This window comes from Carassius auratus, unplaced genomic scaffold (assembly GCF_003368295.1).
Source record: "Carassius auratus strain Wakin unplaced genomic scaffold, ASM336829v1 scaf_tig00215165, whole genome shotgun sequence".
NCBI lineage: Eukaryota > Metazoa > Chordata > Actinopteri > Cypriniformes > Cyprinidae > Carassius > Carassius auratus.
In genome coordinates this window covers 1-72,089 of record NW_020527961.1, presented here as the reverse complement: position 1 = coordinate 72,089, position 72,089 = coordinate 1, and the positions used below count along the sequence as shown (strand labels likewise).

At 37.1% G+C, this 72,089-nt stretch overlaps 1 long non-coding RNA gene and 1 gene segment (V, D, J or C); one reads left to right on the top strand and one right to left on the bottom strand.

Annotated features, from left to right (window-relative positions):
* Positions 1-48,819: 48,819 nt before the first annotated feature.
* On the bottom strand, positions 48,820-60,726 carry LOC113093840 (uncharacterized). The gene is made up of 4 exons (XR_003287913.1): positions 59,992-60,726; positions 58,231-58,382; positions 56,329-56,508; positions 48,820-49,672 (listed from the first exon to the last, which is right to left on the bottom strand). It is a non-coding gene; the product is annotated as an uncharacterized LOC113093840 (long non-coding RNA).
* Positions 57,733-58,509, top strand: LOC113093839 (immunoglobulin kappa variable 4-1-like). The segment is given in 2 exon segments: positions 57,733-58,063; positions 58,138-58,509. Coding segments are annotated over 2 exon segments (408 nt in total).
* Positions 60,727-72,089: the final 11,363 nt, after the last annotated feature.

The window sequence follows — 72,089 nt, the reverse complement described above, 5'->3', positions numbered from 1 at the left end:
AGACATTAATACCAGAGTTAAGCTTATTAATTTGTGTATAAAAGGTGAAATTTTTACAGTTGTGTACAAAGTGTCATCATTGAGACAATCGTTATAATTTTAATTCATATTAGAAATCAGTTTATATATTTCAATTTTCATTTGTTTTAATAATTTTCTTTTTATTGTTTTTGGTTTTTTATATCTCTATAGACTTCACACTTCATATAGGCTTAGTTGTCACCAAAATCGCCGCCTTTTGAAATTCGCAAAGTGAAATGGGTTTACATTTCCCTTTCTTTGTGCATTCATAAAATGAACACCACTTAAAGGAAATGTGTCCATCCAAAACTTCCCACATGAGATTTGCACATCTATCCTCACACAAACAATAACACTATTCTCTCTCTCATATATTCCCAGTTCTGAACTCTAAATTAGCCATGTACATACTGAGCTGTTGTATGTGCAGCAGGCTTCATCTCAGCCCTTTTCCTTCATTAAGAGTTTGCCTTTAATCCTTAATTATAGAGAAAGGAGGAGAGAGGAGGAGGACGGCGAGACCAGGTTAGATCCAGACGATCTGTTTTAATTGGATTATAACTGACAGTGAGATGATCAATGCAGGAATTATCACGGTTTCATCAAACCCTCCATTTCCCCACAAATCCAATTTGAGCCTGATGCCTCACATTTCGGCTACAATAACAAAGATTTATCATGTGTAGCAAAGTCTGAAATGAACTTTTTTGCAAGCTGTGCACCAAACGGAGAAAGCATATGGAATGTTTCTCTCAGTGATACATAACGGCACATATTGTGATAAACGGGATCTTGACAAGCGCCGGGCACATATTTGTCTACATTAGCCTAGCGTTCTCCTCATTGAGCCGCATGCATCTGACGTCTTTACACGGTTACTGCTGACCTCCTGTACCAGCACTTATGCTAATACAGTCATTAGTTTCACTGCTATCATGCAGGTATAAGCGTGACAGTTTGAAGGAGAGTCCACATTAGAGTCTGGCAGAGGCTCAACAGGGGAACGAAGGAGCACTCATTGGCCAATACATCTCTATAAGCTGAGGAAATTGAAAACTCTACTTCCACTGGGAGCGACGCTGGGTTATTTCCCGACGGAACGGCCGCCCTCAGCTGGGCCGACGAGCAGAAAAACGCACATCTCCATTCGGTCTGGGACTTATTACCATCTACAAGAGGTGAAATGGAAATTCACTTGAACAAAGACCTGGCGAGGCGTTATAGGTGACACTCATTTCACCAACTACATATTACCCATGAGTGCTGATGGATTCGGCCCGCCTGAAAATGTCAGGAATTCCAGAATTAGACTCGCGGGTCACTTACGTCATTTGGAGAAGATCCCAAATTTGATTAGGACTGGGTCTTTGCCATACATACTGAGGGAGACTGAATATCAAACAAAGGATGATCTGCACACTAAATTTAACTTGAAAATTCACTGTTTATACACATTCTACTTAATTAGATCTAATTTAAAGACACAGTTCACGCAGATAACAATATTCTCTGATCATTTACTCAGCCTCATGTGGGTCCAAAGCTGTATTTCTTTCTTTCTTCTGTGATAAATAAAAACCGAAACATTTAGCAGAATGTCCAACCTTCTCTCTTCCATAAAATGAGAGTGGACAGAAGCAGTCGAACCACAACAACACCAGTAAGTCATTATAAAAGTTATCCATACAACTTATAATTTAAAATGCAAGCACAGCACATATAGAAAATATACAATTGTGGTTTTAAACTACTCTTGGTCAGAACATGACAAACACTTTCTTTACACTTTTCTACACATGATAGAGCACTGATGAGACTATTGCTTCAGAATAAATAACATTTGCACCAAAAAACAATAAACTTTAACTTTTATCGAAAGAATGACTTTTTTGAACGTCAATAATCAAGCCCTGTATATATTTGTGTATATATATATATATATATATATATATATATATATGCACACGCACACACACATGCTTTACCCATTTTGTTGTTTATACTAAAGAATATAGTGAATGGACTGATGAAAATGGAATGTGGATAGTCTAATAATTTGGTCTTGGAAGGATCCTAAAATCGCTTGAATTTATACTTTAATCTTTGATTTTTGATTAGCACACTGAAAAATCAGAGAATCATGACATTCATAAATAATACATTTTCCTCTCCATTTCATCTCATTGATATCTAGGACAAACTACTAAGCATTTCAAAAGATCACAAGAAATTCTAAAGACATTAACTTTCTAAATAAAACCCTCTTGGTGGATGACAAGCACATCTTGTACATCCTGGATAGCATGTTTGTGTTTTTAAACAAGAGGCTACTATTTTTAGGTGTGGTTATCTGAAGGAGACACAAGATCAATGTTTTCAGAGGTCCTTGACGTTCTAATTATGTATGATTCTATTTCTGTGAGATCTCAGGCATCATTTGGAGCTGGAACAGACTGTAAGTACAGTGTCAGGCACAGTTCCTCCAGTAATGCAGGATGTTAAACCACCTGTTTGTGTCTTCAGCTGTTCAGCAGTTCAGGACTAAACTGATCACACCACCCACACATCCATCTATCTCCATGGTGATAAGACCCACTGGTCCCAGGTGGGGTTGATGATGAATGTTGTTGTGGCTGATCTGAAGATGTCATTCAGATGTAGCCCTCTGGTACATGCAGGCTATTTCAGAAACTCATTTTCTCTCTATCATAAGATCAACATTAAACTAAAACTAACCCAGATTACTTTGTAAACATACTTTCTTGTTCTTATTGTGAATAATTTGTCAAAATATGTTGCCCTAAGGAGTATTTTTATTTTTTTTGAATAAACGTTACCATTGAAATGAACACTTTTATTCAAGCAAGGATGCATTAAATTGATCAAAATTAATTTAAACATTAATAACAATATTTCTCGAAGTGCAAATCAGCACATTAGAATGATTTCTGAAGTATCACGTGACACTGAAGACTGAAGTAATAATGCTGAAAATACAGCTTTGCAAAGGAGATTTATCGGAGGTTTATACGCCTGGCAACTGTGGCAGTCTATTATAACATGCATTTATGCATCTCTAACCCATTTTACCACACATACAAAATAACGTCAAATCAGATTTGTCACTGTTAAAGTCCAAAACTTACATAATGTGAATTATCATTCACTGCTGATCTCGGTTCTGTGCTCACTGACAGCAGACTCCCCCGTCTTCCTCTGCAGAGCATCCTGGGAACCGAATGTGTGTTTAGTATGAGCAGAAATGAGCTCATAAAATGTGCAGTCATTGTCTAATAGCTTCACTCCCAGACAAACAACGGAGATAAACAACAGACATCTAGCAGGCTGATGAACTACCCACACCACTCAGCTTTCCTGCAGGCCATCCGCTGATTATGGACAGAACATCACAACAGGCTTCGAATAAAGATCACCTGACTTGAGGGGCTTCAGATGACAGCTACGGCAAGACTTGTGATTAACTGGCATTCCATCTGAATAAACTCAAGCCTGCATTTATATTTCAAGTAAAATTATATTTTTTCAGGATGTTCATTACTTTGAAGGCAGTCGGAAAAATGTGATTTTGCCCCCCACACATTTTCTAATAGTTTCCGCACCCCTGCTGACAAAAGCAGATAATTAGAAGATTTTTTATGGCAGGAATGCTCTATATTGTCAGTGTGGTGTGACTAAATGACATTTCTGTGAGGGTTTTGAAAGCTGTTTTGCACACCAAAGCCAAATTGTATTTTATAATGAGAACTCATCACAGGTTGAATACAAGAAAAAGCTCCTATTCAGCCCATAACAGAATGTCAAAGCACACGATGAACTCCAGAAGCCTTCATTTAAAACAATAAGACTTCGAAAGGAGCATATGAGAATATGACTTCTAGGGGTAATTAAGTCAAGACTTTAAGTCATTTGAATATCTGAATGTCATAAAATCCCCTAAAATAAATTTACCATATGAAATGGTGTTATCTTTTTGAGGGTGAATTTGTAGTTTTATTTCTTACGAAGAACTTGCCAGTGGCAGAATCCTTATACACTGTAAAAAAATAAAAACCTCTGCAACTCAAAATTTTCTAGTGACTGGTTTCATCTAAATCTTTCAATTGGCCTATTTGAGTTTATCAAATTAAATTCACACTAATTCAATTTGGCCTGAACTGAAACATTTAGATGAAACCAGTCACTAGAAAAATTTGAGTTGGAGAGGTCTGACATTATTTTACAGTGTGTTACTAAAAACTTCCTCCCAGTCTAAAAAGACCATTTCTAATACTAAACTATTAGAACAACTCGATCCAAACTGTTCAAACTTTCTGGTGGCCAACAGAAGAAAGCATTAACACATTACACTTGTGTTTACACATCAATGGCTCCTAATTGGCAGCTTGGCCCACCTAGTCAATAGGAAGTAATTGAGGAAGTAGGATGGATGGTTGAGCTCAGAACTTCTCCCACCTTATACTTGAAAATGACCAAAGAAACAGTGCTTGAGGTCAGACATCCGGCCTGTAGAGATCAATCAAGCTCCAATTCAATGAGAAGCCCAATTAGATGTCATTTACAAGGCAGCAGCAATGATAATGAAATTCTGTTGGTTATTTTCAAATGGAGGTGTGAGAAAGTCTGGCAAAAAAGTCTAAAACACAGCATGACTGGAACACTCCGTGGTTGGAAATGGGATGTTTTAACTTTGCATCACTAATCTTCAAAATGAAAATTTGCACCATTAGTTCATCCAAGATGTAGAAAGTTTGTTTCTTCATCTGAATATATTTGGAGAAATGTAGCATTACATTACTTGCTCACCAATGAATCCTCTGCAGTGAATGGGTGCCGTCAGAATAAGAGTCCCACTCCCAATAGCTAAAGCATCACAATACTCCACATGACTCCAGTGCATCAATTACCAACAACAAATCCACAATCAAGACACTTTCAACATAAACCATTGCTTCTTTAACCAGAATATTGTTTTCCCCAGTAAAAAGACATCTCATCTGAAACAGGAGAGAAATATGCACTGATACAGTCCAGAAGTCCACTGTCCAAAACAGTTCTAAACAAATATGTGGGTGGAATTTGATGTGAGAGGACAACAGGAGATAGCTTTTTTCACTGGAGGAAATGTTTATTATAGATAGATAGGAAGCAAAGGTTTAGTTATAAATTATTCAAGTTTATGAATTATAAGTGAACCTCTGAAAAAAAAAATGTTCTTTAAGCTATATACTGTATGTATACACAACAGAAAGATAAAAAGAAAAAGAAAATAAACAGTGTGAAAAGGCACATTTTTATCACACATGTCCCTTGTTCCTCAGCACAAACAGAGGAAAAGAGTGTGGCTAACACATTCATTAATGAATTCATCACCCGCTATTGTTATAAGATCCCACTTCATTACACAAATATTAAAGACCCCTCTTATAGTTTGTTATGAAGTGAGAACATATATTTTAATATTTTTTAAGGGGAAACTTTTTCAGCTTTTTTTTCCCATTGAAAATGGGAATTATTTCACACTTGAGCGCAACCCACTGCGTGTTTCGTCCTCTTTTTACTTTTCTATTAAAGATGAGAATTCAACTTTAATAGCACTTCCATTTGTACAAAATTGCCTCATTTCAACTGTTTGTGCCTGTTGACTACAAAACAGATGGACAGACTTCCTCACGCCTCTGCACTGAGACTGGAAACATCATCAAAATCATGTTAGATAATATACTGAATATATATATATATGATTGTCTGTCTGGAATAGAACATAAACAAAACCTAAAACATCAAATAAACAGAAAATATCTCGGTAACATGTTCCAAAAAAAGGAACGTGTAAACATTTCATCATCTGTTTGATGCTGTATTTATATGTCCAAAGGTTCAGGCTATTCAGACGATTTTAGACATTTACAACCAAAAATTATGCAACATTCTTTTAGCTCTTTTAGCTCTCTCAAATTATTATTTTTTTTAGAACTTTTGCTGTAAAATCATTAGCAAATACAAGAAAGTAGTCGTTGATGTTTTATATTTTTGAGATTTTTTTTTTTCATGTTTTTGTCTGGCTCTTAAAATTACTAAATGTAAAACTGTTTTCAGCTAAAATATTCACGTTAGGGCAACTGAAGATTCTTGCTATACAATAATAATTAATAATCAAATTGTTTTGAAGTAAAAATGAACATTAAGATTTTCAATCTTAGTTGTGATTATGCATTAAAATTCATTCATTATTCATGCATTAAACATTTAATATGAAGTGAGCTCTGCAAGCTTTGTCTCCACAAAAGAAAACACTTTGCAAAGCAAAAATATATGCAACAATTTATACAGATAGACATGGACCTTAATCCTCAAACCTCAAACCAACAAAACATCAAGTTAAAATTTCACCACACAACAAATAACATCAGTGATGACAAAAACAACAACAGCATCATAAATTACTCTGTAAACTGCAAAAAGAATAATCCCATTACAGAAACCACAGCATTTATTTATGCTGCAATGCATGCTGGGTGCTCAAATCTCAGATCAGCAACATTGTCTGAAATGAAAATCTTTGTTTAGACAACTCTGCTAGGAGACTTAGGTCAATTTTATTTTAATATTTTTGATTTAGCATACTTAATCAAATCTTTTCGCATTTGTGATGCAGTGTAAACAAACAGCAACAGGTATTGATTTCATAACTCAGATTATCTCATAATTATCTATATGTTTACATCAGAAGAAATGTAAGGTCAATTCAGGTTAATTCAAGAAACCGTCAAATAACGGCCTGTCCCTTGTTCCCCAATCTCTGTGTTTTTGTGGCTGTGATATGATGCTGGCTTTATCCTGCTGCCACTGACTTTAAGACCCGTAGTCTACCCCTAAATTCATCCTTCGGTGAGCAATGAGCTGGATTTATTTCTTGCCGGCGCCCTCATCATGCCACGAGACGCGTGCCATATCTCTCCCACACCTGTCCAGCACACATCAGGAGCCAAAGCGCCGCACCTTGAACAATTACTCCCCGTTGTCAAAAGCCAAATCCCAAACCCAACAAGATCAGCTTATTTCCCCCCACTCCCTAATTAATTTCATCCTACCAGTCAGAAATCCCTCCATCTGGAAAGATTTGGTTGAAGGCGTGTGTGTGTGTCTGAAGACCAGAGTCCAATGTTTTTAGTTCACACCCAAAGCAGATTCAGAGAGTGGCATTTCTCCTTGCAGGGGAATGTGTGTGTGTTAAAATGTGATAAACCACCAGATATAATGGGCTTCAAAACTGAGACACAAAACTTGATTTTAGAAGAATTTAAAGTTTGATTTGGAAGAATTAAAAAACTAAATCAATCTATCTATCTATCGCATTATCAATAAGTCACTAATCAAATAAGTATTCGTACAAATTCTTATGAATTGTGCAACTCGTAAAATAGGTATGATTTAGCACAAATCTTATAAATTTGTACGAGTGAGGTCACACAAATTCTTACAAATTAGTCACCTCGTAAAATATGTATGTATTGCCATTAGATAAGCCTGGATTTTTAGATGCTTTTATTTACAGTGTGGTGTAGTTAATACACAGCTTGTCTGTAACAGACAAAGATAATTACCATTAACTTTAAAATAATTGAATGTCCTCAAGCATACCGTACATATGTTATATGGCCATATTTCATCTATCTAGTGAACAGGCTATATGTTTCGGGCTTGTGTTTTGTATATCAACTTTAAAATAAAGAGAAAAATGAAATGGTACATTTGTCTCAGGAACATAATGATCACTGAAAGTAGAAATATGTGCTATGTTTTGGCAGGTAAAACCGTGACAGTGTTTCGACCCTTATCTGCAGAATCAGTGAGATATGTCTAATTGGCGAGACTAGCGTCTGTTTTGTCAGACTTGCCGGTTTCATAAAATAAAAAGTGACACCCTTAAGTGGCCGCCAATAAAGTGAATGTAAAACTTCAAAGGTTGCCATTACATTTTATGGATGAATTACTGAAATGAAAAGAGACAAAAGCTTAAATCAGACATTTTATTCTAAGGCCTCATAAAGTTCCTGCATTAAACTACTTCCTATTCAGAGGTCTTTTCTCAGCAGAATGAATTTTACTCTCATGTTCACAACGACTGACACGTTATCAGCTTAATAAAGACAATTCACTTAACTTGTTGAAACTACTATTTTCCCCATTTCACTCTATATTCATAACCATTACATCAAGTATAACTTTTTAATGTGGCTAGTGAGCATTTGTTTAATAACAAGCGGCAGACGAGTGACAGTAATTGCCATTCATGGAGTAATAAACTGCTCAGGAACGCATGAATGCAGCGCCTCTTACAACACAACACAAACAATCTCCAAAATGCAAAAAGTTGCATTTCTTATATAATTAAAGATTTAATACAGGCAGTGAGCAGAGACACCAATAACCAGAATCCAAAACTCCACTATTATTTTTGGCAAACATATTCTTATGAGGCATAAGAGAATATTGGGGCGAAACTTTGGAGTCATTAAATTGGCTTTTCAAATGACTGATTTAGTTTATAAAGTTCAAACACAAAGCTTCGTCTATTCTTCTTTCAAGTGATGGTTTTATTTGACAAATCTACAGGCTATTATTGTGTTTCATATTCATCAATACTAAAGCAGTATTTTAAACCTGTTTCTTTTGAATGATTCAGATTGCAAAACATATTACAGTCTCTTTGTTTGGGAGTAAAACTGTTACGTAAGGAAACAAACAGTTAAAAATAGCAGCTTCTATCGACTTATAATCAAAAACGGGTGTTAAAAATGCAAGCAGGATCTTCTGAGACACTTCTGAGCAATGACTTAAACGTATCAGCTGTTTGCACCCCTATCTAAAAGACTTCCAACCCACCAGAACCATCGCTTTACATCTTCACATCAATCAGGGCACCAGGACTGATAATCCACCTTCTTTGGAACTTCCTTTGCTGTCTTTAAATCAAGCCACGAGTGAAAGTTTCCTCCAAGAACAAGGGGAAAGATCTATCACGGTCTAATAAATGCGAAGGAATGGCACTGCCTGGTTTTTCCTGCTCAGTACAAAAACAACCCTCTTTAAAATAATAAAAATCTGAGGTGTTGAATGATAACAGAGATGGTCCTGATAGCGGCTGTCTTATGGGGCGTGTATTCCAGCCTCACGCTCTGATTTCCTGAAGCATCCGTTCATTCTTCCAGGAACTGCTTTTAACAAATCACTATGACAGGGAGCCTCCTGACTACCAATTGAAAGATGATGAATTCAGTACGTTGGGCCTTGATATTGCTCAGCGCCTGTGACTGAGCGACTGGATGAACAATCTCAACAGTTACACTTGCGAGTCAATGTTTTTTTTGTCCTTTTAAATGAATAATTCCAGGCCCATATCAATATCAAAAACCAGTGATGCACAGATAGAGTAATGCCAGAGCCCAGGCTGGTACGGTGAGGAGTAAATACAAGAAAAATGAAGCAGGGAATAACTGAAATTCTGCATTTACAAAATGATTCATTCACAATTTGGATTCATTAGTGCAATATGTTTTTCTTTGTGATCTTTCATAAGAATTTAATAGCTTGCTCTTTCTCTGAAACTGTCACTAAAGCTGCATGAACCATTAAGGAATGTTAACTAACAGCCTAATAAACATTTAGCCATTGTTTTTGGCTCCATTTTGTATTGAAAGCCAGTTTTTGCAATCCAAATAACTCCTAATAGATAAAAATCACATTCTTTCTAAAATAAAACGGCTTGAAAACAGCAATTCACCTTCATTTTAACTACTTTTTTTGCTGGTTGACATTAGCTCAATAATAATATTGTAGCTCAATTAATAATCCTCATGTTGTAAAGTAAATATGCTTAATAACTATCTAGTAACAAGCTGTCATGTATAGAAGCTTGTCAAAATTAATTTACACATTAACTTTTTTTTATTCTGGTTACTAAATTGTAAATGAATTATTCAATTAATTAGTTGGTATATATATATATATATATATATATATATATATATATATATATATATATATATATATATATATATATATATATATATATATATAGTAGTAGTAATGATTCTTTTTTGGAATCAGAGCAATATTTACAGTATGTATCTTTCAAAATAGAAATACTGTAAATATTGCTCTGATTGCAATTTTTTTATTGTTATTTGATTGATATTAAGTATACTTAAGTACAACATTGAATTAAACATTACATTTTTAAGTAAAAAGACTCAAATATTGTTTTCTTTTAAAACAAACAATCAACATGAAAAACATTTTACACTATATTTAAAAAGATATAACTTAAACAGCTTTATATGTAGTTGGCTCTTTTTATTAGCAGCTTCTATTATTGTAGCTATCGTTGGTGTAGCTTGGCTGTAGTTTTTAAGTTACGAGTAGCTTGTAGCTTCACAAAATACAATTTCAAAGTTTCCGCAACACTGCAAATAAGCAAAAAAACAAACCGGATGTGGTCCTGAAATTGTGCCTTTGTGTGTAATGAAAAAATAAATCAGGTCCGGTCTGCTTGGTAATTTCAGAGCACCTGAGATGCAACTCGCCTCTCTTACTATAATCAATACTGCTATAAGGAAAAAATAACAGCAATGAAAGCAATTCCAAAATGCCATTATGCCCTGTAATGCTGTTAAATTCTCATAAGGCTGAAGCAGTGTTATAAGTATTAACACAGGTTTTATGAGGCTGATCCACTGTGATACAAAAACCTAAAAGATTTTCCTCTACGGAGATGTCTGAGTGGAGTCCGTGCCTAGATCGGGATCTTTCATGAAACATTAAAAAGTGACACCGAAAACTCCAACCTGCCTGAAAAATGGGATTTCACACTTTAAATAGGATTTGACACGTCGAGATATAAATGTTATTTGAGTCACCTGAGAAACACTACAGGGCCTCGGCCAGTAAATTCAGACATGAATCAAAGACTCAAATGTCCTTTCATCATCCTGCTGAGATTCATGTGGATTTCCTCCCTTCAGCTGCCAGTAACATGTGAAGAACCAGCACGGCACCTGTGTTCGCTGGAGAGATGACGACACGCGCGGTAGGCTTGCCGCACGACTACGGGCGTCAGTCGGGGTAATAAACAGTGAAAAACACCCAGCAGTGCTGTGAGTTAATTAATAACGTGGTCTGTCTGTTCTGGTTTGAAATGAACTGTTGCCTCACAGGCCCGGGATTAGCTGTGGATAAGGTTTCTTTTGATCAGGTTCTTCTGTGCTTAATAATGCATGTCTTAGCCTTCTGCCCTAACCGCTGCATTAGACTCGGACGCTCAAGGTAAGATCACCCTCATCTTAAACTCTCACTGGCCTCACGCTTCCTTAGATCAGAAGTTTTGAATGTAAGGTAGATCTAGAATTTGAAATCTAGCAAGTTTCATCAACTATGCATGTCATTCACTTTCCACACGTCTGTAGCCACAGGGGCCGTTCACACAGAAAGCATCTTTGCAAGTAAAAATGCAAAATACAGCACTCAGAAATGCCTTCACCATTCTGCAGTCAAATAACAGAGCTGCCATGCCAACTTTCTACTGTAAACAAAAGCTTTCAATGATCGCTGCACGTCCAGGGGCTTCTGAATTGTCAAGTGTTTTGGAAATTACATTGATGCAGCTCGACACAACTTTGTGTGTAAAAGTTTAAATTCTTTCACACAGCGTCTTAAAAACACGGCGCTCATGTGCTGCAAAAGACACAAGACTCGAGCCCAAGGCTCATACACATTCATCTAGCTTGAATTTACAAAGAAAAACGATGGAAAAGTAGTGCATTGGAATGAAAAAATGCATTCTGTGGCTGTTTAAAAAAAAGTTGAACAACATAAAGCAGACCAAATGTCATACTAAAGAGTATATAATTAATTTATATATATTAAAAACGATTCATGGTTTCCACAAAAATATTAAGCAATGCAACTTTTTTTCTTATTGATAATGTTTTTGGATAAATCACAATTCAGCCAAGCTGCTGAAATAAAAAAACATCCAATTAATTACACACAAATAAATAAATAAAAGTAATAATAAAAAATACTGTATGCCTCGGTGTCATGATGAATAAAAAAAACAAAAAACAGACCAAGTTCTCCCAAACTAGCCAGACTACATATCAATTACATATTTGAAATAAGCAATGAAAACAGAAATCTTGTTTAATTAGCTCAAAAAAAAAAACACACATTTATAAAACTTTACTCATTGCTTGATTTTTATTCTTTTGGCCCAGTCTTCACCATCTCAGCATCCCAAAATCCCACTGCACACAGCTGTATATTAAACATCAAATACATTCTGATTGGCTGTGTCTGTATATCATCACGCAGCATTTCTGCGTCCAGTAAGGACAGAAAATTAACTTGCTGCTTTAATCCTATCGCATCATGTCTGGTTAAGACAGAGTGCAATGCCAACTGAAACTCTAGCACCACGTTTGTCCACTGGGAATTCCCAGCAATCCGTGTATCGCAAATTGCTTCGGATAAAAAGTGTCTGCTAAATGACAAATCGTGAATTGCTCTGTACTGTGGAGGACACTTGTACCCGTCTGCATCGCTCTGATTATAGGTGTTATACTGCAAGCCAGACACTATTATCCTCAAGTGTACTGTGAACATAAACAATCCATATTCAACACCACACCCAACACAAAGCCATCAAAGACTTCAGTCTGACTAAAGACGAGACACAAGAGTGTTCTTCCTTGAGTGCGAATATCCACATAGGATGAGAGAATCCATGAGGATCAATAGATCTGAAAAGAGACATGCATTTCAAGATGATGAATTTAAAGTCATATGTCTTCTCATCATGGTGAAGATGCCTACATGAATCCATTATTAACATATGCACCTGTAAGCTGCAACCAATCGACCAAACTAAACTGTATGTGTAAGTAAATGCAAATCATGTATGTGGAAGTAAATGCAAAACATAAGAGATAACATCCAGCAACAGTGTTCCTCGACTAAGTCCTAAAGATACTCCAAAGCTGTCAAGTCAGCAGAAGTCCTGCTGACTTACTGGAACATTTACCTCAGCCGATGTCGGTTTCCAAGAAGGATGTGACTTTTAATGAGCTGCCAACCAATGATTTCAATTTGGCAGTTAAGCTTTGCTCTGCAACTGTTATTTTAGGGTTACTGCACATTCACAGTCCTCTAGAGTCACTGGACTCGTTTTGCAACGTCAACTGTCTAACCTTACCGTGAGTATGTCAGTGTTGAGCAAAATACAGCATTTAACAATTGGCCCCCGGTTCAGTTCATGAGTTGCAGTGACACTCAACAGAGGAACTGCATTAGTTTAACACACATTTTGCAACATTATGTGGTTCATTAATATACTATTATATAAATTATATTAAGTTTTGTGTTATTATGCATATATACACTTCTATTCAAACTTAAACACTATTATTCAGCGATAAGTATTACATTGAACAAAAGTGAGAGTCATTTTTTTTTAAACATTCTATTCTAATCTTATTTTGAAATTTCTCCATCAAAGACTTATGTGAAAAATATCATGGTTTCCGCAAAAGTATTAAGCTCCTCAAATGTTTTCAATTTTGATAATAAATATGTTTCTTGAGCATCAGTTCAGCATATCAGAAGGATTTCTGAATTATCATGTGACTGGAATAAATTACATTTCAAAATAGGTCCATGAAATTATAAGTACTACAGTTATTTTAAATTGCAATAACATTTCCCAGTTCACCATTTAGACTGTCGTTGTGATTTTGTGGCAAGTACAGAATCATTACCGAACCCAAACTTGGCTGTACAACTACTCTCAGTGCAGTTTTAAAAAAAAGATTTCACACTGAAAAATAAAATTCATTATGGAAAACCTATACTTTCAGCAGTTGAATGAATTTCATTCCATTTTAATTATATTTCCTTCTATGGTGCACAACCCCAGTATACTGCACATAAAGCGTTTTTATGCCCAATATGATGTTGACGATTGCACAAAATTTGCCCTCGTCAATTTCTCTGCTAAACTAATCACAGCTAGCATCACTTTATCATGACACATCGCCTCTGAAAGTCTCCAAGTGCAATTATTGACCCTTACTATTATTCCACAATCAAACGCGAGGAAAACCTAGTAAGAGAAACCGGCAGGGAACCAAACCTCAGAGAGTGCTTCAATAAAGATGCAGCTCAGCGCAGCTTTGGGCATCAGTTTACCTGAATAGAGTGGCTAACTGTAGATTACATCTTTTTGAAGTTCATTTCGAGGTTTTTTCACCCCCGCTGTTCCACTTTTTGCGCAGAACTAGAGAACTAATGGCCAAGAGACATCATTTTCTGAGATATATTACCGAAGCTGTGAAAGAGTTGTGGCCGGAGTGGTTTTTCCCTGCAGGACAAGGTTTAAATAATCACATTGGTGTAATGGGATGTGTGGTGTTGATTAATGGCCTTTCTCGGCATGTCAGGGTTTGTACCCCTGTCTGTGCCCTTTGAGTGCATTTGTTTCAAGCAAGCCGCTGTTTACAGTTTCATGGCTCGATTCACTACGGCAGCGTCCCAGTCGGCTCTTAACGTCCTCTGAATAAAGAATTTATAACGGGAGGCACTTCCACTAATCGAATACATCTCAGCATGCGCCGTGAGGGAATTAAAGTCTGTAAGCATATAAAGCACATACAAGTTTAACTAACAAGCATTCTACTTCAGTTTACATTCTTTCAAACGGACTCAGGTAAGCTAATATAATAATGGTCAAACCAATAAAGATCTAAAACATAAAGTGATTAAAATGTAAGAATGCTTTTTCTATGAAGTCTGTGACTTCAAATAATATATCAGACATATCTACCGCCATTTGTTCTAATAAACTGTCACAGTTTGAAGTGCAGAAGAACACGCATCTACATGTCAAACAGCCATCAATCTACTCGATGTCAGATCAGCATGAGATATGGAAAATATTCGGTGAATTGTGAGCTACTCGCTAATGCGTCAGGCGTATGACATTCATAAACCCGCTGCGGTCTACATTTTTGAAAGAGTGTCTTCGGGTATCTTTTTTCTTCTTCTGTCTTTTTTGTCATTTCTCCAATCTTCCTAGACCTTGAGATGGAATGGAAAAGTAGTAATTTTCTTTCTTGCCATTCATGGTGGTCTTTAGACGTCAAGACATTCAGGAGATTTTATTATTATTTCTTCCAATCATAATCACGGCAAAAGCACTTCACTTCTGTCTTTTAGAGCCACACACATCAGAGTTTTTTTTCTGGACTGATCAAAGGCACAATCTATCTTAAGAAGTTACCAACAAATTCATCTGCGCCGCACATACAGGCACTTTTTTCAACTGAATATGGATCAAAGCGTCTACAGATGTTTTAGAAGAGACTTCTATAGAAATGAGGAGGAAAAAAATCATCCTTGCAGGCTTTGAAACTAATCGCAAATTTATCTCAAAGGTTTTTGCTTTGTCAGGGTAACCATTTTTGAGCATACTGAACATTAGAACATTCAAATTACTATTATTATTGTTATTATTAATAATAAATACTAAAGATTTTTTTTAGATGAGAATGTACCTGATTTTCCTTCCTGGCTGTTCTGTTTTTCTAAATCACCGTATTTCCCGGACTAGTCGCACTTTTTTCATAGTTTGGCTGGTCCTGCGACTTATAGTCAGGTGCAACTTATTTATCAAAATTTATTTGACATGAACCGAAAGAAATGAACCAAGAGAAATGAACCAAGAGAAAACATTACCGTCTCCAGCCGCTAGAGGGCGCTCTATGCTGCTCAGTTCTCCTGTAGTCTACACTGAAGACATAGAGCGCCCTCTCGCGGCTGTAGATGGTAATGTTTTCTCTTGGTTCTTGGTTCTAAATACATGCAACTTATACTCCAGTGCGACTTATATATGTTTTTTTCCTTATCATGACGTATTTTTGGACTGATGCGACTTATACTCAGGTGCGACTTATAGTCCGGAAAAATACAGCAAATAAAAAATACAATCAAAGATATCTGAAAAACAAGCTTTTAAAGATGCATTTTTTTTCCTGACATTTTATTTTGTCATTTAGCTCCATAAATATACTCACTCCTGGTATAACAATGGTATTTGAGTGTGTAGTTGAATTGAAGACCACATGAAAGTTACGTAACATGTCATTCATTCAATAGAATAGAAACCTTCATGACTGAATTCATCCATGAAAATCTACAATACACCACAGACATCCTTCAAAACCTCTGAAGTCGGGCTCTTTCTTCACGCACACATCTGAACCTACATCAGTCAGACCCGTAATGCTGAACATCAAAGAATGTACTGAATATGAATATGTAATGCACTATCATAGAAAAGATTTATACCCCAAGATGACACATCTCAAAGTATATTGCTACTTTTGGAGCATATTGTAAAAAAAAAAAAAATGGTGTGGACTGGCTAAAATTGCTAGTGTAAATCTGCTGTGCTGTCTTGAATGCTAATTTGTGAGAGTCAGTGTATAGGGTGCTCAGAATCTATGGGAAGACAAGCTTTTTACAAGTTCTTGGTACAATATGTGTTTTATAAAAATAACTAATTGCTGGATTTGACAAAGTTTGCAAAATGGCATTTCACTTTTCCAAAGACACAGATAAAGATTCCATTTTATATAATGCCTAAACCACACTACCGTTCAGAAGTTTTTAATAACTTGAAGCTGCAGTAGGTAACTTTTGTAAAAATATATTTATTTTTTACATATTTGTTAAACCTGTCATTATGTCCTGACAGTAGAATCTGAGACAGATAATCTGTGAAAAAAATCCAGCTCCTCTGGCTCCTCCCAGTGTCCTATTGCCATTTGCAGTTACGGACCGCTCCCGGTAAAGAAACAACCAATCAGAGCTGCGGTCCGTAACTTTGTTTGTGTTCAAATTGTAGAAAAATGTATATAATAAGCGAGTACACCATGAATCCATTTTCCAAACCGTGTTTTTAGCTTGTCCTGAATCACTAGGGTGCACATATAATAAGTGTTTATATTCGGACTATTTTAGATTGCTTCGGGGTACCACGACGGAGTAACCCAGTACCTTTGTGATTCTTCATAGACATAAACAGAGAGAAGTAGTTCCGGCTACGATGTTCTTCCGCAAGACGCAAGCAGTTCTGTTTATTAACCGCTAGAGCCTCAAAAGTTACCGACTGCAGCTTTAATTATTCTATTGAGCAAGGGTTACATTCAATTGATCAAAGTGAAATTTAAAGACATTCATAATGTTACAAAATATATTTTTTTTTTACTTTCCACTGGTCAAAGATCCCTAAAGAGAAAAAGGTACCACAAAAGTATTAAGCAGTAAAACATTTAAAAATCTTACCAACACTAAAATTTGAATTAAATGGTAAACATGCTAATAAACGTGATGAACTGTCAAACAACAAGTGAAGCAGCTGTGGCTAATCACTTCACACGTTCTTTCTGTCTAAATCTGTATTTTAATGCAGAATAAGTTGCAATGTGGAATAAACTTTGATGAATAGACTAACAGTATGACTAAAAGTCTGGTTATGTAACGCTAATTTAAATGTAAAAGCATGAAGTTATCAGAGACATTAATAAAGACGCTTGATATGTTTGATAAATTCAATCAGAACCAATTAAAATGAACATTAATAGGTTTGTTCGACTCAGTAACAAGGTTAGACGGGGACAGACAGAGCACACTATACGTAACAGTTAAGTCTCTCTGAAGAGATGCTGCAGATGAAAGCTGAAGTGTCGGCTTCCCGTGGGAAGAAGCCTGGGGTTCTACTGGTGAAGGGTTCCCCCTGATCTGTGCATCTTCAAAGGTCACTCACGGCATGCCTCTGTACTCATAAAAGAGACAAGACACGGATAAAAGAGCAACTGATTAAATTAGAAGCAGGGGAAGACAGAACCAGCTGTGATGATAAATGAACTTTCATTAGTCTAGTTTTACATTAACTGGGAAACGACGAGATGTGCCTGGCTGTGGGCGTCTTTATCCTTGTCCTATTATGTTTTCTTTCGGTGATACGGTTCAGAGAGAAAAGACAGAAATGAGAAGAAGAAAGGACTGAATTTCAAATGTGAGCCTACAGAGGAGCAGGAGCCGCCCCAATCCGTCTCCTAAGCCCAGAGTGAATTTTTGATCATGGACTCGGTTAATCAGGAAGAGCTCAGAGTCCTGAAGCCTTCTAAGACTGGAACGCATTCCAAGACAGCCGAAAGATTTAGTTCATCAATTTAAAAAAATAAATCCTTTCCATTCGAATGAGAGTGGCATTTGTGTCCATCTGATGACGTGCATAGAACACAAAAATCTGCTAATATAGTTAAAATTAATGTATTCTTTAAAAAATATATATTATAAGCATTTAAATTATGAGTTTTATATATCATTACACACACATACACACAGAAATATTCATATATGTTTAATGTTAAAAAGAATATGTAAAATGCATCATACATACACATAAATGCACATTTTTATATTAGTGTTTTTTATTTTGTAAACAAAAACTGCTAATATATATTATATAAAAAGAATTATAAAAATTATTGTAAATGCACTTTTAAAAAAGTATGTATTTAAATCTACTGTCTAGGTGAATTTTTACATCATCATGTCAGAATAGCAAGTAATAAAAATTACATGAAACATACAGAAAACCAGAGATGTTATTTTATATTATATTAATTTGTGTGTGTGTATGTGGACACTTTAATATGATTTTTTATTATTATTAAACGTATATTATAAATAATATTATATTTTATAGCCTAATAAAATTGTATGATCATTTTATGATTTTTACAAAAAAATCTGCTAATATATTTAAAATTATTATACATGATCTCTAATAAAAACAAGTGCATATTGAATTTATATTTGTATTCAAAAATGAATATAAGACAATATAAAATAATATGAATACTACAATAAATGTTTGATTTTAATTATATATTATTAATATAATATATTTAATTATTTATTTTTGTGTTTTAATACAAAATGAATATCATATATCCATTATTTATTTTTTAATTTTATTATGTTCTTAAAACCCCATAGAATTATACTTGATTAACTTTCTTAAATGGAAATCTCTTCATTTATGCAAATTGATATTAAATTTGGTTTTCAGTGCAGACAGGAAACCATGTAAATTTGGAACAACATGAAGATTTCCTACAAGTTTGGAATGACATAAATGATGACAATTTTCATTATGGGGCAACCATTCCATTTAAAATGACAAATTAAAATGGTGAGCTGATGAAATGTTACAGGTTTTTAAATCCAATTGGTGTTAACACCTCATGACCTTGAACCAGGTTCTTGCAGAACATCAGGTCAGGGATTACAGAAGTGCTGCAGACAACTTAAAATGCCCAGGTGCACACCTGACCTTTTCACTGAAATCTCATAGTTAGCAGGTCACTCGTTCAAAGTCATGAAAGGAATACGCATTTGCTCTGATCTCCCAACTGGCCTAAATTAATTTTTTAAATGCTGCATGCAATCACTGGCCTTCAAGCCATGATCAATCCATAAAGCGTAAACTGTCACAGCCTCACACAAACATAATACTTTTGTCTATTCTATTAATGCCATTAAATTTGCATTGATTCTTTATTCTTGTATGCATTCATTCATCTTGTTTCCTGAAGGAATCAATACAACAGAATAAAAGATCTTTCTTGCAACTTTCTTGCTTTGGTAAGACAACTTCCTCTAAGGAAAGAAATGTGCATTTTAATAATATACACTGTTGAGTTTCAGGGGGGAAAAGTTGTATTTATGTGCTCAGGGCATGGCTTAAATGCTACTGTTTTATGCAATGATCATATGCTGACAACTGTAACCTAAAACTGTAAAGACTTCAAGCCACACTTGATTTGAGGAACTATGAATAAGCTCACATGCTGAGCACATCCACCAGGAATCTGTCAAGGACTCAAGCAGAGCCTACTGGGACTGAGACATAAGAGAAGCGCCCTGTTGTCTTATAAACTTGAACACTGAAGCGTCTTTGAACTAAAGGCCAAGAGATGAACTTCAGCCTCTGCAGCAGCACATTTACAGCAGCAGAAGAAATATTCACTGGCTCAACCTCAAGGCAAAAGATTTGATAAAAGAGACTTTTATCTGCAAATCCAAAGGACCGTTTTTTATTTTCAGAGTTTCCAAGGAGAAAAAAAATGCTTCAGCAAGACAAAGACAAAGTGTTATGTAGTGTGATGTGTCAAAGAGGAAATTGTAAACTTTTCTCTCTTTTGTAATCTGCATTTTCTTGGCTGCACAGCCTCAAAAAGGAAACACTGCTACAGAAACATCTTTTTGCACTTTAAAAAACACAATGAGATAAAGATGACATCTCATGCTTGTACGGCTTACATTCTTCGTTAATTATTTTATGAACACATTTTCCACCTTAGATAAATCTAAGAAAATAACCTACATACATCGCATTGGAAAATTTAAAACATTGAAAATTAAAAAAAAATTATACATTTATGAAACATTTTGACATGCTAGAGCAAAACAGGCACTATTTTTTGGGAATCAGCATGCCAAAAGTTAGTAAGAAACACTACTGACACAACTGAGTCTAAAAAGTCAATCAATAGTACTGTGTAAAGAACAACCTGTGCCCAGTGTCATGACTACTACTGGATGAAAAAACACATCCGAGTTCAGCTCTAGATGATGAACTGCTAATGGAAAGCCTCAGATAGCAGTAAATAAACAGCGACTTCCCACAGGAAGCATCACCTCTCTTTGGCTGAGAGTCTTTGAGACTTCCAGATTCAGACAAAGAAAATATGAGCCAGTCATTTGGTGATCCATAATGCAACACTGGTCATATTGGTTCTAGCTGGATGTTGTAAAAGCCATTAAAGCTGCGGTAGGGAACTTTTGACGCTCTAGCGGTTAATAAACAGAACTGCTTGCGTCTTGTGGAAGAACATCGTAGCCGGAACTACTTCTCTCTGTTTATGTCTATGAAGAATCACAAAGGTACTGGGTTACTCCGCCGCGGTACCCCGAAACAATCTAAAATAGTCCGAATATAAACACTTATTATAGGTGCACCCTAGTGATTCAGGACAAGCTAAAAACACGGTTTGGAAAATGGATTCATGGTGTACTCGCTTATTATATACATTTTTCTACATTTTGAACACAAACAAAGATACAGACCGCAGCTCTGATTGGTTGTTTCTTACCGGGAGCGGATTAATTTCTGCAAATGGCAATAGGAGCACTGGGAGGAGCCAGAGGAGCTTGATTTTTTTCACAGATTATCTGTCTCATATTCTACTGTCAGGAAATAATGACTGGTTTAATAAATATGTACAAAATTTATTTTTACAAAAGTTACCTACTGCAGCTTTAAGAGTAAGGGGCTTTCAGAAACTGGGAAAAGACCAGGTACTGACCCATTTGGCACCCTAGGTGTTAGTGTTTTTTGTTAATTAATTTATTATTATTTTTCTCACTCTTATTGTAGCTTTACTGGCCTTTTACTGGATTTGTCCGAATGATTCACTGATGAGAACCTAAGAACTTACGTATTGTGAGTATATATTTATTATTTATATTGTATAACCTGAAATTTGGCAATTATAAATATTTTATGTAAAAAAATACTTCTGCAACCCTACTGTTGTGCTCTATAGCTTCCATGCTTCAAGTACTGGCCAACTAAATAGGCGTGATGATAGTTTCAGCTCTTAAAAGAAGAGCAGTTCCCAAGAAAACAAAAAAAACATTAGAAATCACTAACCAGAAGTCATAGGAATAGGAAATATATTGCAATGCATCTTCAAGTTCCTGGTGGTATCCCAAAATACAATGCACAGTCGAGCACCTGGGGCCCAGATGAGCCTATATCGAAGGATATTGGTTGCTCTTTCATGCAGAAGGTCTCAATAATGAAATGCCAAGCAAAAATGGAGAGATGGATGCCTGAACCATCACATGCCGGTAAACGTTCATACAGTAGCACTGGTGTGATCTAATTGCTAGTGGAAAAACTGCGGCTTTGGTGCACAGTTCTCAGCTTCCCAGCTTGTTGTTATAAATGTGAGGAACTTTTTCATACCTTATTCTTGTCAAGCCTAAAAAGAAGATATGTGATGATCAGCACACTCGAAAACACACTTGAGAGCTTTTTTGCCTTTAAGACTAAAGCCAAACGTTCTCACGGTTCCTGATGGACACATCAAAGTCATGAGGTGATTAGCATAGGCCGACGTCAGCGGTATAAATGTTCCTGAGGCAGTTACAAGCATACATTACAGTGGGACTAAAACCAGCACTGAAGGCATAAATCTCATTTACAGGCTCACTTGCTTTCATTTCCAGACAAGCAGAAAGACAGTATTTTATGTTTGGGGTGCCATTAGGGAGGTAAAAGTGCTTGTTTGACACTAGGTTTCAGCAGATTTAGCTGATGTCCTATATAAATTATAAATTACATATGATAAACAAATATAAAACCAATAACTCTTGAATAAGCCCATAATAGGGTATGAAATAAGTATGTTTTTTTTTCTTGGTCTAGACAAACTTCCAAGTTGCCACATGATGACTTAAATTTAATGTATTAATAACATAACTATATAAAATATTATATTATATTCATATCATAATTATATATATATATATGTCTACACACACACATATACATGCGTTTCTATAAAATAACATAAAGAATCTTCTGGCATCACAAAATTATTCATCGTAAAAAAAAAAAAAAGTTATGTTAATAAAACAATACTTAAAACTCTCAGTAAAAATACCAGAAGAAATATCTTAGCCAAGTAAAAAAAAAAGTTATATATATATATATATATATATATATATATATATATATATAAAATCGATTTGACAGCACTATATTACATTATATTTCAACTGTTAAAAACATAAAAGAAATTGTGTAAATTTAAATAATATTATTTCCCCCTTTTTATTGAAGAACATAAAGAATCAAAATCTTCTGGAATCAGTTTTTTTTTTGTTAATAAAAATAATAATTACTATAATAATTAATTAATAATTAAATAATTACCAGAGAAAATATCATAGCCAAGTCCAAGGAGGAAACAATATATATATATATATATATATATATATATATATATATATATATATATATATATATATATATATATATATATATATATATATATATATATATATATATATATATATATATATAATTATAAGATAAAAGGGACAGTTCACCCAAAAAATGCAACATAAGCTGGTCTTCTCAACTGTAAAACAGTTCATTTTGTTCTTCTCTTAAAGTTAATGTGCCTCTATAATAGCATCAACCAGAATTGCAAAAAAAAATAAAAAACACATTATTTTTAGTTAGTAATGTATGTTTCTTTATCACTGAAAGCCTTGTCCTAAATCCCCTTTAAATTCTAAAATGAAGTGCAGGCTATTAGTATTTATTCCATCCGGTCTCAAATATTAGAGCTCAAATGAGCTTTATAAGCAAGAATACTGAGAAGCGAAAGTATTGTACTGCACAGGCCAAAGGAATACAGATTAGGGAATTAAGTGCTCCGGTCCAAATCTCTGAGTCAGCAGTCTGCGCCGTAACCCTGGAATGAGAGCTGCTCATTTATTTCCTCACATAAATAATGGAAGAAAAGTCTTTCTCCCCGCAGAATAAATAGTTTAGTGGCACATATGCAGTTAGACGGTGGATTTCTTGTTCGTTTTAATTCCATTACATCCGTCGTGGAGAGAAGGACATGCCGTATGAGTTTAATTGGAAGTGAGTTGAGTGATGGGAGATCTGCTACTCTTAGCATTTCCCAAACACCTGCCGCCTCATTACGACTGCAGCACTGCAGGAGAATCAATCACCAAATAAGCCAGGTACACTTCAGACCGAGATGAGGAGAGAGAGACAATAAAGCTACTTGAGTCTTGAAAGAAAGAGAGAAAAGGAGAGTACATGCTATACATACCTATCTATGCAAATATTCTTTGTTGAGCACATAGTTCCACCTCTGAGATCTGATTGGCTGAGTCAAGTTTTAAAAATAGCTTATATAAATACATGACTGAACATTGATTGAACTGGATTTTAAAAGCGGTGTGTGCAGATCTCTAGATGATCTCAGTTTAATATGCAAGGGATAATTTATAGAAAGCTGTTTATTATCACAAAATAAATCCTGACAGGGTGATCAAACGCAGCACCAGGTCATTGAAACCGAACATTTTTGAAAACTCAAAAACCAGAGTTTTTGGCTTGTGACTTCAGAGCACCTGCTGTTATCTCTGGAAACGTTTTCAAAAACATGGCTTTATGGTTGAGATTAATATCACCACCCGTTGGCTTGGCATGCTCTTGACAGTGCTTCATAGCATGCTTTTTCACTTTTTCAACTTTAGTTAGTCTGTAATGTTGGAGTTTGAGCATAAAAAAATACATATTTACAAAGCCCAAAGTCCAAAGTCCACTTCAAAAGGAAATATTTTATACTGAATACACTGGATAGCTGGCCAATCAGAGCACACCTCGCTTTTCAGAACGATGAGCTTTGTAAAAATCGACGCGTTTCAGAAAGGCAGGCATAGAGGAGCAACAACAATGTACAGTATGTGGGAAAAAAATTGTTGTCTTAACCTTAACCCACATAAACACATTTCATTACACAAAATACACCAAATAATGTTCTTTTTTGCAATGTCATATGACCCCTTTAAATAATTTTAAATGTTTAAATAAAATAGGCCTATAGGTGTGTACTTGTATATATTTAAGAAATATATATTTATATATATATATAAACCCGATTCCAAAAAAGTAAAGGAATGGAATAATTTACAAATCTCATAATTCTCATAACATATTTTATTCACAATAGAATTTAGATAACATATCAAATGTTGAAAGTGAGACATTTTGAAATGTCATGCCAAATATTGGCTCATTTTGGATTTCATGAGAGCTACACATTGTAAAAAAGTTGGGATAGGTAGCAATAAGAGGCCGGAAAAGTTAAATATACATATAAGGAACAGCTGGAGGACCAATTTGTAACTTATTAGGTCAACTGGCAACATGATTGGGTATAAAAAGAGCCTCTCAGAGTGGCAGTGTCTCTCAGAAGTCAGGATGGGCGGATGATCACCTGTTCCCCCAATGCTGTAGTAAAAAATAGTGGAGCAATATGGAGTTTCTCAGAGAAAAATTGCAAAGAGTTTGAAGTTATCATCATCTACAGTGCATAATATCATCCAAAGATTCAGAGAATCTGGAACAATCTCTGCCTTAGACGGCACTGCATCACATACAGGAATGATACTGTAATGGAAATCACAGCATGGGCTCAGGAATATTACCAGAAAACATTGTCGGTGAACACAATCCAGCGTGCCATTCGCTGTTGCCTGCTAAATCTCTATAGGTAAAAAAATAAAAAATATCTAAACATGATCCAGAAGTGCAGGAGTTTTCTCTGGGACAAGGCTAATTTATAATGGACTATGGCAAAGTGGAAACTGTTCTGTGGTCAGACGAATCAAAATTTGAATTTCTTTTTGGAAAACTGGGACGCAATATCATCCGGACTAAAGAGGACAAGGACAAAGTTTTTATCAGTGCTCAGTTCAGAAGCCTGCATCTCTGATGGTATGGGGTTGCATGAGAGCGTGTGGCATGGGCAGCTTACACATCTGGAAAAACACCATCAATGCTGAAAGGTATATCCAAGTTCTAGAACAACAAATGCTCCCATCCAGACGTCTCTTTCAGGGAAGACCTTGCCTTTTCCAACATGACAATGCCAGACCACATACCACAGCTTTTTTGAGATGTGTTGAAGCCATGAAATTGAAAATCAACTTATTTTCCCTAAAATATATTTTCCCAGTTTAAACATCTGATATGTCATCTATGTTGTATTCTGAAAAAAATATTGAAATTTGAAACTTACACATCATTTTTCATTCTGTTTTTAACACAATTTGTACAGTGTCCCAGCTTTTTTGGAATCGGGTTTTAGTAATTTTGTTATGCAATTTTTGTTATTAGTTTCATTTTTTATATTTTTATATTTCTATATACCTCTATGTAATTATGCCTTTATTTGTAATCCAGTTTTAGTAATTTTCTACCTCAACTTAATTCAGTCGACATTTCAAAATTTCTTAGATTTTACATAAGATTTTAATCTTATTTTATTTCATCTTTGTTTCAGTTGCAGAAAATGACTAATGTTTTAGTTGTAGTTAAAAGCACTACCAGTTTTACAATTAACATAAGAAAAATTTCATCCACCCCAACTTCTTTTAAGAAAAATGTTATTATTATTGCCATCAGAATGAACAATCATGCTCTATTAGAAATGAGAGTGCTGCTTTCTTGAATAAGGCACACAGAGAGGAACATCCTTCAGTCTGCGCAGGCGTCTAGATGTTCGGATGTCCTCCTGAGGGACTTCAGCCCCATTAGGGCTCAGATTGATATTGTTTGAGATGGCAGAAAATCTTTAAGTTTGCGTCTGTGCTCAGGTGGGCTATCAATCAAATTTTAGTCCCCTCGATGGAGCAAGTCTGACTTGGTAGAGGAAAACCAGAGAGGGGGGAAAACGCATCGATAAGGAGGTCCAAGGGCCATCTAAAGGGGACGTTTTGGTGCTGGGGAAATCTCCATCTCTCTGACAGCTGGTCAATATCTACAGTGGGGAAACATTCAGTCAAGTATGGCTTTGCACGGGGAATTTTTCCTGTGTATTTTATGAACCTCTGTTCTGTGTAACTGACAGACAACACAAGTGGGCACCAAACTCATTAAAGGTTAATCTGGTTAGAGGAAATGAAAGAGCAGAGCTGCGCTTCTGAGAAACAGTCGAACACCTGCTTGTCTTTTGTTACCACCATGTTTGCGCTACTAATCTTTAAATAATATATAGCCCATATATAGCACATATTCCAACTACTCACAGCAGCAGAACCTGTCATCGGTTTCTTTTCATGTCTTTTGAGTCATTTGCCAAATTTCATCAGTGAAAATAGGATTCTATCTATCTATCTATCTATCTATCTATCCATCTATCTATGTAAAAAAATATACATTTCAAATAAATGCTGTTATTTTGAACTTCTTTTGAACTCGAGAAAAAAAAGCCATAAAAATGTTTAAGCAGCATGTTTTAAATATTAATAATATTAAACAAATCTTAAAAAGATACATCATTTATAAAATATTAATAAAAATACAAAAAATATTAGTTAATATATAATAAATAATACCATTATTTAAAATGAATAAAATAAAATAAAATAAAACATTATTAATATTATCAATTATTAATAAAATAAACATATTATAATGATTTCTGGAGAGTTATTATTGTTAACTAAAACTAAACCATTAAAAAACTGAACCATTAGAAACATTTGTTACTTCATTTTATAATAAATAAAATAAATTTTAACCAAATAAATGAAATAAAATAAAAAACCTTAACACATCTTATTTTGCTGCCAAAGTAGCACCTCTCATTTTCATTTATTTTAACCTATTGAATGAAACAGTTCAAACTAAAATAAATAAATAAATAGACACACACACACACACACACACACACACACACACACACAGAGATATATATAAAGTATTTGTATAACAAATGAAAAAGTCAACTCAATTACTAAAGCTAAGTACAAATGAAATGAAAACAGAAAGTATAAAGAAATTAAAGCTCAAAATATTTATTAAAACTACAGTAGTATCTCAATGCTACTAATATAACACTGTATGACATTGAAGACTGGAATAATGACCACTTAAAACGTTGACATCACAGGAATAAATTGCATTTTAAAATATATTAATATAATAATATATAACAATATTTTACAATATTACAGTTTTTGCTTTTTTCATCAAATAAATTCAACCTTGGTGATCACAAGAGATTTCTTTCAAAAACATAAATCTTATGGTGAAATGATACAACAAATAATAAACTGCATGATGTAATGTAAATTAAAATAGACCTAATAATCTAAACATTATTAGGCTGAGAGTGTAAGTAATTCATTATTACGTAGGATGTCTAATAGTCAGCTTCAACACTGATAACTTCTCGATATGCAGTACAAACACTTGTTTTCCTCAGGGGTTACATGAAAACCTGGAAATCAGGTTAAAAACAAAGACGGGCCGCATTAAACGGCCTCCAAGTGCTGCAACCCTCCTTTAGCAGAAAGGCTGATGCATTGCAGTAATTAGGCGAATCCTTTGGCAGTGATACACACACACACTTCCTCTTTTCCCTCTTCTCTCTTCAGGTGTCTGTGCGTCCAAATGAGCTGATAGATTCAGAATGATGGCAGACGAATGAGGTCAGGCAGCGAGAGGCCGCTGGATCGCGGTGCGTTATCTTCAACAAACACATGTCTTTCAGTCCAATTACACTCCTGCTGCAAATGGAGCATCTGACTCCCCCACACCCACCCACCACATCGCTCTGTCACTCACCCAATGCCCACACACACATGGACACATGCAGGCAGCAAATCATTAGCTTCCAAACCACTGAGAGGTTTTATAGCGCCGCATATTAGTTTGTGGCTGAAGTTTTGCTAATTTGTTGTACACAGCAAATCTTAACCTTTTCGTCTTGTTTTGCAGTAAACCTGACTTGTTTTCTGAGAATGCGGTGTAATGTCCCAAAATAAATTGATCTAATTGGCTATTCATGATGCAAGGCATCATGGGTATGTGTTGTTTTGTTCTTACCGTCTAGCGGACGTGAAGTGCATTTAATGAACCACTTTTGTGAAACGTTTTTCTTTAAACTTGTTTTGTTTTCATCTCAGGGTAAAGTGGCTTTTTATATTTATTTATTCTGTGTCAATCGAGTTTTGCCACTTTTAAAGAATTAATGCAATAGTTTAGTGAAGAAGTTACACAACAGAGGAGTTTTTTAAAGAAATAGTTCATCCAAAAATAAGCTGAAAATGTACTCACCCTCAGGTACAGGAACAGATCTGAAGAAATTTAGCATTGCATCACTTGCTTATCCTCTGCAGTGAATGGGTGCCGTCAGAATAACATTCCAAACAGCTGATAAAAGCATTACAGTAATCCACAAGTAATCTCAAAATGTAAAACCCACATTTTTGTAAAGGGAAAGCCTTTTTATAATTTTTTTTACTATTGCTTCCAGCAATATTTTAGTACTCTATTCGTAACATTGCATTCTGATGGCACCCATTCAAGATCCATTGGTGAACAAGTCACATAATGACGTAATTTTGGGTGAACTTTTAAAACTTTTAAGATAAAACATAAGTATAACATCATATGGTTTTCTAATTATTCCTTTTAAATAAAACAACATATAATTATTTTCTGAAACCATTCAATGAAATGTATTAAAAATAATGACAATTACCATTATATCAGTTAAATACTACTGTCTATTTTGCATTGCAACCGTGATTTTCAAAATTTGCAAGTGCTTTATGCTTCAAACTTCATTTACATATATTGTTTCTGAAGTACATTTAAGGATGTTTCAATACATTACTAAGAGCATTACAAAAAATTATTGTTGCAGACTACTAAGCTTTATGTTTTTAAAATGGCAAGTAATAAACTTCAGACTGCATTTTGTCCCCTTGAAGACAATAAAACAAGCAAAAAAAAGAAAACCAAATCCATAGTTTGACATTGTTTAGACATAAAAATATCATAAAGTTTTTACTTCAAGCTGAATCCTGAATTTTAACAACTGAGCTGAAGTTGTTTTTGTTTGTGGGAGATATCAGTGTTGCAAAAGGTTCAAGATAATGACTTCTTCTGGCCTTTGGTACTCTTTATAACTACACTGACAGCAAATTGTTGCCCTGTTGGCCTTCTCCCTTACGTCTTTCTCTCTATCTAGTTTTCATTTACTACGTTTCACTCCAGCCTAATGTTTACCAGCAGAAATACTGCTGTTGAAGATGTGGCCACAGTAGAATATGCCACCCATCAGATCCACTTCCCTTCAGTTCATCTAAATTGTCTCACAAACTCTCTGCTTGTGATCAGACAGAATTCAGACTCACAGAAAGTTTTCACGCCGCTGGTTTTCTCTCTCTTCACATGTCTCTTTTTATTCTCTTTCCTGCCTGTAGTTCTCGGCTCCCTCCTCGCTGTCTTTTTCAGTCTCTTATTAGTGCGGCTTCTGTCTTTTACTACATCAACTTTTCATGATGGCGTTCCTCTGAGGTTTAGCCCAGCGCATGCTCTTTCTCAGGCCCATGCAGAATTGATGTGCAGGCGGGTCGGGCAGGCATCCGTCTCCAGCCCCGCGCTTTGATGTATCCGTCCGCTCTCAGCCCTCGGCTCAAAGGCACTTGAATCCGTGTTGTGTTATTGATTTCTGCCAGCGATTCCCATCATCAAATGTGTTCAAATTCACAAAAAAACTGTGTCGTTAGGCATAAATCAGAATGAAGTATTGAGTAATTTCAACAGAAACTAAACTTGCCTTCACCCTATGGAAACTCCTAAAACACTGTTGGAGGATTTTCAGAAAGTAAGAAAGGGCTACATCAAGATAAGGGTTATTGCAGTTAATTAAACAAGTAAAACCATAAAAAAATTATACTGGATATAAAATTAATGTTAACTGAAATAAAATATTAAAAAGTGAACTAATGCAACCTTTCTAATTTTTGTTAACTTTTAGTAAAATAACTAAAACAAATTAATAATTCGAAAAAATAAAAATACTATAAAGACTTTGACTAATATAAAAATAAAATTCCATTCAAAATATTTACAATAGCATATCAATGATTCTAAAAATAACAGTGTCACGACTGTGGATTTGAATTGAGTTGGCCATACTGATAGGATTTTAAAATGGAATTTGAATTTAAATTTCAGGAATTTACTGAATTGCCTTTCAAAGTATGTCAAGTTTCATAAATTGAAAACAGGGTATATAGAAAACTAAAACCATGCAAAAAATTAACAGAAACAACAAAAACAAAAACTACATAATACACTTTTTCAGCAATATTTATCTTTTTACACATATATATATTTCGGACTATAAGTCACACCTGATTATAAGTCGCATCAGTCCAAAAATGCGTCATGATGAGGAAAAAAACATATATAAATCGCACTGGAGTATAAGTCTCATTTATTTAGAACCAAGAACCAAGAGAAAACAGTACCGTCTACAGCCGCCAGCACTGAGCAGTATATAGCACCTCTGGCGGCTGGAGACGGTAATGTTTTCTCTTGGTTCATTTCTCTTGGTTCATGTCAAATTAATTTTGATAAATAAGTCGCACCTGACTATAAGTCGCAGGACCAGCCAAACTATGAAAAAAAAGTGTGACTTATAGTCCGGAAAAAACTGTATATATATTAACTTGATGTTCTAAAAAACTTAATTAAAAATGCATAAAAAATATATTGACGTATTTAAAAAAAACATGAACAATGACAAAAACATACGAAAACTGAAAAGTAAAAAATAAAAGAATCACTATAGTAGTATCTTATCATCAAAAATATTGCATCATACATTGTACACTGCATAAAAAGTCTTGTTCTTAAGTATTTTCACTTTTTCACTAGATATTTTCAAAATATTGAAACAATATACATTAACTTGAGAAGCAACAATGTGTATAACAACTAGTGTGTGTATCATTACGTTTAATAGTTGAATCATGTTGAAAATTGTACACAGTGAAAAATATATATTTTAAGAAATCGAAAGTCTTTGAAGTCTTTGAACTTTTAATTCAGTGTCTTGCTGTTTCTTTGTAATATTTGTGAAATTTATAAGCAGTTTCTGAGTGAAATTTGTCTGAGTTAATCATATTCTCTTAATTAATTTATTTTCATGGTTCTATAAAGAACACACAGTACATTTATGGTTGTATATGAATTTTCTTTAAATTGCATTCCACTTGAATTCTACCTCTAATCTTATAAATCTCCATCCAAATGATAATTCTGCATCCTGTTTGCATCCTTAATTCAAGTTGAATCCGCATGCAAGGCTTTCTGAATGACACACCACCCTGTTTTGTTACAATCCTTATTGTCAATTACCTGAAATCAAGTGGGTGGATATTGTAAGGAATGATTGTCACTTTCATCTCAGCTGAGTGTCTGTTCTCCTGGAAACTCTGGTTTGTTTGATTCTGACAGTTCCTGGTTCAGACCAAGTGCTTTGTGACCTTGAAATGCTCCGTTGTGTATAAGCTGAACAAAAAAGCGAGACTGCCAGCAGAGGAAGAGCTACAGTATATACTGACAACAATGTACCAACAATTAACTGTGGGTTTTGTTTATTTGAAGCAACACATCTATTTAAGTGTCAGTTGTGGTGGCCTAAAAAGCAAGGAAAATCTAATTGGTTTCTCATGTACTGTATGTAAATGCTAACACAGTTTCCTAACCTGGTGCAATGTAAAAAAGGGTCTGGTGTAATTTGCTTGTCCTAACTGACTTTAATCAGAACATATTTGCAAGCAAAAAACATTTTATTTTATTAATTTATTGCAGAGAAAAATGTTTGAACCATAAAAAAAAAATTGAAAAGCAAGAATGTTTTATTTTAATTTTAATTATTCAAATTTCTTAGACATTTTAATTAAAATAAATAAATAGACAAATAATACTAATCAAAAATCGTTTAATTAACCTTTTTAGTTTTTTGTTTGCAGTGTGAGTGTTTAATACTGTTTTTAATTCATGAACCATACAAAAAAAAAAAAGTTAACTTATTAAATATAATGAAATATACTGTTTATAAATTAAATAAAAATTAAGTGCCATTTTTAAAAAAAACAATGAAAACCATTTATGTTGTGTGTTTCATTATGTTTAGTAGTCACATTATATTTTACTTACTGTGTGTTTATTTTTTTCTATTTTATTTTATTTACTGCAGAATTTATCTGTCAAAGAAACCTGGGCTTCCAGACCACCTCAGCAGTGCCACAAACTGATCAACTCCATACCATGCCGAATCGAGTCAGTAATTAAAGCAAAAGGAGTCCCTACCAATTATTGAGTACATGTACAGTAAATTAACATACTTTCCAGAAGGCCAACAATTCACTAAAAAAATTTTTTTATTATTATTTTTTTTTTATTGGTCTTATGAAGTATTCTAATTTGTTTAAATTGTTGGGTTTTTATTAAATGTGAGACAAAATCATCACAAGTAAAAGAACCAAAGACTTAAACTACTTCAGTCAGTATGCACTGAATTTATTTAATACATAAAAAAAAATTGAATTGAATTGAATTGAGTTGAATTACTAAAATAAATGAACTTTTCCACAACATTATAATTTATTGAGAGGCACCTGTATATATGTGTGTGTGTGTGTGTGTGTGTGAGAGAGAGAGAGAGAGAAAAGCAGCAGAGATAACTGAATACAAAGGTTATCATTCAAAATTCCTTCAAAAGAAATGTAAACTGTTTGCTTGAGCACACCAATATTTCTCTAGAATTTGACTTCATGTTAGAGCTTTATTAAATTTGCAAAAGCAAAGTTGAGCAACCGCACACAGTGTCGTTTCAAGGTTGTAACACAGAGCATAATCTTATGAACAACCTAGTACGCTCGCACTGTGTCTTAAAATTCCACATCATGCCTTCAAGATCTGGCCTGTTTTTTAATGAGGTCTCGGTAGATACTGGATACGAGGAATTGTGTTCTTCAGAACTCCTCTGTATGGTCGGCTGAACCCGCTGCGGCTTGGAGAGCTCGTCGTACTTAGTCCCCTCAAAACAGAGAGGATTTATGCAGCTGAAGTGTCATGGATGTGTTGTTCCCCGAGAGTCATATTACAAACCACAGGGGTGCCATCCTGAGAACATTATGGCATAATATGAAGATATGATACACACTTCAGTAATGCCATTTCAGATTAGGCGTGACTGTGAGGATGGGTTTGAAAGGGGCATATAATAGAAAAGCGGATTTTCCTTGCTTTTCTGGAATAAAAGAGTTTGATTTACTATGAAATGGGCTTTCAAACCAAGTGCCATATGATGGCGCTAGAAGGTCCCAACTGAGATAGAAAGGCTCTCCGAAATGCACAGTAGTTTATTTCTTCATTGGAACAGATTTGGAGAAATTTAGCAGTGAATGGGTGCCGTCAGAATGAGATGCTGATAAAAACATCACAATAAGCTCTGTGTTTAAAGCAACAAATCCATCATTAGGTCATTTTTACGAAACAAATATTTTTGTGATTTTTGACGTGGGAGGACAACAGAGGATGGGCTTTTTTACTGGAGGAAGAATTTATATGAATTAGGGACTAGTATTTTGGCCAGAATTCATGGTTTAAAGTTAGAACGCCTTAATTTTGGATTTCTTTGTTAAAAACATGCCATTTTTCACACAAGACATTAACTGATGGACTGGAGTCGTGTGTATAACTTGTGGATTATTGTGATGTTTTTATCAGCTGTTTGGACTCTCGTTCTGACGGCACCCATTCACTGCAGAGGATCCACCGGTGAACAAGCGATGCAATGATAAATTTCTCCCAAATTTGATGAAGTAACAAACTCATCTATATTGTGGATGGACTGAAGGTGAGTAACCTTTCAGCAAAGTTTCATTTTATCCTTTAAAGAGTTAGTTCAGCTTAATTGAAAATGCTTAACCTGCTATTATGAAACTAAAGCTGTCTTCGGATGGTATTAGTTTTAAATAGGGATAATGTAATAATTAATAGAGCTTCTCCATGAGTTTAATCCTGTTCAAATCAGCCATGTCTGTAATTTCAAGGAATAGACTGCATATTTGTTGGTAAAAAGCACATTGAGTGAATCATCTCTCAGTAGCCCATGTCCAGTGTTTTAATAATCCAAGACATCTGCACATATTTAATACTTCCAGCATAATTAATATATACAGCTAAATGCATTTTGCATTAGGCAAGTTATGACAGGCACACCTATACAACATTTTTTTAAAGACACATTAAACTGAATAGGGCTTTTGACATGTGTGTGTGTGTATGTGTGTGTGTGTATATATAAATATATAATGCAGGTTTTTTATGAACAGTTTAATTTGAACGCATGGCTATATCTACCTAACAAAAATATTTTCTATGTACATTTTGCTAATGATTGCATTAATTTATAAACTGTTAATTCTGTATGTTCGATATTAATAAGATGTATTAGAAACGTTTTTGTTATTGGTTTTTGGAACATTGCGGGAACATTCCATTCTACATTACTTTTGAATGATCTCTGAACATTTTGAAATGAACTATATAAAGTGCAATAATATTATCCCTATTATTCATTTTATTTTTTTATAGTTATATTTACTGGGTCACACTGTGTGCAATGTGAGGACTAAACCAAATCTCCAGGTTCACTTATGAGAACCAGGGTGAGAACCACCCCTGATTATTACAACATTATTACAACATTCTATTAATGTTACTGGAAGAACATTTGTTCACAACTTTGTCAGAACATTAGCTGGACATACAGGTATGTTAAGATCAACATGAACTAAAAATCAAAACCACTGCTTTTGACTAATTAATCATCAGATCGTCCCCCGAACACAGGTTCGGTGTTCATGTCCATGCATTACACAAACCCATAAATCAATTAATTCCTATCAGGCCATCCGCTTCATTTAACCGCTGCGTTATGGCACCAAACAAAAGTGAAGGAAATCATTTTCCATAATTAGCAGTAAGCTGCTTAGCAGAGTAAAACTGAAGGCTTTTAAATTCCATCTGCCACATTCAATGCACCTTCACAACACTGGGTCAATTTTAAGATCAATTTGCATATGCATGTACCCCATTGTTTGCATTTCAATATGATTTGATGATGCGTTACATTTGCTGGTGTTTCAGATTCACTTTGACAGTCGGTGAATGACAAGAGCTAATAAATAATTAATCAATTCAGCCATGCTGAGAGTGTGGCATCACTCCAAAGTTTTAAAGGAGAAAGATAAAACAATTTAGCGCTCAGGGTACGGAGTGAGTATATTTTCACTAAACTGTCAGAAGTCATTTATCAGCAAAATCCATTTAAGGACTGGTGCTGTTGAGGCCTGAACTGTTGATTTAGTCTAAATGTAATTATCTATGAAGATTCGGGAGGAGCGCGTCAGATACTTAGCCTAATCATCACAGGTGGACCACAATCAAGTAATCAATCCCACAGTATAAATATCGCTGACTTACCTCTATCCATTGACGGTTTATCAGCATGCTGGTTCGCCTCGTCAGTCACCTTATCACAGACCCAATTTTCGTACCAACGAAGAGTGCTACACAGGGGATTTATAAGACCTGCTGCTTTTGCTGGACCCGAGATCATTTCTACCCAGCCAAACACGGCCGTTGAGCAGCATTAAGCGTCATCGCGACAGCTGCTATCCTCGCCAAGCCACACATCGTGGCCAATAGACCGTGCAACTCCGAGCTTGCCTGCTCGATACACGATCGCGCCGCCCGAGACCGAGCTCTCGTCGAGCGCTGGATTGCAGCAGAAAGAATCCAACCACGGCTCAGTCTTTCACCACGGCGTTCCGGCCGAGTGGCAGTGTGAGGCCGCTTCCTCTAGCGGCGCGCAGACTAATACATTTCCAGGCGAAGACGCTAAAAAAAAAAAAAAAAAAAAAAAAAAAAACAGGTTCTTCTTTTTCTTCATTGGATTTTTACGGCAGTTTGCATTCAAAGTGTTGCATCTAAAAGCAGTTTTGCGGCTAAAGTTTTGTTCCGTCTTCTTCTAGTAGTGTTTTATGGAGGTTTTGGCAAACCAACGTAAAGGTGCATTACCGCCACCCGCTGATCCGGGGTGTGGATTCCGCATAAATTTGGACTACAGATACACCGTTCCGTCGGATGATGATGCCACTTTTTAACCACGAAGCCAAAGGCATTAGGTTAGATTATTGTAATGCCTCGTTCTCAGGCCTTCCAGCTAAATCGTTGAGCAAGCTTCAGTATACAAATTCTGCCGCACGCTTGTACTTCTCCTCGCGAACACATTACACCGGTTCTTTCACAATCACACGGGCTTCCCGTAAACATGAGAATTGATTTTAAAATTCTTATCTTAACATACTAGGCACTTCATGGGACTGCACCTGAGTATTTTTGTGAACTCATCAGTCCTGATATTCAATCACGCTCCCTTCGCTCTATTAACTCTTCACTTCACCAGCCATAATGTGAGCTAAGACCATGGGGGAAAGAGCCTTTTCATATAAAGCCCCTACGCTATGGTATGTACTTCTTCTGCATGCACCTATGTTGGGCGATTTTTGTTGATTAAGTCACATTTATTCAAGACCGTCTGTCTTTAATGAATTATTGTATTGCTTTTGGCGTTTGTTCCTACAAATAAAATGCATTATTATTATTATTATTATTATTATTATTGTTACATTCGCCTTACCGCGCACGTTTAAACCTCGCCGAAATGATACAGACATAAGTTTAAAAAAAAAAAAAAAAAAAAAAAAAAAAAAAAGTCTCTGGATAAAAGCGCCTGCTAAATGCTTAATTTAATTTAAAAATTTTCATTTGCATGCAAGTCTTCTGGTAGGACCAAATCATTTAGGGACCTATTTTACCATTCACTGGCGTGATCACTCAAAATTAATCTAAAACGCATCTGCCCTCGTGTTTTGATGCAGGATAGCAAGCATGAGTAAAATTACCATCGCCTTTTAAGGACCGTAATACGGAAAACCGGAAAGTAAGTCTCTTTAGAAACCACTTGGAAGCAAATAGCACATAACTGCCGTTAACCCATTTGCTGCAAGCATCGCCAACGGCCCCAGTCTATGTTTCGTTTTCACAGCACGTTAAACATCACTCTCTTACTTGATCTGGATAAGCCGCGCATCAATTGAAGTCCAAAGACTTTGGCTTTTATATCTGACCAATATTTCGATAAAACATAATTCCAGTGATTAATTTTCCATCATGTCAGGAAAACTATTCCTATTCCTGAACGGTAAACGTCAAAGTGTTAGCTCGTGGACAAATGTTGATCATGGATCTAGTCAGAAAGAATCATGAACAGAAACATCTTTATTTTGGGTATATAATTTCTGCCTCCATGCCAAAAATGGGGGGTATCTTGTAAGGGGTTAACGTTACTGCTATAATCATGTCTTTCGGTACAACGCCTTACAAGACTAAACATGCTCAATCGTTTCCAAAAGCCTCTGTTTCCACAGTCCATAATACAACGTGAAAACAGCGTTCCAAACGTATCCACTCGGGAGTCCGTCTAAAGAGCCCGGAGGCCAAATGAGAGGAAAGATGCTTTTCCAACAGGAACATAATAAGGTGGACAAGGCCTGAGGAATCGTCAAATCAGGCAACAAATTGCTAAGCTGGTAACACAGTAGGCTACCCATCCATTTTTAGCTTGCCCCATCAAATATTACTAACACTTTTTACTCTTCCCACAGCCAACATCTACAGCAGCCGAAGCAAGTAGCCTTTCATGTACCTCCTCACTGCCGCAGCAGTGTCTGCTCCCGCAGGGGCCTTTCCTGTACCTCCCCACCGCCGCTGCAGTGTCTGCTCCTGCAGGAGCCTTTCTTGTACCTCCCCACCGCCGCTGGAGTATCTGCTCCCGCAGGAGCCTTTCCTGTATCTCCCCACCACCGCTGCAGTGTCTGCTCCCGTAGGAGCCTTTCCCGTATCTCCCCACTGCCGCTGCAGTGTCTGCTCCCGCAGGAGCCTTTTCCGTATCTCCCCACTGCCGCAGCAGTGTCTGCTCCCGCAGGAGCCTTTCCCGTTCTCCCCACTGCCGCAGCAGTGTCTGCTCCCGCAGGAGCCCTTCCTATACCTCCTTGTCTGCTCCCGCAGGAGCCTTCCTACACCTCCTCACTGCCGCGCAGTGTCTGCTCCCGCAGGAGCCTTTCCTGTACCTCCACACTGCCGTAGCAGTGTCTGCTCCCGCAGGAGCCTTTCCCGTTCTCCCCACTGCTGTTGCAGCGTCTGCTCCCGCAGGAGCCTTTCCTACACTTAAATGTATATATAAAAAAAATAAATAAATAAAAAAAAAAAAATAAATAAAAAAAATAAAATACCACACATCACCTCCGCCTAAAGGCATGCCATGCATCTGAGGTTGCGGTGATAGCATCATGTATCGACAATAGCCAAGACGATATTAGGCCCATTCTCCAACCAACGTTTTTTATAATAATCATTAGGCGGCCTACCTTAATTCGGCCTACCTTAATTAATCAAACCGCTCTGTTATCCCATCTCAGCACTGCATTTCCCGCTCGCCCGTGCCCTCAAAGGACGATGTGAGCCCGTAGGTAAAAAAAAAAAAAAAAAAAAATCATTGGACAAGCGAGATGATCGTAGTGCCGACTACATGAACCAGCAGTATTTAAATATAGTATTTATACTTAATACCAGTGTATCAGTACTTCCGAAAGTATATATATATATATTTTTTTTTTTGATTATGGGCGATTCCATAGGCTCTTTTCGTGCACCTGCATGGTCAAAATGGTAAATAGTAAGCTCAGACAGTATAAAGAATCTTTCTCTTACTCCACCCATGCACGATTACATCGTCGATATGTACCATCGATCTCACGTGCTGACAATGACCACATCGCCGATACATGGCACCCATTTGGGGTACACTGGCACAGGAAATCCTAATTTATTTTTGCACGCTTAATTTCGGATACTATGACTGCACCAAGATTTTTTCGGACTCATTATCGGAAGCAGCTAATTGGATGTGCTAAACAATTATCCAAGTAAGCCTCACAGCGTCTACCCTCGTAGACAAATAAATCATCCTTAGTATCGAACTCCCTGCCAGGCGCTGCAAGAGGGCTCCCGGTTGAACCAACCTTTGCCTTCTCCATTCAACTATTATAAATCATCCTTAGTATCAAACTCCCTGCCAGGCGCTGCAAGAGGGCTCCCGGTTGAACCAACCTTTGCCTTCTCCATTCAACTATCAGCAAAGCTTACTCGTTTGACAACGCAAATATTCAAATCCTGCCAGATGCTTTCCCACTTAATCAATCTTGGACTTTCCATCCAACCACCAGCGAAGCTTACCCGATTAAAAAAAAGCCAAAAAAAAAAAAAAAAAAAAAAAAAAAAAAAGCGACATTTACCTATCGAACACCAATGAGTACATTGCAGCCCAAATAAATTTTCCCTTCGATGGCAAGATGTACCCATTCAATACCGCAAGTTACGCTTTCGCCGAACACTAACGGGCTCTTCGCAGATAAAACAATCTCAATTTTCCCTCCGATGGCTGGAGAGACTACCCATCTGGTGTCGCAAATTTTAATAAATATAATAAATGAAAATACAAATAAATATAGAAAATAAATAAATAATAAATAAAAAGACACCGGATGCTGGCCATAGCCTCCCGACCAGATAACCTTACCTTTTTTCAATCCTATGGCCGGCAAGGCTTCTCTCTTCGATGCCAAGAGCTTGAGCTCCCATCGGATGCTGACGAGAGCCTCCCGGCCAGACAACCTCACCTTTTCCATTCTGCGGCCAACAAGGCTTACCCGTTCGTTGCCTGGAGCTCACACTCCCTTCGGACGTAGGTGAAAGCCCCCGGCTACCTGCTTTTCCATTTCTGTCTTTCGTACGGAGAAGTTTACCCGCCCAACGCATGGAGTTAAGGCTCCCATCTAACGTAGGCGAGAGCTTCCCGGCTAGACAACCTTACCTTTTCCGTCCTTTGGCCAGCGAGGCTTAACCGTTCTATCCGGGAGCTAAGCTCCTGTCGGACGAAGGTAAGAGCCTCCCGGCCGGACAACCTTTTCCGTCCTTCAGCCAGAGAGGTTTACCCGTTCGATTCCTGGAGCTAAGCTCCTATCGGACGTCGGTCCGAGCCTCCTGGCTAGACAACCTGACCTTTTCCACCCTTGGCCAGCGAGGCTTACCCGTCCGATGTGAGTGCTCCCATCGGACGCCGGCGACAGCCTCCTGGCCAGCCAACCACGACCCTACTGTGTGTTTCAGGTTACTAACCTACAAGCAAGCTGCTTAAATGCTGCAAGTACCTAACACACAATAAACTCTCCTTCCTTCCTATGGTCACCAAGGCTAAACCGTCTCTTGCCAGGAGTAGCAAACTCCCTTAAACGCCGACGACAGCCTAACGACCACGCAAACTTACCTTTTCCAACCTACGGCCTGCGAGGCTCACCCAGTTTGTCCCCGCCGGACGCTGGCAAGAGCCCCCTGGCCACCTATCGTTACCTTTTCTGTCCGCCATCCGGAGAGGCTTACCCGTTCGATGCGCGTGCTCCCTTCGGACGCCGGCGAGAGCCTCCCGGTTAGACAACCTTACCTTTTCCTTTTCTATGGTCAGCGAGGCTTACCCGTTCGATGTGTGTGCTCCCTTCGGACGCTGGCGAGAGCCTCCTGGTCAGACTTGCTTTACGTTTCCACCCTACGGTCGGCGAGGCTTACCCGTTCGATGTGTGTGCTCCCTTCGAACGTCGGCAACAGTCTCTCGGCCACACAACTTACCTTTCCATTTGACGGTAGGCGAGGCTTAACCGTCCGACGCCACGAGTCTCGTCCTCTCGCCAAATCCTGCAAAAAAAAAAAAAAATACAAAAAACAAAAAAAAAAAAAACAAAAAAAAAAAAAAGCTACCCTCAGCTACTCTCACATCTTTTAACCCCGTCTGGCGAGGCTTACCCGTTCGATGTTCTGAGTTTGAGGCCCCATCGGATGCTGCGAGAGTCCTCCCAGTCGGGTTTTCCTTTCCAACCCTCCCCGTCCGCCGAGGCTTACCCGTCTGTCGCGTGCGCTCCCTTCAGACGTCTGGCGAGAGTCTCCCGGACGGGCCTATGCTTGCCAGCCGCAAGTGAATCTCATCCAGCCGATGCCGTGAGTCGGGATCTCCCTTCGGATGTTGCCAGAGTCCTCCTTGTCGGCTGGCCCAAAAGCTTTTTATCTGCCTAACCGAGAGGACCCAGACGTCCGTCATCCTGAGTCTCAATCTCCTGTCGGAGGCTTCATGGGCCCTCTCGGTCAGCGTTAGGCCCTTCACCCACTGAATAGCAGGGGCTATCAGCCAGTAGGGCCCGTACGCCGACACCGTGACCTATTCCGGTCGAGGCAACTCGGGTCCTCCCGGTCGGGCACCACAACCACGCCGCTCCTCCTCATCGGCCGGCAGGGCTCACCGATCCAACGCCAAAAAACTCCAGTTGAGCATCGGCCCGAGCCCTACCGACCGGGCGCCAACAACCACGTAGTTCACTAGCTGCAGCTGGTAGGGCCTACTCTCTCAACGCCCAAGTCGCTCCCTCCGGAGTACGTAGGCCCTTCCAGCCTGCCAACGAGATAACTTCTCAGAAACCAAATCAGCCCCCGCCAGTACTCTGCTTTTTGGGGGGCATTCTTTAAACTGGCGGCTGTCCTCCTGTACATTTGCCTTTTTGGGGGGTACTCTAGCTTCGGGCAATTCCCGAGCTCGGAGCCCTTCCCCGGACAGCACGCCAAATACGCATACCATACCTCAGCTAATTATATGTAAGCGTGAACTAGTGAAATGTAATTATCTATGAAGATTCGGGAGGAGCGCGTCAGATACTTAGCCTAATCATCACAGGTGGACCACAATCAAGTAATCAATCCCACAGTATAAATATCGCTGACTTACCTCTATCCATTGACGGTTTATCAGCATCCCTCCTCCACCCCATCTCCTCACTTCAAGTTCACTTTACAATATACGGGGAAGGGGGGGTACTCTAGCTTCGGGCAATTCCCGAGCTCGGAGCCCTTCCCCGGACAGCACGCCAAATACGCATACCATACCTCAGCTAATTATATGTAAGCGTGAACTAGTGAAATACTGTACAGTATAGCTGGTTTGTGCTCAGTGCAGACAGCTGAAGATGCATTGGTTTCTCAGTGAAGACAATTAAGTAATAAGCATATTAGACTCTTTTATAATGATATAAACAAACTCATTTTAAATGTTTAGTTTTCAGCAAACTTTCAGTTGAGGGGGAATTTTTGATTTTTTGCACATTTTTATTAGTGTAAGCAGTTTAAAGTTGTAGTTGAAGTACTTGTCCTGGTTTTGATATGATATGGTATTGAATAAAAATAGGGCACAATATAGGATACTGTATTAATTTAATATTCATTTATTTTTTATTTTACTTCTGTTTTGAATTTTGCACTTCATTGCATTGTGTTTTAGGGTCCATGGAAATGCGTCTGTAAAATTACCAGTCAATTTATTTTTTTATTCAATCAAATTTCATTCAAAAAAATAGCCTTATATTCTGAATAAATGAATAAACAAACATTCTGCAAGTAACATGAATTTAAACTATTTCATTATATTTGATAAAATATTCACATTATATAGTATTTACTTTGATATTTCATAGGGTCTTCAAAAAAGATTTTGAATTCATGTATTGCTATTATTTATTTTATATAATTAAACAGCCTGATCTCATTACTATTGTATGAAATGTAAATGTATATGTAAAAAAATGGTGTAAAAAGATTTCACTTAAAAAAATACAAGTAAATTTTACAAATATTTACCAGCAAGCAACACATCAAATTAGACAAATTTAAAAAAAAAAAAATAAATATATGTATTAAAAGTATTTTCTTGTAAAACATACTCCAATAATCTTTTATTTGACTTCAAAAATCTTTAAAAAACTAATCTTACATTTTTCTATTTACTTATTTATATTATCATTATTTTATATTATTACAATTATTATAACTATATTTCAATAGCTAAATTTGATCATATCTTTTTGCTATTAAAAGTTTCAGTGCCTGCAAACACACAAAAATATAGCCTACGTGACAGAACCGAGCTTAGCGTACGAATACCTCCGATTACAAACGAGAACACACTGCTATAAACACAAAAAGCCTTTTGTTGTATTTTACATTTCATTTTCTTATCTTTATTGAGTGAACATAATCATTGTGACACGCTGCCTCGCTCTTCCTTCAGGTCGGTCAAGGGTCGTCCTGGGCATATGAGCGAGGGGAATATGAATCTAAATTAATTCACATTCACTCTAGGCCGAATCTTCAAAGCTGAAATGAGTTCCCATTCGCGGTGAATCTATCAATATGTAAATCAGCAGATGAGAATAGCTGCACTGATCACTCCAAAAGAGCTCCAGATAGGACAGTGATGCTCCGAGACGGAGGTGTCTTTAGTATTGACTTCAGTACTTCATTTATGCAGTACGGTGATATGAGAAAGTGCCAGACTGTTTCATATATCACACTCAATCAGGGAGAGTCAAACGCTTTATGCACACAAGCGTAACGGCGCACCATATGAGCATGACACGCTGAATATTTCATGTAGAATTTTCCGTACTGTGTTCCAAACACTCCCAGAGTGTTTTCCTCACTGTGCTGACTGTGAAGGGAATTACTATCTGCGATTCCCATTACCGCAAAACAAACAGATAGACAAAAGGCAATAAACAAGGCTGTACTTTGATACTCAGAGCTCAGCTCTGTCATTGCATTAAATTACAGTAGCTGTTATCTAACGGCTTCTGTGTATAATCACTGTTGAATGAAAGGACCGACCATGTTATTTACGCAGACTGGATCAATGACATCGACTCTATTATACAACTAAGAACTACACTCAAGGCTATAAGCAAAGCTGTTCAAGTTTAAGAAGAGGGTCACAACAAAAAAACAGGAGATAATATTATTAATATTCCATATTTTGGGCCAGAAGAGACGATTTAAAGTTTAAAATATATATATATTATTAATGGATTTGTTTCAAACAAACACGCATCTTTTCACTTTACAAGACATTAAATGATAGTTTAGCATAGGGTGGATTATTGGGATGTTTTTATCAGCTGTTTGGACTCTCATTCTGACGGCACCCATTCACTTTCACTTCCATTGGTGAGCAAGTGATGGAATGTACATTTCTCCAAATCTGTTCTGATGAAGAAACAAACTCTTGGATGACCTGAGGGTGAGTACACTTTCAGCAAATATTAATACGGGGGAGAAATGTTCCTTTAAAACTGCTAACTATAATAATTTCCCCTGTGTGCTGCCTTTGATTGAATCTAATTGGTGGCCTTTTAGTTTAATAAACAAATTATTATGGCTGAAATAACATTTGAGCGGTTTCATCACTGTCTGGACACATAGTGCATCTAATAACCGATGAACACTAATGAGTGAAATACTAGATGGATGTCCCATTAGACATTCAGACTGAGTCCAAACAGTCTGTTCTTTAGTTCAGACCGGAAAATTAACTGTGAATAAATCTATCCCATGCATTACTTTTGGCAATAATTAATGTGAATCACTCCATATGTAATTCAGTACTTCTAAAACATTTTCCACAGGGATTAAAGGTCAAAGGTCACATCTTCAGTGGCCATTGAGGGTCAAAGGTGATGATGATTACACTCACCAATCTGTATTCAGCCACAGAATAATTATGATGTTCAGTCACTGCAGCAATTGCCTAATGAATACTTTGAATCGTTCACGCATGGCTAGAGACGTCATTTATATTTTCAAAAATCTCAGCTATGAGACTGAAAATTGCAGTCTGAAGGGTGTGATATGTGTGTTTCTCTATTCATTTCCCCCCTGATTTATTATTGAAAGTGTGGACAGAAATGTAAATGTCATAAGGGTGAAAAACAAACCTTCCAGCTAAAATAATGAGACATCTTGGGACTAAATCCTTTCTTATTTCCTTTCTCCCTTCTTTATTATTTACCTGAAAAGACAGATCACATCTATCTCTTAGTTGTGAAGTTATTATCCATGTGTTTTTATGGTATTGGCTCAACAGAAGCCACCGTGTTATTGTGCCCAATAATATTTCCCACAATGCACTGCACAAATGCATTATTGAGGCTGCATCTGTCATGTGCCACTTTTATCCCCAGTGACCCTTCAGAGTTTGAGAGGCACTTCAATTCATAAAATCTTCAAGTGTTGACTGAAACCGAATGAAACTTTTGCTTGTTTACTTGAAGTTAGGTCGATATGAATTTTGTTGGGAGTTTCTAAAGGGAATGTCTTTGTATCCACACTACAAAAGTAGGATCACCTCTGATCGTTCTCATCACGTATATATTGAATTTAATCTGAATGTGATTCTTATTCACTTTACATTCATGTTGATGTCGCTGAGGGCTTTGAGTGTGGTGTCATTTTCTTTTAAATCTATTGAAAAGAAAACTCCTTATTGATCAGGATCCAACCGCATTGAGGATTAATGACAGGGAATAAATTAAATACAGATTAACTGTAGGAATGTGAACCGGAATCCTAAAGGAAGACGTTCAGAAAGAGGAAAAGAAAGAAAGAAATGTGGAGCTGAATTGACTCTCTGAGGTTAGGAGCATTGATTAATTGAAATCCCGTTTTGATTATGGCAGAATGGGATTACATGGATGAAAACCCAGGAAAAGGAAATGCCGGTTGCTTAAACTGCAAATGTCCAGACCAGAATCATTGCCACATCCAGATTGATTACTCACAAGCTCATAAGAAAAGCCAGGATGATTGAATTTCCATAGCTGCACTGATGGACTACTCAAGCACTGAACAACAACAAGAGAATGAAAACCAATGGATAACAGTAGTGAAATTTGAGAACCAGCTTTGGTTTTCTTTATTTCTTACTTTCTCTTTAAGAATAATTGCTTGTTTCTTCTATTCATGCATTCATTCTAAAATGAACGATCAAAAGATCAGCGAAAATCTAATAAATCTAATTAGCATCTAATAAAAGCTGTTCTTTTGAACTTTCCATTCATTAGAGAATCCTAAAAAATGTTTCCCAATAATTACATAAATAATGAATAAATAAATGAACTATTTTCAACATTAAGAATAACAAATATTTCTTAAGGATATTAGGATGATTCCTGAAGGATCACGTGACACTAAAGACCAGAGCAATGATGCTGAAAATGCAACTTTTTAAACAGCAATAATTACATTTTTAAAAGTATAAAAAGAGGAAATATTAAACTGTTTTAAATTGTAATAATATTTTACATTATTACAGCTTCAACTGCATTTTTAATCAAATAAACGCAGCTTTGGTGAGCATAGTTGACTTAAAAAAAAACCCCAAACTTTTGAATGGAAGTGTGTTTATGAAACAATATTTTTTTTAAATGCCAAGTATATATAAAGCTCTCTGCAATTTTATATAGTAGTCCGATATTTCAAAAAATGTTAAAATTACAGTAATTTTCACAAACATACTATTTTGTAGCCTCACTGTCTTTACACGTGTAAACAATATACAAATATAAAATGCATATGCACAAATAATTCTTCAAAAAACAGCATTTAAAAAAATATATTATTATTACCCAATACTCTGCATAACACATAAACTCTACTCTACACCACAACGGTAAATCCCAAAAAGATAAAAACTCTCTAAATCCCAACATAACAGATCATTTGCAACACTTAAAAGTCTCCCTCTTTCCTCATCCTTCTCAAAACAAATAAAATAACACTTCATTTCAACATTTATTCTCCCCATTATGGCAATCCTGGGAACTAGAAACCCCCCTGGCCGAATGAACAAACATGATTCTTTTAATCTCTAAGCAAATAGATGAAATGCTCCCTGACGAAGAACCGTGCTCCATTAGTTCAATCTATAAGTAACTTGAGCAGGTAGCAGAAATCTATTTTTGAGTAAGCGATCATATTCGAGGAACAACAGGGCACTGTGTACACAAATGGATCCGACAGGAAGTGCGGACAGCAGCGGTAAACATCAGCCGTGGCCTGGATTTACTGTACTAATGTCAGATAGAGGAAAAATACCCCGATGCGCTTTAAAGCGCCAGCCCTGATTCGCATGGATTTATTTAGTCTCCTCCTTTTGTCCATGACAACTCCCATTATTTTAGGATCACTAACTGAGACGAAGTCAAATCCCAGTGATTCAAAACAAACTGGCCTGGATCAGCCACATTATTTTAGAACGGCTCATCACTGCAGTACGGATTACATCTGACCTCTTTTCTGCTCCCCGTTTGGTACTTGTGTTGTAATTTGTTGTGGTAAAATGTCTCAAAATATGATCATCAAATTCGAATTAAGGAAATCAAATTCACTATCATCAATCACACAAATCTTTTCTCCAGAAGGACTGACAAGATATAGAGCTCAACAGTAACCACAGTCTGAGTTTACAAAAGCAGGCTTAATTTATCATGCATTTTCTATATAATCATTTCTGAAGTTTTGTCAGTAAACTGTTCTAACCCTTGAACCAAATTAGCAATAAACCACAACATTTGATTTTAAGATTCAAAACAGTGTTTCAGAGGAAAATTTACTTCTTAAAGGAACGAGCAAATTACTTTAAAAAGTGGTGTGATGAATCAAACAGATCTGTTTTTAGCAGTTTTAATGTTATGAAATCACTAATATGTATTTTATTTAGGTGGCTACCTAGCTTCTTTTTTTCCAAGGAGATGCAGACAAAAATGCAGTAAAATCAGTAATATTGTAAAATACTTTTGCAATTTAAAACAGCTTGACTCAATTGTAATATATTTTAATATGTAATTTATTCCTGCCATGGAATGCTGTATTTTCAGTCTTCAGTGTCAGAAATCAGTATAATATTCTGATTGCTGTTCAATGTTTATTGTCATCAATGTTGAAAACAGTTGTGCTTCTCCATATTTTTGTGGAAACCATTATATTCTTCAAGATTCTTGATGAATGGAAAAAACAATATTAACAAAGGAGATTTGGGTTGTTCAGTGGTCCTCAAGGTTTTTTTTTTTTTTTTTTAATGGTCCGCCAGCTGAAATGAGCACCACTGCATATACAAAATAAGCAATGAGTTTCAGTACAGGCTCCATTTCACCCATTCATGAAGCTTTAATTACTGAACATTATCGGTTCTAATACTGCTGCTGTACTGCATAAAAATGCATGAGATGTTACCAGCACAGGCAGAAATATGATCATTCTGCTCACGTTACCTTTCCGCTATTACCAATTATTTCTGCTGAATAAACACTGTGTCAAGGGAGGAGCCACAAGGTGCATTTTCCTACAAATTAGTCAGGAAAGGACCTGTCCCCCTTCACACGAGCGACAGCGTAATCGATATTCCTCACTTATTTTAATGTCTAAAGCACAGCTACGGAGACAAAGAGGCAATTTGGTATTTAGCATTAACTGCTCAGAGCTGCAGTTCTGTAAGTTTTGGATGTCAAGCAAAATGCCAATGCAAGAAGTGCACTGGCTGTGGAAGATTAGAAGATTTTAATGAAGATTTTCACCCCAGACAGGGCCAATTCTAGCCAAACTAGGCTGTTGCCTGTTAAGGAGACGCCAACCAAGGAAACAGTCCAGCTATGGCATTAAAATAGCCAGAAACAGCCTTGAACGAGGGAATTCAGATCTGGTCTTTAGTGTGTTGAAGCTCTGTGAGAAGGTGTAGACTGTTGACTGACTGCGGTAAACCTAGAGAGGAAACAGAAAAAGAGATCTGAATGTCTTTTGGAGATCCAAGAACAAACTTTCAATTTTACAAAAGCACAATTCATCACAGTGCATTACTCATGCTGTTTGTCGGGGGAAATGTTGTATAATGTATTATTAGTGATGTGGAGTATTTATCTAACAGCCCTCTATTGTTATTAGAGATATAATGCAGAATATAGAGCATGGCCTTGTTTAGGCACTGTTTACACTAGTGCGATTTTAGTTTTAAATTTTTTTTTTTAATTTCCACATTCAAAAATGGAGACTTTTGGAAAAAGCTGCTGACCATGTTTTAGTTTGAAAACTCTGGGGTTGCGTTTCAGTGTAAACGGACCAAAACGGAGACTTTCATAAATGATGGCATGGCTTCCCACGTGATCGTGTAATCATATCATGAACAGTAATCAAGCTCATTGATGAACCTGCCAGTGACTAGCAACCAACTTCTTTTTTACACTTGTATGTACGTACATGCCCAGTGTGCATGAATGGTCACGTGACTTGTGTTTCCAGTTATGTAGTGTAGACGGAGATTGTTTCTGAAACTCCAATGCAAACGCAGATCGTTTTAATTCTAAAATGCAGTTTAAAACGAAAATGCAAATGGGGCCTTAGTATTTACAAACGGCCTGTAAAACCCCAAACCCAAGTCACCCCACACTGTTTGTACTACTTCAAACAGTGCTTTTACTTTTCTAAGCTCTCAGCAATCAATGACGATAAAATGCACACACAAAAAAATAAAAAGCTGATTATCATAAACACTTGAGTCGCGAAAGAGCTGTTTAGAATCTATAAAAAAATAACCTATGCACCACAACAACCAATCAAAAAAATTTCTATCTATATCTCAGCAACCGCCTAGCAACACACTAACCAAAAGTTCGCAATGACCCCCTTTTTCTTTGCTTGTTCCCTATAAAAGTGTGTCCTCATTAATATTATTTAATTAATGTTAATATATATCATCAAAGCCATACAATGATTATTAAATTACAGCACACACAAGGCACACTACAGCGGCTCAATCTCACCTACTTTCCCTCTCCACTATTATTCATGTAGGTAGGTGTTAATTTAGGTCTTATGTAAAGCGTTGCAGTGAGGCTCAGGAGGTTCAGTGTTATTCCAAGGCATTAACCCAAAGCTTTAGCAGTATAATAAGAATTAGCATTTCATACAACTTTTCAATGAGTATTACAATTACTGTTACAAGCCATATTCTGAAATATTAGCAAAATTATGCTGCATTATTAAGAACCAAGTCTTGCATTGTACGACATTCACAATACACATTATGAGGGTTAAAATGATGATGACGGTTGCCTTCATTCACTGAATGACCATTTAAAAGTTCAAAGTTCTCAGCTCACAATTTCGCCACCTAATTTCAAATCGGCACGCTTACAAATTGATTATTTTAACATCAAGAGAAACTCTTCCTCAAATATAACCACGGTACTTAATGAACAGATTCTTATTTGCCCGCTGGGTGTCTTCTGACATACTCTGAAAGAGTGCTCATTATTGACTCATTAATGAAAATCTTAATTAAGAACATCATTCACGGCACTGCCATTCAAATTTGTGCTTGTCTGTTATGAGAACGTCTAAATCTTCGTTTAACTTCCAGTTAAATGAAGGCATTGCATGATGAACATTTATACATCTCAATGAAGTGGTAATTGGCTGTTTGTGTCTCAGAAAATATACCCACTGCAACTAATCACAGACAAACCTAAGAATCACTCTGCATGGCAAATTTGTACTCTATTGTCTTTCTGTACATATACTGTTAAATAGAGATGTTGCCATTTTTCGTGCATTCTGGATTTATTTCTATCATATAAACTACAGTAATTTCAACCACTCCTGGTCATTTTCTCAGAGGACCATAGATGTTTCACAATCAAAGACATATATTTATGACAGGATACATATTAGTAGTACAGACAATCTACATAATCAATTAAATCATTTTAAGAAGGAAATGTGAGTTGACAATCCACTGTTAGTGACACACCTCTCCTCAACAAAATGTTTGTAGCACAAATGGTGTGGGACGAGTTACACAATAAAGTTTAATGGGCTTAAGGATTTGATTCAAACTTGTCCAGACAGAACAGTTGTTTTTAGTTATGATGCTATGACTTTAGAAATTCAAGTGATCACTTATTAAACAGAGAGAGATGGGAGGAAAGAAGGAATGCATATATGATCACTTATACACATGTCTGACAGCTCACCTTTGCCATCTTCTGGTTAATAATAAAATAAAGAGTTTGAGATTGAGACTGTAACATCCAAGATAATTTTCAATCATCTGACCTGACATTTTGCCATATAAACAGACTATTTTTTTTAAATTAAACAAGTTCTACAATGACCCGGTGTGATATTTGTAAAGGCAGGGTTTTATCAGTAAGTCTATTTCACAGTTGACCTGTCTTCCCTGAAAATCTAAAAAGCTCTCTATAGCCAGTAAATTGGTGGCTTGAGCTTTTTGAGCTCCAGATAAAATGTTGAAAACTATCATTTTCCAAGAGCTGTAGGCACAGATCTCACTAATAATCAAACAATGCACGTTTTCACGATACCACAATCCCACAATTTACATTTCACTGCTTTTATTTGCCATTGTTGTTCTATTTAAACATGCAGACATGTCTGACTGTTGTGCTAGGTAAACATTTACTGTGGTTTGGCCAATCTTCGTGGTCAAAATCAAGTCATTACAAAAGTATCTCCCTTTGCAAAGTCTGCATGCAATTTAAGTTGGTCCCGCTTGGTTTAAATAAAATTGTAGGTAGTGATTAATATAATTAATATATAAATTAAAGCTGCGGTAGGGAACTTTTGATGCTCTAGCGGTTAATAAACAGAACTGCTTGTGTCTTGTGGAAGAACATCGTAGCCGGAACTACTTCTCTCTGTTTATGTCTATGAAGAATCACAAAGGTACTGGGTTACTCCGCCGCGGTATCCCCGAAGCAATCTAAAATAGTCTGAATATAAACACTTATTATAGGTGCACCCTAGTGATTCAGGACAAGCTAAAAACACGGTTTGGAAAATGGATTCATGGTGTACTCGCTTATTATATACATTTTTCTACATTTTGAACACAAACAAAGTTACGGACCGCAGCTCTGATTGGTTGTTTTCTTACCGGGAGCGCATGACTTTCTGCAAATGGCAATAGGAGCCCTGGGAGGAGCCAGAGGAGCTTGATTTTTTCACAGATTATCTGTCTCATTTTCTACTGTCAGGACATAATGACAGGTTTAATAAATATGTAAAAAGTATTTTTTTACAAAAGTTCCCTACAGCACCTTTAACATATGGTGATGAAATACTTTTTTAGGTGTATTATATCACCAAGAAAACAATTCATTACAATGTCTAAACCAATTGTACTAGCTACAAGATGAACACTGCAACGTTATAGTATTAATACTGAAGTCATCTGAAGCCATTTTCATGACAATATATAACTAGCTAGATGGTGGCAACTTTGTTTGTTTGATAGAGAAAGAGCAAGTCTATAGAAGCTTGTTTCTGCCACGGAATAAAACAAAAAATAAAATAAAATAAATACAAATCTAATGGGGTCTTTTTCATAAATCAGACAACTCGCAATAAACTGGAATACAAAAAAGAACTTGCAATTCTAATTAAAATAAAAGTCTAGTGTAGCGACTGAATTCAAAACTGTAATATAAAAAGTTGCAATTATCTTTATTTTTTTATTTCGTGGTGAGAATTCTGATTAAAGAAATGAGAAATGCAAGATCTAAACACAATTGTGGGAGAAAAAGTAGCAAACAAGTTTTATTTATTTTTTTATTCTGTGGCTGAAACAAGCTTCCACACAAGTCAGTGTGATACGAGTAACATTAAAGAAGCACCAGCTCTATTGCACTTCCATGAACAACAATGAATATTAGGAATTTACAGACCATTGGATGCAGCAACTGATTGGTCTAATATAACATATTTAACTGTATTTTATGAACTAACAGAAATCTTTAAGGTAATTTCAGACAAACATTGAGTATGAAATCCTCATATGGCAAGATAACTCCTTGAAAATGAATGAGGGAAGCATCTATGCTGCAGGCACTTAGGATTTACAGTTCCCATAAAGAAGAGGCGTGGAGCGAGACATTTTCTGTGGCCTGTGTACAGTATCCTGCCTTATCTCCACCTCTCAAACTGCTCTCACAGGATTCTGATGACAGTAAAGCAGTTCTCCTGCATGAATTGAAGTGCCTTAATGCCTGCAATGGCATTTTGAAAGCAATTTCAGGAGACCGTGAATTTGCCATCACATGGGTTGAGACATTACGATGGCAGATTTGGTCATAGCTAAAACTGACATTAATGCGGAATGGTGCACATTATTTGGATGTTTGTTTCAGACGTATGAGGTCTAAGGTAAATGCTTTTAGATGTGTTTATTGATTTTGCACTCGGAGAACATTTAGGGCTTTCAAATCTACTCTGTTGTGCTGTTTTGTCTACGGGAAGCTTCTTAAACAAGTTTAAGAACGTAACAAAAAGGTCAAATTCCATTTTCACCTCTGTTTTTTTCATTTCCAAGAATAATATTCTTTATCCACCAGCTATTTTAGTACGTGCCATTTGAAGAAAAAAGGCAAATTAACAAACAAACAAAAAAAACATTTCAGTTGAAGTATTCAGAGATCTAGAGAAGCAGCTCTGAATTAAACATGCAAAATTATGCATGATAATGACATTTTTGAAATGACATGTATGAATATTTTTTAAATAGGAAATGAGGGAAAAGCAATTGTCACTATCACAGCTCATATCTTCACCTCTTCATCACTGCTGCCTGAAAAAAAGATTGGAAATTTGCTTGTAACTAGAAGAGAACATCCAGGGACAAACTTACCTAATCTTGCTGTACCTGTACAATGAATATTGAAATGAAGTTCAGCCCAAAGGCTATTTTGCTTGGAAAATTAAATTATTACATGCTGGCCAATGTAGCTGAAAGCTGTGACAGTTTAGACCGCTCTAGATCAGTGGCTCTCAACCTTTATAACTCCAAGGTCTCTCTTCGTCAAAGTCAATTTTTGGAGGCCCCCTACACAGACTTTGATTTTTCCTCTTGTAGTCTGTTGAAAATAATGAAAAAAGGGTGCTTTTATACAATTCATTATTATATTATAAGGAAAGCAAAAATGCAGTGGAAGTTCTCTCTCTTTCTCTCTTTTTTTGGACATTGCTCATAACATTATAAAAAGGACATATGCCATTTTTTTGGTAAGTCCTTAAGATTTGTTTTTAATGTTCATGAAAGAAGTCTCTGATGCTCGCTAAGGATTCTAAATAATTAATTTTAATATATTAAAATGTAAAAAAATAAAAAATAAAATAAAATTAGGCCATAAATTCCTCACCCTCAAGGCATCTTAGGTGTATATGGCTTTCTTATTTCAGACGAATCCAGTCGGAGTTATATTAAAAATTGTCTTTGATCATTCAAGCTGTTTAATGCCACTCAGGTGGTGTTACTGTGCTTCAGTCCAAAAGATGTTAAATAAAAAGCCCCCATCCTTAAAGTGTCTCACAGATCCGATCAGATAGCAAATCCATGCATTTTTTGTAAGAAAAATAACCATATATAAAAACATAATAATCCCTTTATTCTAGTTCACGTTTACTGTTGTACTGTACATGGAAGCAGTTCAGGGTGGATGATGTATGAGGTCGGCTTTGTGAAGTTCAGCCCAAAGGCTGGATTCTCGGAATGGATTCGTCTGAGGGAAGAAAGTCTTAAATACCTAGAATACCTTGAGGGTGAGTAATTTACAGCCTAATTTTCAATTTTAAGACATCACTCTTGGAAGTTAACTGAGGCCACCTAGTGGTACTGTAATACAGGTCATAAGAGAAGTTAGAAATCAACCTTCCTTGAAAATTAAAACTAGGACAAACACAGGAGTGTTGTCAGCCTAAAAAACTATTCCACACTGAAATAAATATTTAGCTTGGCAATTCTAGTTTGGATATTGTTAGAAAGGTAGATGGAGGGAAATCATTTTTAACCAGAGTGAAAATGAAAAGTGTGTGAGAGTGAAGTTTGGGCATCTTTGTGTCTGCCTGATGACCTAAAAATTGTAAATGATTCCATTACAGAATGATGATGACAAACGTGTGCTCCGTGGAGATAGAAGCTGTGGAATTCTGTACTGTACAGCCATCTAGTGGCAGCATATGAGTGCATATATATATATATATATATATATATATACACACACACACACACATTTATATATATATATATATATATAATATTTGTGTTTAATGATTATGCAATTAATATAGTGCATTAAAAGAAAATACAAAAATGTGACAATGTGCTCCAATTAAAATGTCATGATGAAAAACAACTCAAGTGTAAATAAATAAAAAAATGAAAACAAACAACCAACATATCTGTTTCAGTCCAATGCATTTAACCAATGAACCTGTGCGCATAAAATCAGAAGTGAAAGCAGGGAGGAGTGATTCTCCCAGAATAGAACAGCACGGTGCCAGATGTTCACTGCCCCGAAGGGAGCCCCGTTTTACATTCATAAATAAATGATGCATGCGACTCCTACCTGTCATAGGGGACTCAGATATGGCTTCATTCCCAGGAGAGAGCAGGACCTACTGGGAAGCATCAGGATTGCCTGGCTTATGGGATCTTGTCATGTGTTATTCTGCAGACAGGAATTTTATTGCAGCTGAATAACCCATTCTGTTCACTTTCTTCAGCCCTCAGTCACCTCTGACATCTTCTGCACACACAAATGGAGGAGAAATGCAGGATATAGATACATTTTGCTTTAACCACTTTTATTCATTATTTTGAACTCACTTAAAAATAACTCTGATTTAAGGGACATCAAGGCAATTTCAAGGAAACTGAAACAGTGTGCAAAATATTTGTGTGAGATGATAATATGCTTCGAATCAACAGATAAAATATTATGTTTCTGGAGAAAATTGTTAGATAAAATATATATTGTAGTTCTGTTGAAAAAAAATATTAACTGATTTTACTCATATCAGACACATTATTTAATAGGACTAAAAACAACCTGATTACAATAAACAGACTATTAATTTAACAAAAAAATAGCTGTAACAGCTAAACTGGAACACTTACAGAAACGTTACGAGTGTACAAAAACATTAACATACACAAACTAAATCTATATTCAACAAAGCAAATTAATAGGGTAAAATAAAGTACATTTTGTGGTCAGTTGCATAAACAGCTTAAACTAGTCTTTAAAAAGTAGTCATCAACTTTTTTCCGAAATAGAAATGCTTCTTGTATTCATTTATATATTAAGTGCGGTCAAATGATTAATTGTGATTGATCGCATCAAAAATACGTTTTTGTTTGCATTGTATATTTATTATGTATATATAAATACACACACATACAGTGTATATTTTGAAAATATCCATATTTATATTAATATAATTTATATTATAATTATTAATTAATATTAAAAGTATATTTAATATATAAAATATTTTCTTCTGAACTATATACATGCATGTGTGTTATTATAAATACATAATAAATATACACAGTACACACATATTATGCAAACAAAACGTATTTTGGATGCAATTAATCATTTATATATATATAGAGAGAGAGAGAGAGAGAGATGTGTAATACTAAAGACAACACTGATTGCATCTCAGCATGTAATCCTTTTTTCAGTATACAGTAAATAAATTTGTTACTTGTAAAATACTTTAGGGACCTTTTTTTGGAAGAATTAATTGATGACTTGAAATCATGTTACATGTGGATTGAAGAGAGCACAGGATCCTCTTTTTATTTTTCATCAAAATTTGTCATACATTTTTAAAGTCACTAATAAAAAAGTAGATTAGTCTAATTTGAATCCAAAATGACTGATTACTCTTTGTCTAACTGCTAGCTGCTCAAACTAGCTCTAAATAAAGAGTGGCTATGTTGATGTAACTAGGACTTTCAGCCCCTCCCTGCAAAACGTTTACTTTAAACTCAGAACTCTTTCACCTTTATGATACACTTTAATTTCTATTATTTAGAGGAGGTTGTGAGATATCTACTCTAATATGAATCATTGAACTTCTTCCATGTGGAAACATTTCCTATTCCCCCCAGTGTAAGCAGAATATTTACACTGACAAGATCATTTGCATTAACAGAACTTTAACCTTCTCTGGTCTTTATAACCTTGTCAGTTTAGTGTTTCATACAAGAGCAACATTTAATGACAGTAGAGCTGACAACAGCTATGTTTTCCATCATTCCCATCTGCATACTGGCTATTGGTATTCAAGGTAGGTCAAATAAGCAATGATTTATATTTTTTAACGAGACATGATGAAGAGATTTCTAACCATTTATTATACAGGCTCAAATGGACAAGTGACAGTGACTCAGACTCCTCAAGTCCTAACTTCTCAACGTGATGAAACGGTCAAAATAAACTGCAAAACCAACTCACCGGTTGCTGACTGTACTCTCTGGAGGAACTGCATGTTCTGGTACCAGCACAAACCTGGAGAGGCTCCCAAACTCCTCATTTATTACATACACCAGCGCCCCTCAAACATCCCATCTAGATTCAGCGGCAATGGCGCTCACACTGACTTCACTCTGACCATCAGTGGAGTCCAGAAAGAAGACGAAGCACAATATTACTGTATGACCCGACACAAGATTGACAACAAGTATGTGTTCACACAGTGATAAAGGGTTGTACAAAAACCTCCCTCAGTCTCATTCACACTGACTGAACTGAAACACACAGGTGCTGACGGGGAGGAAGTGAAACTGGCTATAGTACAATTTAGCATTTAAAGATTTAAGTTTATTTTACATACTGTTTTAGACTTTTATTCATTTAATGTGCCAGTAAATCTGAGATGAAATCTAGATTATGCATTAGAGAATCATGTTTAAATTACAGATCAAGTTTTCAGTGCTATTTAACTATTTATAATGTAATTTTTAATACTTTTGAACTGAGCTGTTGTTCTCAGTGATAATTTTTTTTTTATAACATTTAATTCACTCTAACATCCTTATTTATTATATTTAGGACAAGAAAACATTTAGACAAAATGCTAAAAATATTTACATTTTACTTGTTAGAAGCAATTAACACCATTTATTTACTTACAATAAATGAAGCAAAATCTATTTAATTGTATTGCTTAATCCTGGCCTATTTGTTTTATAAAATATAATATAAAATATTTTTACATTAAAATTAAAATATTATTTACAAATATTAATACAGTTGTAAAATAATATTAGATTACTGAACAGCAACAGTAAACAATATATATATATATATATATATATATATATATATATATATATATATATATATATATAATTACTTTTATTAGCTTTATTTTGAACTTCTTTTAATGTCATTGTCATATACTTTTAAACAAATTTTTCATTGTAAAATACAAAGTGTATTTTTTTATGTATACCGTGTTTGATTTGCTTAAACTATGAGATTTAAAGTTCTGTTACATACTTTATACCAAAACCTGCTATACATGAAATTACACCCAAATACATTTTTATGCTTATACAACTTGAATTACTTGAATTTTATAGGATGTACAAAATAAAATATGATCATAGGTCAATACTGTTGCATTAGGAACCAATCTCATTTTGCCCTTCATTATCCTTCATACTATTATTTTATGGCCTGAAACTGTACACTATTACAGGTTAGTAAAATATAAAAAAATAGACTTTTATTTTTAGTTTATTTATATTTAGTTAGATATATACATTAACTTTAAATGCACAATTCTGGTGTTCAACTGAAGATCATTTTCATGTGAACAGCACAATTTGCATGGTCATTTCAGCGGCGTGATACTGTCAGCTATATAATCCTGTGTTTTTCTTTTCATAACTATGACCTGCTTTTATGATAATCAAACCACAAAAAATGGCATTTTTAATTTTTCTCATCATCTTCTTTATGTCACTGACTCTTTCTGTTCAAGGTAACTTTCAGCTTTAATCTCTACTATTCTGTTATATATATTTTTTTTAAGTATTTTGTGTCTTAATAATTGTATTACTATTAACAGATTCCGATCAAGTGACAGTGACAGTGACTCAAATCCCTTCGCAGAAGACTGTTGGATCAGGACAATCAGTTACAATAGCATGTAAAACCAGTCATAATGTTGGTAACTGGTGTGATAGTAAATATTGTCTTAGCTGGTACCTCAAGAAACCGGGAGATGCTCCTAAACTCCTCATCTATCAAGGACATATCCGATATTCTTCCATCCCATCTCGATTTAGTGGAAGTGGATCTGATAAAGATTTCCAGCTGGTCATCAGTGGAGCTCAGAATGAAGACAGTGGAGAGTATTATTGCTTCGGTGACTTAGGTGGTTATAGATTCACACAGTGATTAAGACCAGTACAAAAACCTTCTTCAAGAACCTGGGATCAACCACAGATGCTGTGAGAGGAAGTGAAACAGGTTAATAACACACAAACATACCAGTGGTGAAGCAGATATTTTATTAAAATAAAACATCATGTTTCAGTGGATTAAAAACAGTACCAAGAACAAGAATATTACTAAAAATGTCATTGATCTTTCCTGTATGAAAATTGGGGGTTAACCTGTGGTTAAACTCACTTTGCTTACAATAAGAGTGGGATTCTTTAGGAGCCGACTCAGAGATCTCAAATCTCTTCTCAGACAGACGAAATGTTGCCAAGACGTATCGTGATATTTAGCTCCTGCAATATTTACCAGGGTAACCTCGCCAAAAATCTTGTACTTTCTCCCCTTCAAAGCGCCATAAGGCTAGTGACTTTTGTGTAGCAATTGAGTGTTGTGAAAACCTGGCAACCCTGCGAGAGTTTCAGAAAAACAAAAAGGTAACACGCGAGGTCACTTACCATACTAATGTTGTGGACATCCTCAATTTAGTTTATTACCATTGTAACAGATATGCAGGTCAGCGATTCATGGGTTAAATTCTGTTTTATAAATTCAGACTGTTGGTACTAAATGCCAGCCTGGCTGGACTTAAACTATTTACGATGCCCATGCGAGCTTCAAAGAAGAAACGAAAACCCCCAACCCAAATTCTTCCAACACTGGAGACAAAGGAACTTTTCGTATAAGTTCCTTACTTTCATTTTATTATTAATATGTATTTTAATTATGTTTATGGATTGCATAAAATGGTTAATCCTTGTTGTGTGAAGAGTACAAGTTGCAAGCTTATACTTTAGGAAATGTCTTTCCTCACTTTAACTTCCTCAAAGAGAGCCATGTTCTGCAACCCCCACTTTTGCAGGTCGTAAAGTTTACGACCACACTGGAGAGGAGAGAAGCCAAATCTTCTCCCCAATGCATTCTATGGAATGAATTTGTTACCTGTTAGTTTTTATGCTGTATAAATGTATTACGTATTCCCTTTTGGTACATTTAGATGTTTCCCAACATCTGCAGTGTTATCATGTGTTAAGCAAATCTTTCAGATGTAGAATTACACATATTTAATGTAACTTCATGTTTTGATCACATATACCTATTATGTCTAGTCTTGTTCTAATCGTCATGCTTTGACAGACCCATTTATCTAGAGCAAAGTAATGAAAAATGTATTTAATCTGGAATAATGAACTTGCTTTACTATTCCTGATGAAATCGGACAGGCCCTAAATCATCAGGGGGTTGTCTCAACAGAGACAAAGGAACTTTCCCGCCGCTTCAGATCGCGGATGTTCATTGGATGCTCCCTCGAAAATGGGCGTGAACTATTTCAAGCTATAAGAATTGACCAAACAAGGTCCACCCTCTCTTCGTCGCTCTTCTTGCTCTTCTTCCCGTTCTCGGACACGTCGCTCCGCGCGGCCTCGGGCCGCGCTTGGTTCTCCTCCCCCCTCAGCACACGGACTGAGGAGAGGAAAGCCATTTTCATGGCTCCTTTGGAAGCTTTCGTTTCGTTCGTTTTCTTTTCTTTTCTTTACTAAGTTTATTAAACTATTCGCCTCTCCACGCAAGGAAGACGAATTCTGGAACAATGTTTGTTGAACCTTTCAAATACCGCGCGAGGACAGAACAAAGGACCACGTGCTCCACGCTCACGCCAAGCGCAGCGTGCACGCGCGTCACATGGCCTCCGTTTCATGGCAGATGGCTGTTTCAACGCGCAAAGCTCACAAGCTCGACGCCGATCTCACGCCACACTCACATGGGACACTTCTGCAAGTATCACTTTCTCTATGGAGATTTAAATGCTGGTTTAAAGTGTTGTTATGATCTGATTTGTTGTTGGCTTCCCAAAAGTTACTGACTATGATTTTCATACCTGAGCTCCTTATGTGATTCCATTCTACACTTCTCTCTCTCTCTCTCGTTCTCTCTCTCTCTCTCTCTCTCTCTCTCTTTTATTTGGATTCCGTTATGTCTTAAATGTTTATTGTCTGTATTTTCGTACGCATATTTTACTCTGTGTGATTTGTAGTTTGATGTATTACTAGTTGAATTATTAAAACTCATATATAAAATGATTGGCTTTGGACTCCACCCCACTCACATTACGAGTCACTGAAATGTTTTGGTCTTTAGCTACAAGCTCTAAATTTAGAAACTAAATTTATCATAAGGATAGGATAATATTTTCATGGCCAGAGAATACTTTTCCTTGAATTATAAGGCGTGATAACTTTATTGAAAATTGATAGGTCTATAGTGGTGTGCTGGACATACCACGGTTTTGATCTGCAATAATTTACAGTAAGAGATATCACAATAATTGATATGAAGAATGTAATATTGACATATTAATGAGTAAATTACAGTGCCCTGTGATTAGTATTGGCAATTGAGCTATTTTTCATAATCAATAAAATTAAATGTAACTGTCATCTGAGATATATATTAATCAAATTCTTGATTAATTATTCAAATTCCCTATATATCATTTGAGTTAATTACTATGTAAAACTCAAAATGTTGTTACATTTTGGTGGAGGAACGCGGCTATTTCAAACTTCGTTTTGTGAGCAATCAATCTGTGTATATGGTTTTTAATAATTTCTGCACGTGCACTATGAAATTATGTAACGTTACTTGTGAGATAAGTCGCAAGACGCGAACTCACTCCTAACTGACTGAGGCAAAAAGCTGGTCAGTAGCACCTAGGTATTCATAGAAACTTAACAGTATAGTCACTGTTATTTTTAATGAAAGTAAACTGCAGTATAATGTTAAAAGTATCCTGTTAAGAAAGACCAAAATCTTTTTACAGTGAGAACATTTTAATATGAATAATTAAAAGATGAAGAAATCTTTTATTAGTTGCAACATGTAAATCTGAACATGAGCGATGTTCCTCTGATTCAGTAAAAAGGCCTTGTTATTAAATATCGTTATTGAATTCATGGTAAACCACATGATATTCAAAAAAATAAACGATAAAAACTCCTGGTCTAGAATTGGCTTAGCTACCCGATTTTAAACCTAAAACATTTAAATCATAAGTGCTATTTTGATAAATGTCTATTGGAGTCAACAGTTGGAAAATTCCTGTTTTTGTTACATTTGTGTTTCGGAAGTGAACGGATCCTTCCTTCAACCTATGTTAATATAGCACCTCAGAGATTAAAACTTTCTGTTTGTTACTTGTGATTTTTGATGCAGAAAATCAGCCTGACAAATGATCAGATAAATTCTAAGTCCTATTGAAATTGTAATTCCTCTATCTAAACACTAGAGGGAACGTGTGGGTTAGAAATTTCAGGGTACACCCTGCTTTCTGATTCCAGCTTGCATGAGTGCAAAGCTGCCAACCTGTGGCCATTTCAGATAATGCGCTCTGATTGCTAATTTATAATCCCCTGTGATGTATATTTGAATTGGATGTCTAAATTCTCGATAATTATTTGCATTTACAGCTTTGCTCGTGCGAATATTATTACAGGGAAACAAAAGAATGTTCCCTGCCTTTGACTGTTTACATTTACTTTGAGTTTGGTTCAAACATGATTTGAATTAAAATGTAATTGTTTAATAGTGGAAATCTAGATGTTTTCAGGTCAACCACTGATTGACCCACTTAGAAGGTAAGCCATCTAGTGGCAGTCTCCTGTTAAATCGACTAACAGACCTCTGTCTTTTCCATTCTGTTTGAATTGCATGTCCACTTTTACCCTCTTTGATTAATCTCACACTGTTTGATTAATTTCATGATCATTAATGATAACTTACAAGCTATCAATGGTTATTATAGGATATTATTCAGATTTTCCTTTTTAATTCATACATGCTTATTTTAAATTTTGATTTAAACTAGTTTTGAATTTTTAATTTGAATTAAGTTTTCTGCTCAGCAGGTTAAAGACAGAGAAGCAGTACTTTCCCCCCCCCTTGTGGTGAAAACCAGCTACTCCTTCTCCCTTGTTTCATTACTGTTTTTTAATTTGATGTTTATTATTTTGCTTCTCTCTTTTGACTTAGGTTATTTTGGTAATTACCATTATTATCATAAATTCCTTTGTTTTGTTTTATCATGATTAGGTAAAGCTGTTACCTTTCCTCTCTACATATAGTTACTCAATTGATGTTAAACAAACCAAACCTTAATTAACTTTAAGTTTCCTTTGTTCATCCTTTGTGTATTTGATTGTAGAACTCCCTTGGTGATTGGACAGTCATCTCAGGTTTCCAGTGAGCAAGGCTGCCCGATCGGTGTTACCGATACTGGCTGCGAGTGAAACTCGGTCCCTCTTGTCTCAAGAGACGTCAGCAATTTTCGCACTCCAAAGGTTGTGCTAAAAGTCACAAGCCGTGCTGTCCTGCGACACGCCAGAGTAACGGAGGACCGGGGACACTGCGGTTCAGTGTTTGGGGAGCACCGGGGAGGTTGACCAAGCCACTGGTTTCCACCTGAATGACTTCAATTCACCCAGGTGAACCCAATGTGATAAAACCCATCCACTTATTATAAGCCACAGAATATTAGATATTCCCCCGGATATATTTTAAGTGTTTGACCCTTTTGCTTCTTTAAGCCACACCATATTTCTAGGTTTCCTACCCAGATAGCCCACTCACCTGTTGGCCCTATCTTAAAACCTAGCAGTAGGCTCAGGCCTCCTTATTCCCACTAACACATTGTGTTTCTATTGTTTTCATCTCATTTCAAGTGTTGTGCTTCACTTTGATCTTTTTCTACCCTCTGTTCTGTTGTGATTTTGTTTCTTTCATTTCACATAGAGACAGTAACCTGGGAGCCACCAACGAAGTTAAATAGTAGAGCGACAACCAGCAGCCGGTGTCATCACACGACCCGCTAGGCTACTGCCTGTCAAATCTCCATTTCAGGTCCTTCGTTGACCCAAGTTAATTGGCTACTTAACTGTCTGACTGTTTGCATCAGTCAGCCCCAAAATTCTCATAAACGGCACAGCCCGTATGAATATAGCTCGTTAAACGTAGAACGAACTTGCATTGGTCTTTTTGTGTGTGTGTGCTGTGCTTCTCTCGCCGACAGAGAATCAGGATGTTCCAGGCATCCAGTCCAGCAGTCCACGGGGGCCACCTCTCGACATGGTTGAAAGCAGTGACGACCCCCTTCCTGCCCAAGGACGCCAGTAACCTGCAGCACCCAGAGCAACTAGACACCGAGCTAGATAAACTGATGGCACGCGATCCAAACCAAAGCGACTACTACAGAGAACTCGCCAGGATCTTCGGAAGCCCAGTTCCCATTCTCGTCGCCCAGGCACGGCTCAGTGAACGGAGCAACATCGCGGAGGAGGCCTGGAAGGACCAGGCCCCAACCCAGAGTCATCTTGACCAGCTTCTCCTCGAGACCCAGAACCAGCACAAGAAAGAGGACGACACAGATCCAGAGCTACAGAAAGGAGTTGAAAGACTTCACAATGCCCTGCAAGATCTTCGCCTCGACACAGATCAAAGAGAACATCTAGAGAGAGAAGCCAGAAAAGAACTCAACAAAAAACTCCAGCAAGGCGACGCTCTCCTAAAAAGAGCACAGACTGAACTAAAAAAAAAAAAAAAGACTATAAAACCTGGGCCTGCAAAACACACTTGCAAGCGGCCCAAGCTAAATTCAACAAGCTTACTCTGCAGAGAGAGAAGCTCCAAGATGAACTTTACACTGTTCACACAGAACTGAGACAATTTCACAGATTACAGAGTGGCTGGATCGGAGAAACGCACACCACAAAAATTTCTCCCGGGCCGCCACTCCAACCCTTTCAGCCAAGAACCCAGAGCTGGAAAAGGGGGTGTAGTCTCCCGTCTAAGGAAATCACCAGCCAGCTTACAAGAACATCTGTCAATAACGGAGGGAAGAGAACCCTTCCAGAGAACGCATGTCACCAAACCCTGCACTGCTCACAGAGAACTTCACAAGCTAGCCAGAAGCATCTCTACATTCATTCCAGATCCTGCAGGAGGACATGATGTTCATGCTTCTTTACAAGCCATTGACTTTCATTTGCAAACTGTCGCCAACGTGACAGATGTGAACACATTGTACCTGTTAAAAATCACGGCCAGCCGTGATGTGCATTGCTTTCTGGATCGTCAACCAGAGACTGTCAAAGCGTACTACCAGCAACTGCTACAGACTTTGATTCTTGAATTCTCTGATCCAAACTCAGACCATGGGCTCCTTATTGCTATGGACCTCAAACAGGGCCGATTTGAAAACCCACAGACTTTCTGTAGTCAGCTACGAAACACCTACTTCGGAGCATGCAACGAACCAGGTATGGAACAGGATTTCAACTTAAAAACTCTGTTCCTCCCAAACCTACATGCCAGTTGGAGTTTTCATCTCAGAGTCCCAGCGTGTCCCCGTAACAGAACTACACAAGAGTTACGGAACTTAGCCCACAAAGCTTGCACCAAGCAAAAGACTATTTGTGAAAAGACTGTGAAAAACCCCAACGTCTCTGTCTCTGAGCACTGCTTGGAGTTAACCCTAGATGGCGCTCTACAACACCACAGTCACAGACATTTTTACAGAGAGTCAATACCGTTCCAAGCCAGCAGAGGGCAACACAGTGCAGCCACGTCTGAGACAGCAGAGATCCTGAGGGTGCTGAAAGATCTTCTTCACATGAATACTCGCAAGGAAGATGAGCCAAGCACCCAGAACACTGCCCGAGCTCCACAGTCAACAGCTACAGCTAACTGAACGAGACAGCACAGGTCCTCACACCAGGTACCACAAACACAAGGTACCAGAAAATGCTGTTTTGACTACCTGCCTTCGCAGCGAGCTATACAAGACCGGTCCTCATCACCCACCGATCGTCCCACCTGCCCTAATGCCAACATTCCTGGGCAGCCCTGTCAAAAAGGGGGTGGGTCAAAAAGGAGTCAACAGGGAAGACCTGATCGACACAGGATTAAACCTGACGGTGATCTCATCTTACCTTTTCAAAAGACTCCAATTTGAAGCTAAGAGACAAGATCGAACTCTTACACCTCAAACTTATGAACTGAATGTACAGGTGGACAGACAGGATGACATCCAGTTTGAACAGGTTGTTTCCATTCACCTGACATTCGTTCCGATGAGTCTAATACATCCCATGTATGTCCCACCAATGAACACTCATACACTGCTCATCGACAAAGACCTGCTAGAACACTTTGACCCTTTTCTGAACTTCAAACAGCTAAAAGACTTTGCTCAAGTGCGAGAACCTCTTTCTCTCCAGCCACACAGGTTGCTAGAGCCAGACTGTCAGGTCGCAGAGGTCACGGGAACTCCCACAGAGCCAGACGGTCAGGTCACAGAGGTCACGGGAACCCCAGCAGCCAGCCATGAGTACAACGCCCTAACAACAGGCCCAAGTTCAAGCCTCTGTACCTTAGTCAACAAACAGGGTACGGTGGTACCAGCTTACACCAAAGGGGTCGCTGTTCGACTCAACCTGCAAGGTGGTCAAACCTTACACCACACGCTGGGTTTCTTCCAATCCTCACCTGAATGTGTGGAACTCGGACTCACACTTGCAAACAAGCATGTCAAACACCAACACCTGTTCCAGCAATGTGATAACATCACAAAAACACACAATGTGATCGTGTACTGGAAGAAGGAAAAAGGACACTCAAAGTTACCAAGTCTAGACGAGGACTTTAAAGATCACACTGACACCCTTGCCAAAACTGGCACACTAAACAACATTCTGTGGTCACTCCCAACCCACCCACCCACATTCAAGGTTGAAGTGATTACACACAGCACAAGAACTTTACTAGCTAAACTGCCTACCTCAGAATCGCTTACGCAGGCTCCGTTGTCTACACAGACCAACATAGCGGACATGCAGGCTTCTGAAACCTTGATAATGACTTTGTTTTACCACCTCTCAGACCCCTCCATCCACCCTGGCAACCAGTCAACAGTCACTGACAACCAAAGCCCCAGACCACTGCATGATACACAAACCATGCTGCGTGCACAGAACAATATTGTGGGTTGTGCACCGTCTGACATCACAATGCCAGGGCGTGTAATGCCACGGAGCAAAAGGGGGATAAGGCCAATATATTTCCATGACGCAGCATGTGCTGCACCACGCAGCACCAGAGCCACTGACACAACACTGAGGCAAGCGTCATGCCAGCAGCAAGATGTGGCAAAACATGGGCGAGGGCGAGCTAAACCCAGTCGCCGCCCACGAAGCAAAGAGACTGTCCTGTCCAACCAAAGACAGGCCTTGTTTGTTTCTTTCTCCCCTTTCTCTCTCTCTCTCCCTATTATCTGTACCAGGATGCTGCTGTGGTTTGCCGTGCCGTGCTGTCAGCCAAAGAGAGGACAGCTGCCACCGAGAAAACCGCTGAGACTCCTGACTACCGATGACAGGGCACACTACCCCAGCACTGTAACCGAATACAGCTGTACAAGGTTCCGATGGAGAGAGGACTCCCTCACTCACACTGAGGCCGATGTCAAACACCTGTTCAGCCAACATGAGAAAGTGACGGTTACACAAATGGAGTTAGGTGGACACCACCACCGCTCCAAACAGTTCCCGGGAGCTTTGCTTAGAGCCGCTGCTGCCGCCAGAATGTTTAACATTGTTATGTTCAGTGTCAATGCAGCGAACCAGACTGTAAACTCCTTGAAACCACTGTTTACTGTCTTCAAGAAGAACTTTACCCAGACTCAGCTGCCTACAGCGTTAACAACAGACATGCTGTGGGAGGTTAGCTCCTCCAATGACAGCCTAACCACGAGTAAAACCCCACCATACATGATACCCTTAAGCCTTGTGTTAACTGTGCTGTCTTACACCATCACCATGCCAGCTGACCTGCTACGAATGCACCTGGCCAACTCTCTGGATAGCGCCTTCCTACGGCACGCAAACCCCAAACAGAGAGAAATGAACGTGCTCCTGAACCAACTCATCAGTGAGTCAAACCAAGTCTACAGACCTAAAGACATTGTCAGTGTCAGGATGTGGAAGAGCAACACCCACACCAAAACACACATTCCAAATGTGGTGGCCTACCACGACAGCAACACACAGCTGTACCTGGCCCCAAACATGCACATGTGTACTTTAACCAAAGACATTCATTATCTCTGCCTTAGCAAACCCTTCCTCAGACACAACTCTGAAGGAATCTGCGAGCTGCAACCCTGGGTCAGCGATACGCGCTGCCCTGCCGAAGCCAAGCCTCGTACACAAGTCACAGAAACGCAAGCAGAGATTGTGGGTAACAGATGGCTCGTCAACACTCCTGTGCGCTCAGCTATGCTGACCTACGACCAGCATGACACCGCCACCCGTGCCAACCTGCTGGACCAAGTACTGAAAGATACCACCCAACACATTGACATTACTCCTGTCGACACAGCCCTCCAAGCACAGCCTCGACAGCCCGTTCTGAACCAGTCATCTGCGGTCCTAGCCTGGACTGCTGCCGACACTGCACGGGGCATCTCCACTGTTATTGGTCCCGCCCTGACTCTTGGCGTGACCTTCATCCTATACAGGATACTCAACGAGATGCAAACCTCTACAGCCAAACTCACGACAACTGTGGCTGGAGGTCTCCGATGGAATCCCCGGAAAAGGGACGCAAAGTCAAAGACAATACCGAACCTCACCAAGCTGAATCCTCAGCTTCAGGAACCACCTGTCATCATGACCCACCTGCTGCATGACCATCACGATTCACCTGTCATCTGCCCATCCGGGATGATTGCCGTCCGATGATGTCCACACAGGGACTTCATCTGACGAAAGGGGGAGATGTAACAGATATGCAGGTCAGCGATTCATGGGTTAAATTCTGTTTTATAAATTCAGACTGTTGGTACTAAATGCCAGCCTGGCTGGACTTAAACTATTTACGATGCCCATGCGAGCTTCAAAGAAGAAACGAAAACCCCCAACCCAAATTCTTCCAACACTGGAGACAAAGGAACTTTTCGTATAAGTTCCTTACTTTCATTTTATTATTAATATGTATTTTAATTATGTTTATGGATTGCATAAAATGGTTAATCCTTGTTGTGTGAAGAGTACAAGTTGCAAGCTTATACTTTAGGAAATGTCTTTCCTCACTTTAACTTCCTCAAAGAGAGCCATGTTCTGCAACCCCCACTTTTGCAGGTCGTAAAGTTTACGACCACACTGGAGAGGAGAGAAGCCAAATCTTCTCCCCAATGCATTCTATGGAATGAATTTGTTACCTGTTAGTTTTTATGCTGTATAAATGTATTACGTATTCCCTTTTGGTACATTTAGATGTTTCCCAACATCTGCAGTGTTATCATGTGTTAAGCAAATCTTTCAGATGTAGAATTACACATATTTAATGTAACTTCATGTTTTGATCACATATACCTATTATGTCTAGTCTTGTTCTAATCGTCATGCTTTGACAGACCCATTTATCTAGAGCAAAGTAATGAAAAATGTATTTAATCTGGAATAATGAACTTGCTTTACTATTCCTGATGAAATCGGACAGGCCCTAAATCATCAGGGGGTTGTCTCAACAGAGACAAAGGAACTTTCCCGCCGCTTCAGATCGCGGATGTTCATTGGATGCTCCCTCGAAAATGGGCGTGAACTATTTCAAGCTATAAGAATTGACCAAACAAGGTCCACCCTCTCTTCGTCGCTCTTCTTGCTCTTCTTCCCGTTCTCGGACACGTCGCTCCGCGCGGCCTCGGGCCGCGCTTGGTTCTCCTCCCCCCTCAGCACACGGACTGAGGAGAGGAAAGCCATTTTCATGGCTCCTTTGGAAGCTTTCGTTTCGTTCGTTTTCTTTTCTTTTCTTTACTAAGTTTATTAAACTATTCGCCTCTCCACGCAAGGAAGACGAATTCTGGAACAATGTTTGTTGAACCTTTCAAATACCGCGCGAGGACAGAACAAAGGACCACGTGCTCCACGCTCACGCCAAGCGCAGCGTGCACGCGCGTCACATGGCCTCCGTTTCATGGCAGATGGCTGTTTCAACGCGCAAAGCTCACAAGCTCGACGCCGATCTCACGCCACACTCACATGGGACACTTCTGCAAGTATCACTTTCTCTATGGAGATTTAAATGCTGGTTTAAAGTGTTGTTATGATCTGATTTGTTGTTGGCTTCCCAAAAGTTACTGACTATGATTTTCATACCTGAGCTCCTTATGTGATTCCATTCTACACTTCTCTCTCTCTCTCTCGTTCTCTCTCTCTCTCTCTCTCTCTCTCTCTCTTTTATTTGGATTCCGTTATGTCTTAAATGTTTATTGTCTGTATTTTCGTACGCATATTTTACTCTGTGTGATTTGTAGTTTGATGTATTACTAGTTGAATTATTAAAACTCATATATAAAATGATTGGCTTTGGACTCCACCCCACTCACATTACGAGTCACTGAAATGTTTTGGTCTTTAGCTACAAGCTCTAAATTTAGAAACTAAATTTATCATAAGGATAGGATAATATTTTCATGGCCAGAGAATACTTTTCCTTGAATTATAAGGCGTGATAACTTTATTGAAAATTGATAGGTCTATAGTGGTGTGCTGGACATACCACGGTTTTGATCTGCAATAATTTACAGTAAGAGATATCACAATAATTGATATGAAGAATGTAATATTGACATATTAATGAGTAAATTACAGTGCCCTGTGATTAGTATTGGCAATTGAGCTATTTTTCATAATCAATAAAATTAAATGTAACTGTCATCTGAGATATATATTAATCAAATTCTTGATTAATTATTCAAATTCCCTATATATCATTTGAGTTAATTACTATGTAAAACTCAAAATGTTGTTACACCA